This window comes from Idiotropiscis lumnitzeri, unplaced genomic scaffold (genome assembly GCF_059441095.1).
Source record: "Idiotropiscis lumnitzeri isolate Australia: NSW breed Sydney's pygmy pipehorse unplaced genomic scaffold, RoL_Ilum_1.0 HiC_scaffold_63, whole genome shotgun sequence".
NCBI lineage: Eukaryota > Metazoa > Chordata > Actinopteri > Syngnathiformes > Syngnathidae > Idiotropiscis > Idiotropiscis lumnitzeri.
Window position 1 is genome coordinate 2,776 of NW_028283601.1, and position 72,089 is coordinate 74,864.

Sequence of the window (72,089 nt, forward strand, 5' to 3'; positions counted from 1 at the left end):
GGCTCATATCCGCATCACCCGTTAGCTTGGCCATATTTTAAGACAAAACTGCCCCAAATATGTTTAGCAAAGTTGGGCCATGTGTAGTATGAGTTGGCCACTTTACGTTTACACCCGTATCACCAAGAATGACCATTTAGTTTCGGCTTCTTAATTAGATAGGTGATTTGAGCTAGGTGATGTGTCGCTGTGTGCTTTCCTGTTGGATGTGGCTGACAATGCTGGACCTGCCTTGTCAAATAGTTCATAGATGACAATCTTAGCTGTCTGGTATATTATAAAATGTTATCTTGTCCCTTAAGGGTTATTAAGTCACAGTTGGGGGTACATGTAAATTCACAAAATATAACATCCAGCCTTGTTAAATTTAGCATAGATAAATACATAAATTTAATTTTAATTTTAATAAATCAATCAATCCTCTGTACTGCTTCTTGTCCTCACAAGGGTCCCCGGGCGTGCTGGAGCCTATCCCAGCTGTCTTCGGGCAGTCGACAGGGTACACCCTGAACTGGTTGCCAGCCAATCGCAGGGCACACAGAGACAAGCAACCATCCGCTCTCACACTCAGACCTTGGACCAGTGACCAATCAACCTATCATGGATGTTTTTGGAAAGTGGGAGGAAACCGGCGAAAACCCTAGCAGGCACAGGGAGAACCTTGCACTTCTGTACTGTGATGCGGACCTGCTAACCAGTCCGCCACCGTGCCGCTTGTTCTAAAGAGTCCCAGAAAATAAAAACACCCGTCCCTGAGTCAAAAGCTGAAAAAGTCCAACAACAACACGACCATAATTTGCATTGTTCCATAAGTTAAATCAATGTCAAACCTAATAAAAGCTGACTTCTGGTCCTCAAAATTCCGACACTTATTTTAGTCCTTTCACAATCTCGCAGCATAGGCTCCATGGCCATGTCTCTATCGTTTTGGCATCCATTGAATAGTTCTACTGAGAATAGTCTTCGGGTGGTTACTATTAGCATAGCATGCATTAAATATGAAAAAGGCTACAGAACAAATTTTCAAACCCATGCCCGCTTAGCTCATCTATAACCCATACAGGACCCAGACATGGTTGACCTGCTCTAACCTATGCCCACTTATCCCACACATAACCCAAACAGGACCGATAAATGGTGACCACTTCTAACCCATGTCCACTTAGCCCACACATAACCCAAATAGGACCCAGACATGGTTGACCAGCTCTAACCCATGCCCACTTGGCCCATATACAGCCCATATGAGACCCTCACATGGTTGACCAGTTCTAACCCATGCCCACTTAGCCCACACATAACCCAAATAGGACCTATAAATGATTTCAGTAGTAGATTCAGTAGTTTTTATCATTACAGCGTTTTCCCCTCTGTATAATGGACAGGCATTAGGAGTGTTTCCTTACACTTAGATACGTTTATACTGTGTATATTTGCATGCTTTTTATGAATGTCTGCTGCTAATGTTATACATTAACGGCTACATTACGCCGCCGACTCTGTGTGAGCTATATCTTTGCTGCTGTAACACCTCAAATTTCCCCATTGTGGGACTAATAAAGGGCATCTTTATCTTTATCTTTACCAGTTCTAACCCATGCCCACTTAGCCCATACACAACCCGTATTGCACCCACAACATTTGCCTGTCAGGTTCGCCGGTAGGCGAGGAGGAGGTGGACCCAGAGGTGCGAGGAAGCAGGGAAAAGGGTAAACTAAAGGGAATTTATTAAATTAATCAAATGAACAAACAACATGGCGTGGACAAACAAACGTGGCAGGGTGCAAAATGACTAAGACGAACTAAACGTGACTAAACAGAACAAAAGCCGATGAACAAGACAGTGACAAAAACCAGGGACATGAGATGGAGCGAGAGCAAGAACATGGCCGTGAAGGAGATCAGGGAGCGGTCGTGACAGTCCAAATGGAGTAGCAGGAGTAATGTTCCGACCATGAGTTGTTGGGATGAGGTGTTTATATAGTCCAGTCATTAGGAGTGCGGATGGGCATCAGGTGTGTGAGCTGACGGGGAACAGGTGCGTGGCTGGTGAGGGCGAGGTGCTGAGGGGAAACGCCCCTACTCAGCAGATCAAAACAATAACAAGTGCACATGGCCGGGAGGTGAAGAAAACAATAACAAAACCGCATGAACATGAAAACAATAACAAAACCCCGGTCATGTCCGACGCGGATCATGACAGTACCCCCCCCTCAAGGGACGGATTCCAGACGTCCCAAAAAAACAAACACGGAGAAAAAAAAAACACAAAAAAGGAACCCCAAAATTGTCCAAGAACGAGGGTGGGCGGAAGGGGTCGGGAGGTGGGACCAAGGTCCGCGAACGAGACCGGTCTGGCGGATGTCCAGGGGGCCAGACCAGCGAGTCCCGACGGGGCCATTCGGGCGGACGTCCGGGAGGCCCGATCAATAAGTCCACCCGTGGCCATTCAGGTGGACGTCCGGGCGCACCCGAGACAGGAACGTGGAGCGGCGGATGGTCGTCGAGCCCCGCCGAGACAGGAACGTGGAGCGGTGGCGGGTCGTCGAATCCCGCCGAGGCAGGAACGTGGAGCGGCGCCTGGTCGTCGACCCCCGCCGAGGCAGGAAGGCGGATCGGCGGCTGGTCCTCGAGCCCCGCCGAGACAGGAACGTGGAGCGACGGCTGGTCCTCGAGCCCCGCCGAGACAGGAACGTGGAGCGGCGGCTGGTCCTCGAGCCCCGCCGAGACAGGAACGTGGAGCGGCGGTGGACCGTCGGACGCCGCCGAGGCCGTGACGAGAAGCGACGGCGCATCGTCGGACGCCGCCGAGGCCGTGACGAGAAGCGACGGCGCATCGTCGAAGGCCGCCGAGGCAGAGTCGAGAGGCGGCGGCGTGTCGTCGTCCACCGCCGAGGCAGGAGCCAGGATCGACCGTGGGTCGTCGAGCGCTGCCGGGGCAGGCCCTTGCGACGGACGCACAACGTGCTCCGCCTGAACGTGAACCTGGGGCGGACGCACAACGTGCTCCGCCTGAACGTGAACCTGGGACGGACGCACAACGTGCTCCGCCTGAACGTGAACCTGGGACGGACGCACAACGTGCTCCGCCTGAACGTGAACCTGGGACGGACGCACAACGTGCTCCGCCGGGACATGGACTTGGGGCAGACGCGGAACGTGCTCCGCTGCAACATGGACTTGGGGCGAAAGCACGACGCGCACCGCCGGAACATAAACTTGGGGCGAACGCACGACGTGCACCGCCGGAACATAAACTTGGGGCGGACGCGGAACGTGCTCCGCCGCAACATGGACTTGGGGCGGGCGCAGGACGTGCACCGCCGGGACCTGGACTTGGGGCGGACGCACGACGTGCACCGCCGGAACATAGACTTGGGGCGGACGCACGACGTGCACCGCCGGAACATAGACTTGGGACAGACGCCGGACGGGCTCCGCCGGAACATAGACTTTGGACGGACGCCGGACGGGCTCCGCCGAAACGTGAGCTTGGGACGGACGCACAACGTGCTCCGCCTGAACGTGAGCTTGGGACGGACGCACAACGTGCTCCGCCTGAACGTGAACTAGCGGCGCTGGCAGGGCGCCGGAACGGGGCTCAGCAGCTGGCGAGGAGCCGGGACGGGGCTCAGCAGCTGGCGAGGAGCCGGGACGGGGCTCAGCAGCTGGCGAGGAGCCGGGACGGGGCTCAGCAGCTGGCGAGGAGCCGGGACGGGGCTCAGCAGCTGGCGAGGAGCCGGGACTGGGCTCAGCAGCTGGCGAGGAGCCGGGACTGGGCTCAGCAGCTGGCGAGGAGCCGGGACTGGGCTCAGCAGCTGGCGAGGAGCCGGGACTGGGCTCAGCAGCTGGCGAGGAGCCGGGACTGGGCTCAGCAGCTGGCGAGGAGCCGGGACTGGGCTCAGCAGCTGGCGAGGAGCCGGGACTGGGCTCAGCAGCTGGCGAGGAGCCGGGACTGGGCTCAGCAGCTGGCGAGGAGCCGGGACTGGGCTCAGCAGCTGGCGAGGAGCCGGGACTGGGCTCAGCAGCTGGCGAGGAGCCGGGACGGGACTGCAGCCGACGAGGAGCCGGCACTGGAGGCTGCAGCCGACGGGGAGCCGGCACTGGAGGCTGCAGCCGACGGGGAGCCGGCACAGGAGGCTGCCGCTGACGAGGAGCCGGCACTGGGGGCTGCCGCTGACGAGGGGCCGGCACTGGATGCTGCAGCTGGCGAGGGGGCGGCGCTGGAGGCTGCAGCTGACGTGGAGGCGGCGTGGGTTGCGCAGCTGACGTGGAGGCTGCAGCGGGCCGGGCGCAGCAGCCGGGCCGGGCGCAGCCGAAACGGGGGAACTGATCCCTATCAGCCTGCCGCCATAGGGAGTCAGGGGAACGGGAAACATGAGGGACCGTGACTACTGGTGCTGGTGAACGTGAGCTATGAAACGCGAGGGGAACGTGACTAGGAGCAGAAACAGACTGTGGACGTGGTGAACGACGTGGCCGTGATCTACGTGATTTGGGACGAGGTGAACGACGCGAGGTGACGTGGGAGGTGGTCTCAAAATGGTCAAAAGAAAAAGGTGACGGAAATTGTTCGGGGGGAGGAAAGTGACGGATCCTAACGGAATCTGTGTCATGCTGGGCATACAACTGGTCATAAATGTATTCAAAGTCATCCTCGTGATCTGAGTCTACTAAAATGTGAGGTGGTGTAATGGCATTGCGCTCAAAATCTTCTTGGTAATCTGAATCTATAATAAAATGGGGAGGTATGACAGGTGGGTAATCCTTAACATTATCATGAAACGCAGGGGAGAAAACCGGTGGGGAACGAAAAATAGAACCTACGTGAAGGAAGCAGGGAAAAGGGTAAACTAAAGGGAATTTATTAAATTAATCAAATGAACAAACAACATGGCGTGGACAAACAAACGTGGCAGGGTGCAAAATGACTAAGACGAACTAAACGTGACTAAACAGAACAAAAGCCGAAGAACAAGACAGTGACAAAAACCAGGGACATGAGATGGGGCGAGAGCAAGAACATGGCCGTGAAGGAGATCAGGGAGCGGTCGTGACAGTCCAAACGGAGTAGCAGGAGTAATGTTCCGACCATGAGTTGTTGGGATGAGGTGTTTATATAGTCCAGTCATTAGGAGTGCGGATGGGCATCAGGTGTGTGAGCTGACGGGGAACAGGTGCGTGGCTGGTGAGGGCGAGGTGCTGAGGGGAAACGCCCCTACTCAGCAGATCAAAACAATAACAAGTGCACATGGCCGGGAGGTGAAGAAAACAATAACAAAACCGCATGAACATGAAAACAATAACAAAACCCCGGTCATGTCCGACGCGGATCATGACATTGCCCAGTTTAAGCCCATGCCCACCAATCCCAGATGGCGCCCACATGGAACCCTGTACCATTGCCCACTTCTAGCCCATTCCCACTTGGTACCCAGGAATCCCGCATTTGCCCCATTTGGGGCCCAGTTGGACATGTTGGCTGGGTACAGTACTTTTATCATTGCAGTATTTTTATCATTGCAGTATTTTCAATCATTCAGTATTTTTTTTTATCATTGCAGCGTTTTTATTTATTTCCCCTCTGAACCATAGACAGGCATTAGGAGTGTTTCCTTACACTTGTATATGTTGTGGGCTGTAAGTGTGTATATACATGGGGATCTGTGTATATACGTATATACTGTGTATATTTGCATGCTTTTTATGAATGCCTGCTGCCAATGTTATACATTAACGGCTACATTACGTCGGTGCCACTGTGTGATCTATATCTTTGCTGCTGTAACACTGCAAATGTCCCCGTTATGGGACTATTAAAAGACATCTTTATCTTTATAAATTGAAGATTCACTTGCGAGGCCATTTTCAACACGGACCTTTCAAGAGAAGCTATATCGTCCAACACTCGCTCAGTGCTGTCTAAGTGCTTTTCTGTATATTGTTTGTCCACCCGTGGTGTCATAAATTATGGTATTATGAGGGGGATTTATTCAAGTTGGACGAAGTAGGACTTCATTGAAGGCCCAGGTGTGAAATGCATGGCCCTCCACTGGTTCAAATAATATCTAAAACTAAATTACCAGTTACATGTGCAATTTCAATATTCAACAATTATCTCAACAAAAAAGGACAATCTGAATTTTTTAAAAATGCACAATAAAACAGAAAAGCCATTTCCGGGTATTTTACAATTCAGTCTTCATTGGGGAAAAAACATTCAACAATTTGCTTTTCTTATTTAATACATAGTTCAGCACAGCAGGTGGCGGACAAGCACCTTAAAACGTCATTCGCCTACACAAGGAAGAAGAACATGCCCGAGGCGCTCCCGTGTCCTCGTCTTTCGGTCAACCTGAGAATAATGTTCTTGAGGATTAAAGTTTATAAATGTAAGTATGATGTGATTTTTTATTTTATTTTATGTTGTTTAACAGTGTTTTTGTTTATTTTATAATTTCGTCATTAAAAGGCTGTGGCGGTTGGAGAGTCAGCCTCGTGTTAGGGCGTGTTAAAGATCCCGATACCCACACTACACCCTCATTGAAGTATATACGAGTAAAATTATTCGAGCGCGCAGCCAAAGTATATTGTCCACAATTATTTGCGGACTTAACCAAAATCCCATTGAACTGGCGATGTTCGGTGGAATTCTTGTGCCCATGCTGAAAAAAATTCTCTTCAAATGTACATATCGAATTATGACATTATGATAAACAGTTGCATGTGTGCAATTTCGGTCACTCTTTTAAAGTCACCTATGTGTTTTGTCCTAGTGCAGCTAGCGTACTTAGCGACCTTGTGTGCATGCGCCGCAGATTGTGAGAGCGCCTCAAATAGTACAAATGAAGCTATAGCTTGTTCCGGTGGGTCCCAAGCTAGGGTTTTTTCTTAACTACCACATTACTTAAGTTTTAATATCACTCTAAACGTCAAAATTGTTACAAATAAATAAATAATGATAACGTGCCGCCAAGCTCGATGACATAGGAGGCGGAAGTTGGTGTCGTCACACGCATTGTCCTAATTCTGCAATATCGGTACGCTTGGAACCTGTGCTCTGCAACACCCCATGTACACGTCAACGAGGAACGTATGGTGTAGAGTGTTTATTGCGATTGGGCCATTCTTTGTCACGGTCTTCTCTCTGACAAATTGGCATATTTAGCAGCCAAAATCTAATGAGCCGTTGCTGTGATAGTAGTTGCAGCCCAAGGTTATTTTAGTAAACGAAAATGAACTAAAAACTAGAATAGAAAAAAAAAAATTTCGATAATGAAAAAAATACAGTGAACCCTCGGTTATCGCGGTTAATGGGGACCGAGACCACCCGCGAAAACTGAAAATCCGCGAAGTAGCGGCGCACCTTCAAAAATGCTTAAAAAAAAAAAGTGCGAAGTAGCGGCGCACCTTCAAAAATGCTTAAAAAATAAATAAATAAATATATATATATATATATATATATATATATATATATATATATATATATATATATACGGGTAGAGAGAGAGAGAGTGAAATTCATGCTATAACAAAAAAAAAAAAAATTATTATTAAAACTTATTATTTTTTTATTCCCCAGCCATTATTTTTGTATTTATTCAATTACTTCTTTTTGTATTTATTTAATTACTTCGACCTTTACCTGCTGGTACGCCGTCCGGTGTGCCCTGTGAAATGAAAGGTGGCATTCTTCATTTATTTTTTTTATTCATTTATTCATTCATAACTGACAGCCTCGCGCTCCGCTCGTGCTCGGGCGGAAGAGGTGCTCCTCTTCGGCTTAATTGTCATGCACGCCGGACCTGCTCCCCCGAAGCGTGTCTCCGTTCGGTTGAACTCGGTTTCATTTCACCCCGCCCGTGCCCGGGGAAGGTGCTCCTATTCGGCTTAACTGTGACACACGCCCGCCCTCCTCCCCCGGAGCTTCCATTCGGTTAAACTTAAGGGCCGCTTGGCACCGCCCGTGCCCGGGGAAGGTGCTTCTCTTCGGCTTCACTGTGACGCGAGCATGCCCTCCTCCTCCGGAGCTTCCATTCTTGCCCAAGTTGGGCAAGTAATTTGGCCACTCGGGCAAGGCAAATTTTAGTGGCACTTGCCCTATGGGCAAGCAGTTTTTAAAGTTAACTTCGAACCCTGTGATGGTGTCTTGTGACCTGTCTTTATCAGCTGATGTTCCATGAAGGCGTGCCTTACCTGTCACAAGAATGAAGGCAAGTCACGCCCCCCGCTGTCCGTTCACTCCGCCAAGATGCTGCTCCAGGTGGTAGAGAGGATGAAGGCTCCCTTGTCTCTGTTCATGGTTTTTATGCCTCGCTTGCAGATCTCAATGGCCTCTCTGATCCAGCGCTGTTGTTTGTTCTCTTCGGTGCGGATGACCCTGCCCTTCTCCCAGTCCATGATGTGGTTTTCCCTTTTGCAGTGGTCAGTGATTGCTGATTTGTAATGTTCATGTTGTGCTTGTTCTTTTACTGCTCTGATTTTTTAATTTTTTTTTACAGGTAAGTCACACCCTCATGGAACATCAGCTGATAAAGACGGGTCTCAAGACACCATCATGCGACACTCTGAAGAAGGGGAAAGACTCGCCGAAACATGTCAGGTAAAAAATTAACCTAAAACATAATTGTCTGCTTTTAATGAATCAGTCAAATTGTCGCGGTTCTACGAACCGTGAGGGAAGGAAGGAGGACCCGGAAGCGACAGGTGAGTGGGAAACAGGGTTTATTGAGGGCTGGAGTGGGGATGCGAGCTGGAGAGAGTTCACCACAAGGCAGGCGTCGTCCAGGACAACGTCGAAGGAAGCCGACGGGCAAGTGCCGGGTGGCGCGGACGAGGGTGCGGTCGAGCGAGACGCGTCGGGAGGCGAAGTCGGGCTGGCGTGGTAGCGCGAAGCACGGCGGAGCGGAGAGCGCTGGCGGGGTGTTTGCCGGGCGGGATCTCGGAGGCGCTGGCGTGCGGAGCGGGACCAGACGGGTTCAGGTCGGCTAGAGGGGGGAGACGGCAGAGCAGGGGTCAAGCAAGCACGAGAGCAAGGCGAGTCAGGCGAACGGGAAACAAGACGAGACATGAGCCAGTACCACGTGAGGTGACAAGATAATCCGGCGTCGGACTCCTGGCGTGGCTGGTTCTTAAGCCGGCGCTGATTGCCGGCAACGAGCTGCAGGTGCGCCGGAGCCGACGCCCACTTTCTCCGGAGGAGAGCCTGGCTGGGTGGATCGTGAACCTGTAACAAACAGAACTGCCACGCCCTCCTCCCCGGCCCGAACCGTCACAGTACCCCCCCCCTAACGGACGCCTCCTGGCGTCCTACCCGGCTTGTCCGGGTGAAGTGCGTAAAACTCCCTGATGGGGGCGTCGGTCAAAAACAGTTTTCGGGAGATCCAGGAGCGCTCCTCCGGACCGTAACCCTCCCAGTCCACCAGGTACTGGTAGCCCCGGCCCCGGCGCCGAACGTCCAGGACTTTTGCCACCGTGTAAGCCGGGTGGTCGTCTATTATCATGGGGGGTGGGGGGGGTGCCGCCGGAGGGCTCAGAGGGCTGGAGGATACCGGTTTGAGGAGGGAGACATGGAATGTGGGGTGAATCTTCAGGGAGTCGGGAAGTTTGAGTCGAACAGAGCATGGGTTGATGATTCTTTCGACGGGAAAGGGACCGATAAAGCGAGGAGCCAGCTTACGAGACTCGACTTGTAGGGGAAGATCGCGTGAGGAGAGCCACACCATTTGGCCAGGCACGTAGTCCGGGGCTGGGGACCGGCGGCGATCAGCCAGTCGCTTGGTCCTCTGGGCTGTTCGAATGAGGGCGGCCCTCGCTTCGGCCCACACCCCCCGGATCCGGCGGAGATGCTCCTCCACGGAAGGAATGGCCACGGTATGCTCCTGGTCCTTGAAGAGAGGTGGTTGGTAACCGAAACAGACCATGAAGGGAGACATACCTGTGGCCGTGGTGGAGAGGGAGTTATGGGCGTACTCGACCCAGGGTAGTGCGTCGCTCCAGGAGTCCGGGTTGCGGGCCACCACGCATCGGAGGGCGGCTTCCAGGTCCTGGTTGGCCCGCTCCGTCTGGCCGTTGGATTGGGGGTGGTAGCCCGAGGAGAGACTGGCGGTGGCCCCGACTGCCTTGCAGAATTCCTGCCAAACTTGTGAAGCGAACTGGGGGCCCCGGTCGGACACGATGTCCTCCGGGATGCCGTGGGGTCGGAAAACGTGTTGGGTGACGAGTTTGGCGGTCTCAAGCGCGGTGGGCAGCTTGGGCAGGGGGACGTAGTGGACGCTTTTGGAAAACCTGTCGACCAGGGTGAGGATGACTGTGTGTCCGTTGGACGGAGGGAGACCGGTAACAAAGTCCAGGGCGATGTGCGACCATGGACGGCTTGGAATCGGCAGGGGCTGGAGGAGGCCGGCGGGGACCGCGTGGGAGGCCTTTCCGCGGGCGCAGACGGAGCAGGCTCGAACGAATTCCCGGGTATCCTTAGCCATCCGGGGCCACCAGAAACGCTGCTGGAGGAAGCGGAGAGTGCGTGCCACCCCCGGGTGGCAGGTGAGTGTGGATGAGTGCCCCCATTGCAGTACCTGTGACCGCACGGTGTCGGGAACGAACAAGCGGTCGGAAGGGACTGGGCGCGGGTCTGGTTGCTGCTCCTGAGCGTTGCGGACGACCTGCTCGATGTCCCAGGTGGCCGCCCCCAGTAGACAGGCCGCGGGAAGAATGGGCTCCGGAGCGTCAGGGCTGGCAGGGGGCGAGAACTGACGTGAGAGGGCGTCCGCCTTCCCATTGTTCGAGTCGGGGCGGAAGGAGAGGGTAAAATTGAAACGGCTCAAGAACAAGTTCCAGCGTGCCTGGCGGGGGTTGAGTCTCTTGGCGGACTGCAGGTATGCCAGGTTTTTGTGGTCGGTCCAGACCAAAAAAGGGGTCGAGGTGCCCTCGAGCCAGTGCCGCCACTCCTGGAGAGCCCATACCACCGCGAGGAGTTCTCGATTGCCCACGTCGTAGTTTCGCTCGGCGGGGGATAGGCGCCTGGAAAAGAAGGCACACGGATGGACTACCTGGGTGCCGGGATCCCGCTGGGAGAGGACGGCCCCCGCCCCGGTGTCGGAGGCGTCCACCTCCACGATGAACTGGAGGGCGGGGTCTGGGTGCCGGAGTACGGGGGCGCTGGTGAAGGCCTTCTTCAGGTGGGTGAAGGCCTGGGCGGCCGCCGGGGTCCACTGGAATGTGGTGGCTGTGGACGTAAGCGCGGTGAGTGGACTGGCGACCTTACTGTAGTCCCGGATGAAACGGCGGTAGAAATTTGCGAATCCGAGAAAACGTTGCAGCTCCTTCCGGGTGGTGGGCTGGGGCCACTCCGCCACGGCCTGGATCTTGGCCGGGTCGGGGCGAAGCTGCCCCCTGGCGATGATGTAGCCAAGGAAGGGCACCGAAGGGACGTGGAACTCGCATTTCTCGGGCTTCACGTAGAGGCGGTTCTCCAGGAGGCGCTGGAGGACCAGTCGGACATGCCGGCGGTGATCTGCGAGAGAGCGGGAGAATATGAGGATGTCGTCGAGGTATATGAATACGAACCGGTTGAGCATGTCGCGGAAAACGTCCGTCATGAGGGTCTGGAAGACGGCGGGGGCGTTGGTAAGTCCGAAAGGCATCACCAGATACTCAAAGTGCCCCAATGGTGTGTTGAATGCCGTCTTCCACTCGTCCCCCTCCCTGATGCGGACCAGGTGGTAAGCATTTCGTAAGTCCAACTTTGAGAAAATCTGGGCCTCACATAGGGGTTCGAACGACGGGTCGATGAGGGGGAGCGAAGACTTGTTTTTGACCGTTATTTGGTTTAATGGCTTGAAGTCAATGCAGGGGCGGAGCGAGGCGTCCTTCTTTTTTACGAAAAAGAAGCCCGCGCCCAGAGGAGAAGACGAGGGACGGATGAGACCGGTCGCAAGTGACTCCCGGATGTACGTCTCCATGGCCTCCTTCTCTGGCCTGGAGATGTTGTATAGCCGGGTGTTGGGCAGGGGGGCCCCCGGGAGGAGGTCGATGGCGCAGTCGTACGGACGATGGGGCGGGAGGGTACGGGCAAGGTCCTTGTTGAAAACCTGCGCCAGGTCGTGGTAGTCCGGGGGAACGGAGGAGACGTCAGGGGGAGGGGGGGGGGGAAGCGTAGAGGAAGGGGGCGGATCCGCTGAACGCAGGCAGTGGGAGTGGCAGAACTCACTCCATCCTGTCAGCACGCACCTCCTCCAATCGATGGTGGGATTGTGGGTCTGGAGCCAGGGGAACCCTAAGACCAGGGGGACCTGGGGAGAGTGAATCAGAAAAAATCTGATGGACTCCCGGTGATTTCCAGAGACGATGAGGGTCAGGGGAGCGGTCTGTTGGGAGACCCGGGCGATGAGATGTCCGTCCAGCGCGACCACTCTTCGGGGAGACAGAATGGGTTCCATGGTGATGCCGAGCTGGCGGGCAAGGGTCAGGTCCAAGAAGCTGCCGTCGGCCCCCGAGTCGACCAGCGCGGTGACCGAGCGGGGGGTGTGTGGACCCAGCAGCCGGGCGGAGATGGACATCCGGGAAGAAGAGCCAGAAGCGGAGACCAGCAGGCTCGGCGTTGGGCTCTCCCTCAGCGACGAGCCTGCTCTTTTGGGTTACTGGGACAGTGGATCAAGAAGTGGCCGGGGAGGCCGCAATACAGGCAGAGCTGATGGGACCGACGGCGCTGGCGCTCCAGAGGGTCCAGAGTAGTTCTTCCTACCTGCATCGGTTCCTCCGCGCCGGTGGATAGCTGAACCGGCGATGGCGAGCGAACCTCGGGTCGGGGAATGGCTGCCCGGGCGGCGACTCTGGCGGGGCGTCGGAAACGATCAGCCTGCCGGTCCCGCAACCGATGGTCCACCTTGATGGCCAGGGCGATTAGTTCTTCGAGCGTCGTGGTTTCGTCTCGGATCGCCAGCTCGTCCTTGAGGGCGTCGGTCAACCCGTTGAGAAACGCCTCGCGGAGAGCCGGCTCGTTCCAACGGCTCTCGTGGGCCAGGATGCGGAATTCCACCGAGAACTCGGCCGCGGAGCGGGAACCCTGTCGGAGGGAGAGAAGCCGGCGGGACGCCTCGCGCCCCTGCACCGGGTGGTCGAAGACACGGCGTAACTCCTGGCTGAAATCCGCGTAAGTCGACATCGCAGGAGACGCCGCCTCCCACAATGCGGTTGCCCACTTGGCGGCGCGGCCGCGAAGCAAGTTGATGGTATAGGCGATCCTGGCCCGCTCGGTAGCGTAACTGTGGGGCTGGAGGTCGAAAACCAGGGAAGTGCTGAGTAAGAATTGGCTACACGAGCCCAAGTCCCCGGAGTAGGGTTCGGGAGTAGGAACGTGGGGCTCTCGACCGCCCGCATAATGCAATGCGGCGGCCGGGGGGGCCAGGGTCGCGTCCCTGGGGAGGTTGGAGGGGGGAGCGAGTGAACCCACCTGGTTAGAGAGGTGCGAGAGCTGGTGTTGGATGACCTGGAGGGAGCCCGGAACTTCCTGCAGCATTCGATCATGGCGCTCGAGCACGCTGCCCTGGTGGGCAAGCGTTTCGCCCAGGGGGTCCGTGGTCGCGGGGTCCATTAACTTGGCCGGATTATTCTGTCGCGGTTCTACGAACCGTGAGGGAAGGAAGGAGGACCCGGAAGCGACAGGTGAGTGGGAAACAGGGTTTATTGAGGGCTGGAGTGGGGATGCGAGCTGGAGAGAGTTCACCACAAGGCAGGCGTCGTCCAGGACAACGTCGAAGGAAGCCGACGGGCAAGTGCCGGGTGGCGCGGACGAGGGTGCGGTCGAGCGAGACGCGTCGGGAGGCGAAGTCGGGCTGGCGTGGTAGCGCGAAGCACGGCGGAGCGGAGAGCGCTGGCGGGGTGTTTGCCGGGCGGGATCTCGGAGGCGCTGGCGTGCGGAGCGGGACCAGACGGGTTCAGGTCGGCTAGAGGGGGGAGACGGCAGAGCAGGGGTCAAGCAAGCACGAGAGCAAGGCGAGTCAGGCGAACGGGAAACAAGACGAGACATGAGCCAGTACCACGTGAGGTGACAAGATAATCCGGCGTCGGACTCCTGGCGTGGCTGGTTCTTAAGCCGGCGCTGATTGCCGGCAACGAGCTGCAGGTGCGCCGGAGCCGACGCCCACTTTCTCCGGAGGAGAGCCTGGCTGGGTGGATCGTGAACCTGTAACAAACAGAACTGCCACGCCCTCCTCCCCGGCCCGAACCGTCACACAAATATCAATAATAAGAAGACAAAATGAACCTAATACAAATAAATGAATGCTTAATAACTCCCCTGCACATGCTCCTAAAAATCCAAACCTTCACCTGTAAATAAAACGTCCCGACCTGAAGACATCTTAATGTTATTATTTTGTTATACACACAGTGCCGCCAAGTGGAATCAAAAATTTGTTTTTATTTTAATTTTCACGTACTGCACGGTGCCCTTTTGACGAATCCGACTGAAAATTAGTCAGAAAAGACTCAAGACAATGATCTTACTCTCTGCCGAATTTTGTGACGTTTTGGCAAAAGGCGTGGCTATTACGGTGCTGAAAAGTCCGATTGTACTCTGTGGCAACAAAAGCTCCGGCAACATGACTCAGATGATCCTATCTTCTCGAAGTTGTACACATTTGAGGATACTTCAGCCCTGAAGACATCTACCAACTTATTTTTCATCGTAGTAGTAGCGCCACCAACTGGTAAAAGCTAATACAAGTTATTTTCTTGGATGTTTTTCTCCGTGCAACTCAACAAGGTCGCCCTCATATATGCTCGGATGACTGTTTCGGCCATGAGGGTGTCACAATACGAAATTCGTCCTTTTTCGTGAAAAGTTGTGGGAGTGGCATTGCACTGTTCGGCAATAAAACAACGCTGATTATGAGGTTCTAAATATGAACGACAACTCGTGAAACTTTACACACACATCAGGCCGAGCAAATTTATCAATATTTTATACGTTAGTTGTGCAGCTTTTTTTAAATGGCTCGCCATGGCCCTCGAGAAATGTTCAAAAAAGCAGCCCTGGTTGAGTGTTTCACCTCGCTTTTTGTAAATTTTATGGAGTACAGTGAACCCTCGGTTATCACGGTTAATGGGGACCGAGCCCACCCGTGAAAACTGAAAATCCGCGAAGTAGCGGCGCACCTTCAAAAATGCTTAAAAAAATATACAATATATATATATATATATATACATACACGGGGAGAGAGAGAGAGAGAGTGAAATTCATGTTATAACAAAAAAAACAAATTATTATTAAAATGTATTATTTTTTTATTCCCCAGCCATTCTTTTTGTATTTATTTAATTACTCCGACTTTTACCTGCTGGTACGCCGTCCGGTGTGCCCTGTGAAATGAAAGGTGGCATTCTTTATTTATTTATTCATTTATTCATTCATAACTGACAGCCTCGCGCTCCGCTCGTGCCCGGGCGGAGGAGGTGCTCCAATTCGGCTTAACTGTGACACACGCCCGCCCTCCTCCGGAGCTTCCATTCGGTTAAACTTAGGGGCCGCTTGGAACCGCCCGTGCCCGGGGGACGGTGCTCCTCTTCGGCTTACTGTGACGCGAGCATGCCCTCCTCCTCCGGAGCTTCCATTCGGTTAAACTTAGGGGCCGCTTGGAACCGCCCGTGCCCGGGGAAGGTGCTCCTCTTCGGCTTACTGTGACGCGAGCATGCCCTCCTCCTCCGGAGCTTCCATTCGGTTAAACTTAGGGGCCGCTCTGCACCGCCCGGTGCTCCTCTACGGCTTAACTGCCACGCACGCCGGCCGGAGCTCTGGTACGGTCCGAACCGCGCGAAACGTCGCCACCGATTGTGTCCGGGGGAACGTGCTCTTCTTCGTCCACTCTCCTCTTCGCCCACGCTCTTCTTCGGCGCACGCCGGCCGTCGAACCGCTCCAGCGCCCCGTCGTGCCGCTCGGCGAAACTACAATGCCCCCGAATATTTTTTAGACCCGCAAAGCACTGAAGCCGCGAAAGGTGAACCGCGAAGTAGCGAGGGTTCACTGTATGTATAAGACCAAGACCTACAAAAAAGTCTCTTGGAGCAATGAGCTAGGTTTTACAGGAAGTCGGCCATTTTGAATTTACTTAAAAGGGGGCAGGTCACCACAATGGACTTTGTGTTGAAATTATTATTGGGGCCCGAGCAGCGACCGCGGCGAGGTCCCTATTGTTTTTGTAGAAATTATTATTTGGGCCCGAGCAGCGACCGCAACGAGGTCCCCATTGTTTTTGTGGAAATCATTATTATTTTTATTATTATTATTAGGGCCCGACCAGTGACCGCTGCGAGGTCCCTATTGTTTTTCTAGAAATTATTATTATTATTATTTTTCAGATTGTTCGATCGCATTTTTGACCACCGAAACATGCACAAAAACTCACCAAACTTGGCAGTCTCATCGGGCATGGCGAAAAATTTGATATTTTAACGTCTAATATGAACAGGAAGTGAGTTATGAATTTTTGAAAGTCCGACTTTTGCCCTTTTTTGCATGTTTACAGGGGTCATTCTTTTGCACCCTGATCCTAAAGGCTTCATCTGATTGCCTTAAAATTCTGTCTTTAGCATCTTAAGACCTGGGACAAACACTGGGGCTAAAATTTTTTGTTTCCGAAATACTATATGACGGGGGCGGGGCTTCAAAGTTTTCACTTAAGATTTCCTTCGCCGCAATGGACAAAATGCTTAATAACTCTCCTGCACATGCTGCTAAAAATCCAAAACTTCACATGTACATAAAGAGTCGGTACCTGAAGACATCTATATGTTTATATTCAGTTATACACCTTGCACCACCCAGTGGTGACAAAAATTATAATTTTTTACATTTTGACGTACTGCACGGTGCCCTTTTAACGAATCTGATTGAAAATTGGCCAAAAAAGACTTTAGACATTGATCTTACTCTATCCCTATTTTTGTGACTTTGCTTCGAAGGGCGTGGCTATTACGGTGCCGCAAAGTCTGATTATTCACCGTGGAAACAAAAGTTCCGGCAAGATGACTCAGATGATCCTATCTTCTTGAAAATTTTCACATTTAAGGATATTGCAGCCCTGAAGTCATCTACCAACTTATTTTTGATTGTAGTAGTAGCGCCACCAACTGGTCAAAGCAAATACAAATTATTTTCGTTGATGTTTTTCTCTGAGCAGGTTAACAAGATCGCCCTCATATTTGCTCGGCTGAGTGTTTCGTCCTTCAGGATGTCACAATACGAAATTCTTCATTTTTTGTGAAAGCTGTGGGCGTGGCATCGCACATATCACCAATAAAACAACACGTATTTTGAGGTTCTAAATATGAACGAAAACTCATGGAACTTTGCACACACATCAGGCCTGACAAAATCATGAATATTTCATTAGTTTCTCGTGCAGTTTTTTTTAAAAATGGCTCTCTATCGCCCTCTAGAAATTTTCAAAAGAGCAGCCCCGGTTGTGTGTTTCACCTAGCTTTTTGAAAAATTTATGTTGATTGTATAAGGCCAAGACCTTCAAAAAAGTCTCTTGGAGCCATGAGCGAAATAGCACAGGAAGTCGGCCATTTTTAATTAACTTCAAAGGGGGCGTGTCACCACAATGGACAAAATGCTTAATAACTCCCCTGCACATGCTCCAAAAAATCCAAAACTTCACCTGTACGTCAAACGCGGACCTGAAGACATCTATATGTTCTTATTCTGTTATATACATAGCGCCACCTAGTGTAAACAATTTTATTTTATTTTTTTACACGGAGCCCTTTTGACGAATCTGACAAAATTTTTTGACACAAGCACCTCTAGACATTGAACTCTCTGCCGAATTTTGTAACTTTTTGGCGATGGGCATGGCCGTTATGGTGCGTACTGCACGGAGCCCGTTTAACACATCTGACTAAAAATCTGTCAGAACAGCCTCAAGACATTGATCTTAGTCAATGCCGAATTTTGCGACTTTTCAGCAAAGGGCGTGGCCACGACGGTGCCGCAAAGTCTGATTTTTCTCTTTGGCAACACAAGTTCCTGTAACATCACTCAGATCATGCTATCATCTCAAATTTTTTCACATTTGAGGAGAGCCCAACCCTGAAGACATCGACAAACTAATTCTTAATCGTAGTGGTAGCGCCACCAACTGTTTAAATCAAATGCAGGTTATTTTTGTTGATGTTTTTCTCCGAGCAGGTTAATAAGGTCTAACTCATATTTGCTTGGATGAATGTTTAGCCCTTCCGGATGTCGCAATACGAAATGTATCATTTTTCGTGAAAAGCTGTGGGTGTGGCTTTGCATAGTTCGCTAATAAACTTAGGCTTATTTTGAGGTTCTAAATATGCATGAAAACTCATGAAACTTTGCATACACATCAGGCCTGGCAAAACCATCAATATTTTATTAGTTTCTCATGCAGCTTTTAAAAAATGGCTCTCTATCGCCCTCTAGAAATTTTCAAAAAAGCAGTTGGTTGAGTGTGCTACCTAGGTTTTTGAAAATTTTGTGGAGTATTTATAAGGCCAAGACCTACAAAATATTCTCTTGGAGCCAGGAGCTAAATTGCACAGGAAGTTGGCCATTTTGAATTTACTTCAAACATCGATGACGCTTTGACAACAAAAGCTGCTCTAAATTTAACAACGCAAAAATTTCTCTTGAAGGTTCCTCACGTTATTTCTCATAAATATTTAACATTAACAACAAAACTCGCCAAACTTGGCAGTCTCATCAGGCATGGCGAAAAATTTGATATTTTTGCGTCGTCGTAAACGACGCAAACAAATTGGCTCTCTAGCTCCAACTAGAGTGGGAAACATCAAAGGAAAAACTGGCCCGTTTGACGTAGGCCTCCGAAAATTGCCAGGCACGTGTAGTACCCCGAGATTTACAAATACTTTCTTTGACGACAATAGTCTATAATGAACAGAAAGTGAGTTATGAATTTTTGAAAGTCCAACTTTCGCCCATTTTTGCACGTTTACAGAGGTCATTCTTTTGCACCCTGATGCTACAGGGTTCATCCGATTGCCTTACAATTCCGGCTGTACCATTTTAAGACCTGGGACAAACACTGGGACAAAAATCTTTAGTTTCCGAAATACTATATGACGGGGGCGGGGCTTCAAAGTTTTCGTTAAATATTTCCTTCGCCGCAATGGACAAAATGCTTGATAACTCCCCTGCACAAGCTGCTAAAAATCCAAAACATCACAGGTACATAAAGAGTCGGTAGTCGAAGACATCTACATGTTTGTATTCAGTTATACACCTTGCGCCACCTAGTGGTGACAAAAAATGTTGTTTTTTTTACAATTTAACGTACTGCACGGAGCCCTTTAAACAAATTCGGCTTAAAATTGGTCAGAACAGACTCAAGAAATTGATCTTACCCCATACCAAATTTTGTGACTTTTTGTCAAAGAGCGTGGCTTTAACGGTGTTGCAAAGTCTGATTATTCACCGTGGAAACAAAAGCTCCGGCAACATGACTCAGATGATCCCATCTTCTTGAAATTTTTCACATTTGAAGATATTCCAGCCATTGAGACCTCTAGCAACTTATTTTTGATCGTAGTGGTAGTGCCACTGTCAGGTTTAAATGTCCTGACTCCTTTTGGGCGAGCTTATTGAAATGGCCAAGGCCAGAGAGGAACCAAGCTACGCTCATGTGTCACTCTTGTTACTCCTTTAAACCAATGAATTAGGCAGCCAGGATTTGCCATCTACCAATTTGCGGAACCTGTCCTCAGCAATGTTTGCACCTTTGTTATCCCAATGTGTGCGTTCAAATAGTGGTGCATTTTTCCTGGTGTGAGATCAAATTGTCAAGTTTGCTGTTCAAACTTTGACTTTCTCACACCCGCCTACGCTCTTCCTGCTTATTCTAACAATTTCTCTCTAACAAGTTATCTGTTTTGTGACCTTGGTTCTCAAACGCTTCTACTTCTTATCAGTCTGGAATGTGCACCTGGTTTTGTGTCTTACAAGCCTGAATCAGTGCAAAACATTCTGCTGCTTGTCCTGAACATACAGATTTTAATATCCCTTGAAACTAAATTTCAATTTGCAATCCTAAAAAAAATGTCTCTCCAGTCGGGAGAAAAGTGTCCAAAAGGTCAGGTCGCGGCTTGGTGGCAATTTGGATGCGGCCTCCACAGTCGTGAGGCATGTTCTACTGGTGCGGGAAAAAATGACGCAGAGCGCACCCCACCTTATCAGTGTAATGTGTCCCTGTGACAATTAGGTCGCCGTGCAATGTGAATGTGGTGGACAAGGATGTCATTTTTGGATTCCTTAAAGCAGCGGTCAGGACTGCTTGATCACACTCTGACGTGGCTCTCGCCACGGGATCCAATTGTTGTGACTAATATACAAATGGATTCACTTTGCCCTGGTTCCTTCAGTAACCTAGGCTAGTGAAGTCATTTTTTGCAGTCACTGTTTGCTCAAATGGCTCATAGTAATTTGGTAGTGCGTTAAGATGCTTTGTCAATACAATCTTCTTTTTGGTCTCATCTTCCCTTGAACATTATGTTTACTACACACTAGACATGACCTACAATTTTTTTATTTTTATTTTTTATTTTATTTGTAGAACTAGTGGTACAGCAAATGTCCTGTACTATGGCTATCAATCATCATACTATGGATATCAATTATATCAATCATCATACTATGGATATCAATCATCATCCCCCCCCTGTTGAGACATGGGAGTTCCCATGACTCAATTTATCAATTAAATATCAAGTTGGTAATGCTAATACATTGTAATCAATGATTTCATGCGTGACAAGTTCAAAAGCTTTGTCAGCCGCAAGTGTTCAAACTATTTTTTGTCATTGGCTTGTCATAAATGATGTCCAGCAATGGTCGTGTAATTTCAGAAATCAGAAATCCCTTTGTCATTGTACTCAAGTGTGCAACGATATTAGAGAGTTCCCCTCTCCAGTGCAATACAACAATAATTCAGATAAATATATAAATTCGATAAATAAGAGAATAGTTAGTGCGGGAGGGAGAGCCGTTAGCCGCTGCGTCTATGCGCGCCGCCATCTTGTATTCTTGAGTATTCTGAGTAATTTGCAATCCATGCCCGACAATAATTGCACACTTCTTTCAAAGACATCATTTACTTCTCTTTTATTGGTTTTAAGGCTTTGGCACAGTTTTTTCTTTTTGCTTATCACTGACAATGCGCCCTTTTTGAATCGAAATGAGGCCTCAGTAAGTCACTTACTTTTGATACATGTTATCTGATAGTCCCTTGCAGACTAACCATGTGTTGCACGCCATCGCCCAAACAGACTCTATTGTGAGCTACTTCTAATAATTTATTGACGTCCTATTTTGTTCTTCCAAATGTAGCAACCGATAATAATGTGCCCTTTTAAAGTTTTGACGTTTGTTTGAATTCGCCCTTGCTTATTGACTCTGATATTAAGGTCCAATTGTGTCAGTGTATCACGGCCTAATAAGTAAAACGCACGTTGATGTAGAACTGCTTCTCCACTTGCTTTTTATGTTTGTTTTTTACGTCACGTGATCCTGCGTTGCTTTCACGACTGGTCCTGACAAATCACAAATTTCTTATCAAACTTGATTCTGTCTGTGTAAATTGTAATTTCCTGGGTGGTTGACGGCAGTTTCGAGCTAAATGGCCATGTTTCCTACAGTTGTAGCAGACGTCGTCTTTTGTTGGCAGGTGTCCTCTTCCTCTTCCACGTCCTTGGTAGAAGATCGGTGCTGACGGGGTGGTCGTGAGGCCCGCAGCCCATTTACGCATATTATCTTGGATTGGTGTGATTGTTTGGCAGGCCGCTTTGCATTCATCTCTTGTGGCAGGCTTCCCAGGGCGCTGTTGTCCACTTGTTGAGGCAATCCCGGCTCCTTTTCTCGCTGGCCCGCCTCCTCAGCTCTCTCACCCTGACTTCCTTTTTCACTGTCACTGTCTCTTTGATCCTCGGCTGGTGCATTTCCTCCTTTTTTTCTCGCTCCTGTTTCTTCGTCTTTCTTTATCTCCATATTAAGTACTTTCTGCTTCTTCTCTTAAACGTCTTTCACTCTCTTTCTAAATCAGCACACATCTTTCTTGGAGATGATAACCACCGGACTGCACCACTCCGACTTGGAAGGCTCAATGACTCCAAGCTTCAGCATTTCCTGGAGCTCCTTGGCTAGTCTCTCCACCAAGTGTTGCGGAACTCGGTAGGGGCGCTGACGAATTGGTAATCCTTCTTTGAGACGAATGACGTGTTCTACCACCGTCGTCTTCCCTGGGCTGGCGGAAAAAAGAGAAGGCACCGTCTTGAAAATTAAGCACATCTCTGTGACTTGCTTGGGTTTCAGATGTGCCAGTGCAGGCGCATCTGTCGTCGTCGAGGACTCCAGCTCTGCCTCGTCATCATCATCATCATCATTGTCGTCGTCGTCCTCGTCGTCGTCGTCCTCCTCCACCTTCCGCGCGAGTATGACCTCCTTTGGAGCCTGGTTTGAACGCTCCTTCCACTCTTTGAGGAGGTTCACATGATAAGTATGTTTATTTTTTTTCTTCTCCGGATGGAAAATCTCATAGGTCACTGGACCCATCTTCCGGGTGACCTCATATGGCCCCTGCCACTTTACTAAAAGCTTGTTGTTGCATGTGGGGAGAAGCCGCAATACTTTTTGGCCGGGTTTAAACTCCCGGTGGCGAGCTTGCTGGTCATACCAGGTCTTCTGGCTTTTCTGGGCCTCCCGCAGGTTGACCTCTGCCTCCTACTGGTACCTGGCCAGTCTATCCCTCATTTCCAGCACAAATTTCACCACCCCCCGATCACTTGACGTGGTGGAAGGTGCCTCCTAGGCCTTTCGGAGCAAGTCCAATGGCCCCTGAACCTCCCAAGCATGCAAGAGTTCAAAGGGAGAGAAACCTGTTGACGCCTGAGGAACTTCGCGATAGGCAAACAGCAAAAAGGGCAGCCACCGGTCCCAGTCTTTTCCAGTATCATCCAAAAATTTCTGGAGCATCTTCTTTAAGGTCTGATTGAACCTTTCCACTAGTCCATCAGTCTGTGGGTGGTATGGAGTGGTTTTGATGGCGGAGATGCCCAGTTGTTTGTTGAACAGTTGCATTAACCTTGAAGTGAAATTGGTTCCCTGGTCTGTTAGAATCTCATCTGGTATGCCAACTCTGGAAAGGAGTTGCACCAAGGCACAAAGTACTGCCGGAGCAGTGATTGTGCGCAATGGAAATGCCTCTGGGAAACGTGTGGCGTTGTCACACACTACACCACTGCTTTTTGTCAAAGGACCCACAATGACCATAGCAATCCTGCGGAATGGAATGTGCAGCTTTTTTAAAATGGCTTGCCATGGCCCTCTAGAAATATTCAAAAACATCAGCCGTGGTTGAGTGATTCACCTACTTTTTGTAAATTCGATGGAGTATGTATAAGGCCAAGACCTACCAAAAAGTCTCTTGGAGCCATGCGCTAGGTTTTACAGGAAGTCGGCCATTTTGAATTTACTTAAATGGGGGCGGTTCACCACAATGGACTAAATGCTTAAAAACTCCCCTGCTCATGCTCTAAAAAAATCCCAAACTTACCCTGTACATAAAACGTCCCGACCTGAAGACATCTATATATTATTATACTATTATACACACAGGTCCACCTCATGGTTTCAAAACAATAGATTTTTTTTACATTTTAATATGCTGCACGGATCCCTTTTCAGGAAGCTGACTGAACATTTGTCAGAACAGCCTCAAGACGTTGATCTTAGTCTATGCTGAATTTTGTGACTTTTCAGCAAAGGGCGTAGCCATTACGGTGCTGCAGAAATTTATTAATCTCTGTGGCAACAAAAGCTACCGTAACATGAATCAAATGATCCTAACTTCTATAATATTTTCAAATTTAAGGATAGTCCAATCCTGAAGACATCTACCAACTTATTTTTCATCGTAGTGGTAGTGCCACTTACTGGTTAAAGCAAATACAAGTTATTTTTGTTGATATTTTTCTCAGAGTAGGTTAACAAGTTTGCTTATTTTGAGGTTCGAAATTTAAATGAAAACTCATGAAAAATCAGGCCTGGCAAATTCATCAATATTTTATTAGTTTGTTGTTTAATTTTTTTTAAATGGCTCGCTATCGCCGCCTTGAACATTTGAAAAAAAACAGCCCTGGATCTGTGTTTCTTCAAACTTTTTGAAAATTTGATGATGCATGTATAAAGCCAAGACATAATAAGAAGTGTCTGGGAGCCACATTCTAAATTGACAGGAAGTCGGCCATTTTGAATTTACTTAAAACATGGACGAGGCTTTGACAACAAAAACTGCTTGAACTTTAACTCCACAAAAATTCCTTGTGAGGATTCCTCACGTTTTTTCTCGTAAATATTTCACATTTCCAACGTGCCGGTACCCCAACGTTGCCAGGGCTGCGAGGGCCCTTTATCGCTGCTTGCAGCGCTAGTTATTATTTTTTTTTCTATTTTCCGATCGTTCGATCGCATTTTTGACCCCCTAAACATACACGAAAACTCACCAAACTTGACAGTCTCATATGGAGATGGTGAACGACCGTGGAAGAACAGTCAGTTAGCGATGACGCAAGAGAGGCTGTGCACCGAGAACGTTTTCTCAATGTCACTATTGTGCCCTGACAGGTATGTGTTGGTAATGTATCAACCAAGCTGAGGCACGAACGAACTCTGAGGAGACGCAACCCGTGACGTCACTTTCGGCGCGACATCTGTTCGTCTGCTTTCATCCACCGGGCGAGTAAACGCAACTATGGTTTCGTGCACCACCACATGCAACACTTGCACCATTCTCATGGAAAGACTCTCGCTGCTAGAGGGACGTGTCCGCCAGCTAGAGCAGAGTAATGTGGTAAGCGTAAATGTGGCGGACAGCACCGGTTAGCATTGGCCGTAAATGGCTTGCTAATCGCGTTGAGCCTGTTAAGACACAGAGCAGTTCCATTCCACCTCGGTCTCCTGGCTCCCGCACTTTAGTGAAAGGTGACTCAATTACTCGATACATTAAGCTTGAAAATCCAACCACAGAATGTGTATTGCTGGGGCCAGAGCACCCGACATTGAAGCTAATCTTATGGAGCTAGCACGCAAGAGACCTAGACACCAGCGCAGTGCAAACAACGCTAGCTATTCAGATATAGTGATACACGTCGGCTCCAATGACACTAGTGTTACTGCCGTTTCAATGATACGCTGGCTAAAGAAAGTTTTAACGCGCACTCACTCACCATGAGTTGAAGTTGCGATGACGTTCGCTCGGCTTCACTGGTCTTGATGTTGATGTGTAGTTATGTATGTTACGTCAAACAGTCAAGGGTTAGTCTTAATCGTAGTCATTTCAGTCCAGATGTCATGCCGTGAAGTCAAGTAAATCAAATAAATATATCAATGGCTACGGTCTTCCAAACTTCAAATCAAAAACATACGCGCATATGCGGTAATCAATACAATATACTATCTTCTATCTTCCAGTTTGTACATAAATAATGCGTCTTTGTAAGTGCGGTTGAAAAACAGTATCCGACCAGCGTTCCCCCACCTGTCCTGCATTCGTTATTTATGGATGAACGCAACCAGTGCTGACGTCATCAATTGCCCTAGTGGTGGTGTTGCCATACTGCATTACTCAAAAGAAAACTGCTCCAACATACCGGCCCCTATTATTATGGGCAAAGCGAAATAATAATACTCAAAATTTGGAGCATCGTACAATATAAATAAATACCAATTTGGCCAATCGCACTTTCGATAAGGTGCGTCATTGACTAGCTGGAACCAGCAGACAGATCTTGGTTATCGGTCTCCCTATAATACTGGTCGGCGTCTGAAGTTTCACACTTCTTACAGTTCCTCTTTGATCAGGGTTTGTATCTACCACTCTGGCAATAACCCAAGATCCTCTTGGGGAGTTGGCATCAGCAATCAGCACAACATCTCCTTTAACAAAGTTTCTTCTGCTTCTGCTCCATTTATGGCGTTCTTGCATAAGTGGAAGGTATTCCTTTACCCATCTGGACCAGAACAAATCTGCTATATACTGTACTTGTCGCCAGCGTCGTCTGGCATATGAATCGGTTTGCTTGAAGAGTCCAGGTGGCAGCAAAGGCTTTGCCTTTAATAGCAGGAGGTGATTTGGGGTCAGAGGTTCCAAATCGTTAGGATCATCGGACAGGGTGGTCAATGGACGGCTATTAAGGATGGCTTCCACCTCACAGATGACAGTGACAAGGCTCTCATCGTCCAGAATTTGCTGCCTTGTAATGGAAAGCAAAGTCCTTTTCAATATCCTGATTAATCTTTCCCACACGCCTCCATGGTGGGCAGCGGCAGGGGGATTGAAGGTCCACCTTACGCCCTTCTGCTGCATGGCTTGGGTGATCTGATCCTGATTCCATTCCCCAATCGCTTCCTTCAATTCTCTTTCTGCAGAGACAAAATTAGTCCCGTTGTCGGATCGTAGTTCATTCACTTGACCTCGTCGACAAATAAAGCGTCTGAGAGCGTTTATGCAAGAATCTGTATCAAGCGAATGGGCCACTTCAAGGTGCATTGCACGGCTGGCCAAACATGTGAAGAGGACTCCATACCGTTTCATTATGCTCCTCCCACGCTTGATTTCAATGGGGCCGAAATACCGTATTTTCGCACCCAAAAGACGCGCCGTGTCAAAGGGCGCAACACCTGTTGAGGGCGCTATTTCTGTCTTTGTAACATATACTGGACGCACCGCCTGACAAGACGATAGCACAGCTGCTGTTAGCATAGCATGAACTTGGCAGAGCTGCCCACACTGACACAGCCGATAGCAGCCTACTATGCCCCAATAACATAAGCAATCACCCCAGCAGACGCCAAGTCTCTATTGACAATAGCTGACATTGACAATGGCTCAGGCCAATATTAGGTGCATTGGCAATAGCCTACAAAGCAACGTCAGGGGAGGGACTTGGCTGCTTACCACACTCCTTAGAGTCACGGTTTAAAAAAAAAATAAAAAACTCATCATACAAGCAAACAATGAAACATAGAAATAAGATTAACACAAACATGTATCTCTCATGCCATCAATATACCCAAAAAAATTAAAATAACACAAAAGCCACTCAGCCTTAGCTAATTCAAGCAATGCATTCTGGGAGCAGAGACCCACAATCCCATAGCTGTTTAGAGAGATTTGCATGGCTGTTTAAAGAGATGTGCTGTTATGCTTTGGACTTTTTGTCTGTTGTCTAAACCTGGGACGTTTCTTGCTTGCAATAACATAAATGATAAGACAGACTAAAACATTGTGGACAGCTGCCCTTTGTCCAGCTTTTTCCAACACCATCACCCAAACATTATAGTCAGATAGTGTATTTGTCACGGTCGATTGTAAACATGAACAACTCACTCTTTGCCCAGCAGGGTGTGCTAACATGCACTTCCAACAGCTCGTTGATGACAAGGGCTGATGGACGTGAGTGGTACTTTGTCCATTTAATGGACGCATCGACTGACAAGGCGCTTTGTTTGTTAAGGGGAATTTTTGTGACTTTAAAGTGCGCCTTATGACTGCGAAAATACGGTAATCAACTCCAACATTAGTAAATGGTGGCAGATCCGGAGTGATCCTGTCTGTTGGTAAGTCTGCCATCTTCTGCTCACCAGTACTGCCTCTTAGCCTCCTGCATACTGCACAGTCGTGGATGACCTTTCGGCAAAGAGTGTTGGCACAGGGGATCCAATATTTCTGTCTTAATACTGATAGCGTGTGATTCCTCCCACTATGCCCCACTTGCCTGTGAGTATGTTCCATCAGGAGTCTTGACACGTGGTGTCCCTTTGGGAGAAGGATTGGGTGCTTCAGGCCTTCTGGCATTGCTAGCCTATTTAGTCGTCCTCCGACTCTCAATATGCCTTTATCAAGCAAATAGCTTATTCAACTCGGGCATTATTCCATTCCCAATTACAGCAGCAAACAATTTATTATTCGCTTCCATGAATATCACCAATCAGGGTTTGCCTTAGGATGTTAACCGACTCCTCTGCTAGCTAGCTTGTGGCCATAGAGTTCTGCGAGATGTTACTCAGCCACTTCGCTTGCTGTGTTTGAGACATTTCTTTTCTCTCTGGGCCCTAATGCATAATTAGCTTTGGAATACATAAGACAACAATTGTTGAACAGTTGTTTTACTCCACTTTAACTTGCATGGAAAAAAATACATTGGGGGGGGGTACATTTGAACCTGTATGGAGTATTGTAACTATATTACTGATCATAACAAAACAAAACATTAGAAAATAAGTAAACTGAGCAAGTTCAGGTAGTCGTACAACATGAACAAAATGGTGGCCGTGTAGTAGCTACAATGTAACTGGGCAGCAGCTTTTTGTGCCTCAATCAGGCCTCTACATGTGTGTGAAACTCAGAGTGGTCCTCACAAGGACTATGCCCCTCCCCCACCTACACCAATGACTTGTCTTTTTCAAGTTAAAAACAAACATATTTTCATCATAATGGTGTGCCAACGGATCTATATCTCTATATACCCGGGGTCGGGTCGCGGGGGCAGCAGCTTCAGCAGGGAAGCCCAGACTTCCCGCTCCCCAGCCACATCTTCCAGCTCTGCCGGAGGGATGCCCAGGCGTTCCCAGGCCAGCCGGGAGACGTAGTCTCTCCAGCGTGTCTTGGGTCGTCCTCTGGGCCTCCTGCCAGTGGGACATGCCCGGAACACCTCACCAGGGAGGCGTCCAGGAGGCATCTTAAACAGATGCCCGAGCCACCTCATCTGGCTCCTCTCTACGTGGAGGAGCAGCGGCTCGACACTGAGTCCCTCCCGGATGGCCGAGCTTCTCACCCTATCTCTAAGGGAGAGCCCAGACACCCTGCGGAGGAAACTCTTTTCGGCCGCTTGTTCCCGAGATCTTGTTCTTTCCGTCGCGACCCACAGCTCGTGACCATAGGTGAGGGTAGGAACGTAGATCGACCGGTAAATTGAGAGCCACGCCTTTTGGCTCAGCTCCCTCTTCACCACGACAGACCGATACAGCGTCCGCATCACAGCGGAGGCTGCACCGATCCGCCTGTCAATCTCCCGCTCCATCCTCCCCCCACTCGTGAACAAGACCCCAAGATACTTAAACTCCTCCACTTGGGGCAGGATCTCCTCCCCGACCTGGAGAGGACACTCCACCCTTTTCCGGCTGAGAACCATGGTCTCAGATTTTGAGGTGCTGATCTTCATCCCAACTGCTTCACACTCGGCTGCGAACCGCTCCAGTGAGAGTTGGAGATCACGGCCTGAGGAAGCCAACAGTACCACATCATCTGCGAAAAGCAGCGATGAAATACTCAGGTCACCAAACCGGATCCCCTCATCGCCTCGACTGCGCCTAGAAATTCTGTCCATAAAAGTTATGAACAGAATCTGTGACAAAGGGCAGCCTTGGCAGAGTCCAACCCTCACTGGAAACGAATCCGACTGACTGCCGGCAATGCGGACCAAACTCTGACATCGGTGGTACAGGAAACCAACTGCCCGTATCAAGGGGCTCTGTACCCCGTACTCCCGAAGCACGCTCCACAGAACTCCCCGTGGGACACGGTCGAACGCCTTCTCCAAGTCCACAAAACACATGTAGACTGGTTGGGCGAACTCCCATGCACCCTGCAGAGAGTGTAGAGATGGTCCACTGTTCCAAGGCCAGGACGAAAACTGCACTGCTCCTCTTGGATCTGATATATATTTATATATATATTTTTATATATATATTTATATATATATATTTATATCTACTTCTATCTATCTATCTATCTATCTATCTATCTATCTATCTATCTATCTCTATATATCTCTCTATATATATATATAAATCATATTGCAACGTTGATTCACCCATATTTTACTAACCGGGTTTACACATTTATTTATTTTATTCTACATTTAATTAATAAATTAAACATCGAATTTGTTATTGATAATTTTAATTAAACATTTCATGGTGTATTTGTTTAATTAATTTTGGCACTTTCACTCCTTCTTGAACTCCCTCAACTGTTTGAGAAATTCTTTTACTGTACTGTAACTTGCATTGAAAAATAAATGGGCGTGGGGGGTAATTGATTTGAAGTATGTGTTTACCATAATTACATTTCTGATGTCTAAAACAGACCAAATAGAAAGTAAGTAAAACAACTAAGCAAGCTCAGGTAGTAGTACAAAAAATAACTAATAACTAATTTGGTGGCCGTGTTGCGGCTGCGATTTAACTGGACAGCCGCTTGTGTGTCTCTTTTACTTGTATGCTTGTGTGGAACAGAGAGGTCCCCAAACGTACTATCTTTCTCCCGTTACTGGTGCGAAGTCGAACAATTGCCCCCTCCTCCCCATTCACCGATCACTTGTCGTTTCAAGAAAAAACATATCATGACGAGATATAAGTTATCATGAGTTCTTGGCCGCATAATGGATTGAAAAATCTTAACCAGTTTCTCTTTTTTGCTCTTGATAACTACGTTCGCTGTTACGGTGGTGTGTGCTGTGTTAAAAACAAGCACTCCCTTTTCGACCGCTCACCTGCTTATCGGCAAATTCGCTCGACTAACCACAAGCATCGAGAGTACAGGACATTGGGCTCAAGCTGCCGGGCATTCAAGAGAAATGGTAAGTGTTTTATTTTTGTATTCCCTTTTTACTTGCCTTCAATTTTCACACGGGAGTTCGAGCAATGTAAAATGAGCTAACTTTGTGTCAGTGTGGTGGAACTTCTCCAGGATGGTTGCCGCATATTTAATGCTAAGTTATTTGTTAATAAGCGGCCTGTACACGCGCCAGCGTCGAGTAAAACAGTTGAATCCATTAATTTGGTTTATTGTTTTTGTGAAATACACGTTATAATGAAGCTTCTAAAGTCTGTGTAAAGTAGAATGCACGATGAGTGCGAAAGAGAAAGAAGCAGAGGACAGGATGATGATGGATGATGATGATTAGTTCATCTTCCTTCCATTGTCATGCGGTTTACTTTTTTTTTTTTACATGCGTCATTGTACTTTTTTAGTATAGGCCTGTTTCGCGTAGGTGCTCTAGATATTGTTCATTGAGATACGGTATATTTTGGTAAAAGCCACATTATGACACAATAAATTATTTGATTTTTAGTCTGTTAAAACTGAATGACCAAACTGATTAATATGATAGCCCAATGGTTGTGTAAGCCAGGGGTTAAAACTATACACTGCAAATATTGGGGAGTGATATTTACTTGAAAAACTTGACAAGTTTTTTTTCAAGTAAATATTACTACAAATTATGCTATATGTGAAGTGTAGTGAGTTTAACACTCCTGGTAAGCAACACTTAAAATGTCTGAGGCTGTAAAGTGAAAGTAGTTCTGTGATCTGATGATCTTTGATTGTGTCACTGTTTACAGGAGGAAGGCACAGATTTCTTTTCCAGTGGTGACACTTTTGACGGCGCAGGTGAGTTGGGGGACGAAGGGGTGGTGGGGGCTTAGTGGTGGGGTAAATCTAATTTGTGTCAGGATAGGCCAGTAATCAATATCACTACAAAATGCGTTTGATAAACTGTTCAATTAATCAAAATCAGGAATAAATCACAGATCCCTGCATTCTCCGTGCTGTAGGCAGAATCTACAGCAGGGGTATTCAATTAAAAGTCACAGAGGCCCACTACTAAAATTTCTTCCAATCAAAAGGTTCGAATCAAAGTCCTACTTCCCTTATTGTCTAGCCCAGTGCTTCTCAATTATATCCTGTCACGCCCCTCCTACCAAGAAGAAAACAATTCGCGCCCCCCCACCAATTTTTTTTTACATTTTGTACTAATGTGCATGTTCTTTGTATGTTGATGTTAGATTGTCAATAAAATATCCCTTAACAAAGCTAAATTGATAAGAAATATAAATTTTAGGACTATTATTGTGAGGAGTTCAAAATACAGTACTCTGTTGTGCAAATATTGATGAGATGATAAATATTTAGTTTTTTTTTTTTTTTTTTTTTTTACCAAACCAAACACAGTTATTAAAATGTACATAATATAGAAAAGACAAAAATTAGAGTCAAAGGGCTCAAACTCGTGTTGTTTGAGATCGCCTTTTTCGGTCCTAAAACAATGCATCATTCAGCCATACCACGGCGGAAAAAAAGCATCCTCAGGGTCCCACGTGCCCCCCTCAGCATGGGCGCGCCCCACAATTTGAGAATCACTGGTCTAGCCTATGTTCACATTTTTATATAGTTTTAATATTTAGAGTAATTTTAAATAGAGCACACTTATATACTAAATATTTAACAATGTTACCATTAAACACATTTCCCAGTCAAATAAATATAAGGGGTTTATTTCACATTCAAGAAAATGTAAGCGGCTCCAGGTTAAAGGATTTAAGGGCGACACTTGCAGATAAAAAAAAGGAAAATATCTCCTGCAGAAATAAATCAACTGCTGAGCATTGAGTTAATGTCTTTTCCCGTTTTTTTCCTGAAATCAAAGAGTTGTCCGCCTAAAAAAAGGGAAGGCTTAGAATTTGGTTGATTATTTCACATACCTGGTCTTTGTGTTTTCCTTTAAATAATTTTTGTTAGCCGCATTTTAGCACTCCTTCGCAACTGCCCTGACTGAACTTTTTTTTTTTTTTAATGTTTGCCCAAAATCCATGAATGATACTTTTAGTGAACATTCGTTTGCATGCCGCTGGCTGTAAACGAAAATGGAAAATGTAAAAATCCGCAAGACTGCACTCAAAGTTCGATGTTTTTGCGTGCTCTCTCCTCAGACTTCAGCAGACAACTTTGAGCAAAAGAGCAGTGCCTTGTTTCGTAGTGGCACTTCGTGTTGGTGCGACGGTTTCGGAGCAAATGACGCACACTGGTTTTAAACCGGCTGAAGCCAGAATGAACATCAATTTCTCCGTCCATTCATTTTTAAAACAACACGCATCGACCTTGCTAACTTTTGAGCAAGCACTCTCTTCATGTCTGCTGCACATTTGGCAGTGGATCAGAAACAAAAGATTTGATTGGCTCAAATCAGTGACGCATTTACCGTAATAGAAGCGACCACATTTGCGAATGTAGCCTGAAAAAAAATTCTGTTCGTGTACATTTATCATAAATTGGTCATGGGTCCAGTCCGAACCATCAGTCAGTCCGCATCCGGACCGAGGTCCGCCATTTGGTTATGCCTGATCTACAGTATGGTGTTAGATTTGTGTCACAATTACCCGCACGTAAGAGGAACTTTATTTTGTCCTGCATTAGTCAGGACTTTCAACAACATCATCAGGACTGGACTCTCTTGCAGTCCACTTTCTTTGAGAACCACCAAGTTTGACATTGTGGAATTCCTTATTCCAGGCCTTTTTACAGCCTTTTTGCATCTTTCTGCTATAGCTGGAAAACGTTCACTTCAGAATCTTTCTTGTTTCTCTGTTTGACTTTTATTTCCGCTGTCTTTTCCCTGCGGTGCTTTTCCCTCGTTCATATTTCTTAGCTTCACTTTTGGAGCCAAGGAGGTAGTGGCGATCTGAAGAGCCCATTTTCATACAGTCTTTATTCTTGCACATGTACTGGTCTTTACACCCACCACCATGGACGTGCCTCTCAAGGCACATACATCATTCCGTTTCGCAATACCTTCTTTTTGGGCATGTCTTCAGACCTTAAACATTTTCAGTAGGATCTTGTCATGGTGTTTGTGATTCTCATCTCCACAAACAACACAATCATTTATGGATTTAGTCGCAGCATTTTTTGTGTGTGTTAGTTTGTTATCCATCTTGTCAGAGCTTTTATGTGCTTTTGAGATGCTCAAGTCTCTTGAGGTTATCCTATTGCTCATTCAGAAATGCAAGATAATAATCAAAATGATTGACTTACGTGACACTATTTTTTCGATTGACCATAAAGACAAGCTTTGCTTTCTTCACAAATTCAGGAAGCTTGTTATTGATGGCTTTTACCACAAGTGGGTTCTTCATCGCGCAAGGGCTTTCTCCAATGTTTGAATTACCTCAACCATATTCCTTGAGAATCTGACAGAAAACTACAACAAATAAAATAATGTAACAGATGGAATTGAGCCAAACTTATCCTTTTACTGAGTGACCTTTGTTCCAAGTAGTTGTGCATCTTCAGTGAAAGATGTTTCGTGTACTTAGCATGGCTGATCATGGCTTTATGTATTTTTATTGTCTCGGATGCGCTAACTCTAATAATTTTCATGGTGAGGTGAAAGTTTATAATAAAGGCACATGGCTGCTGTTAGCTCATTAGGAACCTGGTTAATGCTCTTCTCTCATGTGATTTCGTTGCAGTTGCTGATGTAATGGATAGCTGTCATGTTGAACAGAACGTAAAGGTAGGATATGTTATATTTGAGATCTTAAAATGGAAAGTGGAAATTAAAACATGAAAATTTTTTAATGAGGTCTCCCCGGCAACATTTTTTTCATGTTATTCTGTTTTGGTTTAATTTTTGTTTTAACAGAGAAAAAGACAGACTTACTTACTTTGCCTTTGGCTCTCAATTGGCTTTCAACCTTATTTTTGTAATGTAATCTAATTTAATTTCAACACATGGGGAAAACCTTACATTTGTCCAGCTGAGCAACACACTCACATTCCTTAATATTCAGCGAGCCTTTTTCTTTGCTAACTTGCATAATAATCTCTTTATACTGATTGTTTATGGACAAGTGTAACATTAATTTACATCTCTCTCTCTCTCTCTCTCTCTCTGTCTGGGGCTGAATGATTTTAGGAAAAACTTGTCATTTTTCTGACAGATATTACGATTGCGATTTTCTGCATAATGTACAGTGACATTTACAGACATTACAGAGCATGCCATTATACCAGTAAAAACAATAAAAGCTATTACTGTAATAATGCAAAGACACTTCAGAGATTTCGTGAGCAGGGCCGTTTTTTCCAAGTTTTTAAAAAATAGTTTTATAAATTTGTATTTTTGTATTTATGTGTAATTGTGTATTTGAAATGTATTTTTTAAAGCCCAAATTGTTTTACATTTTGTACTAATGTACATTTTCTTTGTACATAAATGTCAGATTATGTCAATGAAATCATTGTCCCTTTAGCAAAGCAAAATTGCTTAAAATATATACATTTGAGACCTATTATTGTGTAGATCTCAAAACCCAATACTCTATGGTGCAAATATTATTGATGAGATTATAAATATTTACTATACGTTTGACATCGGACCTCTTCGTCATGATTAAGTCATCCGTTTACGTGTTCCGGTCGCAGAGCGTCTGCTATATTGCTATTATAGCCGTCATCTTATTGTGTCTATGCCTAGATACGTACTGATTGCAAGATAACATTTATGTTAATTGCTGCCGGCTTTCCACCCTAACGCGTTTCTAACCAGACTTCTGTGAAAAGTCGACTGTACAACTAACGCTATACTTTGCTTTTTGTTTGCCGCCTCTGAGAAAACGCTACGTGTTAGAGCGGTCGTTTATTTGTAATTATACAGCTTGATGCTGCTGCTGTGCACGGACTTTCTTATAGTACAAATAAAGTCCATAGTCCAGCGGCGCAAGATAGCTTGGCGCTGCGCACTCAAGCAGGGGGGAAAGAAATAACTTTCGGGGCTTCGGACAACAGCACAAGGCTTTTGTTTCTTTTTTTTTTTTTTCTTTTTTTTTTTTTGTGATCTGCTTCGTGAATGTGTGACGCAAACCGCAGCTTTGACGATCTCGATATTGCGTTGTCTGAGATTTCGGTCCCAAAACGATAAATCGTTCAGCCCTTTATCTCCCCATCCATCCATTTTTTTTCCCCATTGATTGCGGTTTATCTTCTCTTCCACAAGTTAACGAGCCCCAAAAGGTTTTTACATATTTATATTTAATTATTATTAATTTTAAATAGTAATACTATAATGTTAAATTATACAATACAACTTTATATAGTTTCACAACAGCGCAAGCTGTAACATAGCCTGTTATGTATATATAATAACATCTGGTGTATTGTCTGTTATACTTTCAAAATGCTTGAACTAAAATTCTAATAATTCCCTTTACAATTTTGGCAGTTGCAGGATGAAATAGTGGTTCCGCCCTTAACACGAGAAGAGAGTGTATTTGTAAGTATAGCTCCTATGTTCTTCAGAACATGCTTGTATTTGTAATTGTCAGATTTAAATGGAAGTCACAGGAGTCAAATTTTGTTTTGTATTGTCCTTTTTGTATTGTCAGCTTAATAAATTATTCTATTTTAGGGAAGACTTGTGATGTGAAGTTGCATCTGTTTTGATTCTTATGTCTCTGTCCTGTTGTAGTTGACCAAAGGAATGCTGGAGGACAACTCTGAAGTGTCACTTTCCAATGACAGCAGTGGGGATGAGTATGTACCAGCATCATCAGAGGCCAATTCTGACGAATCATCAGAACAAAGCAGAGATGAAAAAATACATTCCAGGGAAGAAGACTCTTATGAACCCCAGCTAAAAACAGGGACGCACGACAATCTGACGTTGTTTTCTAGCAACAAAGAGGATTTAGGGGTATCAAGATTGAAAATTAAGAAAAGACACAAAAAGAGCGACAAGAGATGCTCAAGTTTGAGTGAAGATGAAGATTCTAATGATGGAAGACTGAAGACAAAAAAAAGGCGCAAGAGTGACAAGAGATATTCAAGTCTAAGAGTGAAGACCAAAATAAGACCCCAAAAGCGTGATAAGAGTTGCTTAAGTGTGAGTGAAGAAGACAATTCAGGTGAATCAAGACTGAAGACCAAAAAAAGACAGAAAAAGAGTGACAAGAGAATCAAAATTTCTCGAGTAGAAGACGACACAGATGACTCTATGTTTGAAAGAAGAAAGAAAAAGACTTACACTAGATTTAAAACATCCTATCATAAGGCACGGTCTGATAAAAAGTGTGATTCTCCTGTTGTAGCTAATGTTACAAAAGTAGATGGATCTAAAAAATACCACCAGAAGAAAAACTACTGCCTTTACTGCAGGGAACCACAATCAAAAATTGCACGACACTTGGAACGGAAACATAAGGATAAAAGTGAAGTTGCCAATGCAGTGATATATCCCAAAAAGTCGAAGGAAAGGAGAAATCTGCTGGATCTCCTTCGCAAGCAGGGAAATCGAGCACAAAACATTGATGCACTCACGAAAGGAGAAGGGACACTGGTAGCTTGTAGACAACAAAGTGAAGGCAAGAGCAATCCAAAGGACTATCAGCATTGTTTTGCATGCTTTGGGTACTTCAAGCGCAAGTCTATGTGGAAGCATGCGAAACGGTGCGTGCTTGCACAAAGTGTTCGCAGAACATTACCGGGGAAAACAAGAATACAATCACTGTGTGCTTCTGCTCAACCAGCACCTAAAGATGTGAGCACGAAAGTATGGGCCCTAGTGAATAAGATGACTCAAGATGAAATAACCCTTGCTATTAAAGGTGATAAATACATCATGAAAGTCGGAGAAAAAATGTACAACAAGCACCGTGAAACTGCTTCCCAGCACGACAACATCCGCCAAATTATGCGAGGACTGGGGAGACTTGTGATTTTCGGAAGGACAGTGACCCCTCTAAAAACACTGGAGGATTATATTAATCCACAACACTTTGAACATGTAATTCGAGCTGTGAAATTAGTAGCTGGCTTTGATGATCAGATCAATACATTTGAGAAACCCACACTAGCTACAAAGCTAGGGCAAAGCATCCAGAGGGTTGCAGACATTATGGAGGCTGTAGCCCTCTCAACACAAAACAACGAAAAGAGGCAGGTGGTCGAAGAGTTTAGGCGTATGTACAGTCTAACCTGGAACGAAATGATTTCTTCTGCTGCGTACCGCACACTGGAGGAGAAGAAGTGGAACAAACCGAAGCTCATACCATTAGCAGAGGATGTCAAAAAAATGCACATGCACATGGCGGACAAGCAAAAACAATATCACCAGCAATTATTGTACGAAAAAAACTCAAGGAATTGGAGCAATCTTGTTAAAGTTATATTAGCACAGATAATCTTTTTCAACAGAAGGCGCGAAGGTGAAGTCTCGAAGATGAGCTTAGAAGTATTTATCACACGGGATAAGTCAACATTTAATGAGGATGTTGGAGACGCCCTGACTGGACTGGAAAAAAAGCTTTGCCAACATTTTGAGCGTGTAGAAATTCGTGGGAAGCGCGGCAGGAAGGTGCCTATTATCTTAACTCCTGCTATGGTGCAGTCTCTCGAGCTACTTGTTGAGGAGCGAAGCTCATGTGGTGTTGGTGAAAATATGTATTTGTTTGCTAGACCAGGGTTTGGAACAAGACTTCGTGGGTCTGACTGTATCCGGGAGTTGGCTAAAAACTGTGGGGCCCAAAGTCCTGCAACTCTGTCTTCCACTAAACTGAGAAAACAAGTGGCCACTCTTTCAAGAGTACTCAATCTCAATGACACTGAACAAGATCTTTTGGCAGACTTTCTAGGACATGACATCAGGGTGCACAGAAAATTTTATCGCCTCCCCGAAGGAACTTTGCAATTGGCAAAGATAAGCAAGGTCTTGATGGCCTGTGAACAGGGCAGACTAGGAGAATTTAAGGGAAAAAGCCTGGATCAAATCGTGATTTGCCCCAATGGTAAGAAAATTATTCTAAGGATAAGATGCCTTTCCACCTCTATAATTTAAATTCACTGGTATTTGACTTAATCTGCCTTTGTTTGTCACCATAAAGACCAAACTGACATAATGCAAGAAAGCTCTTCATCTCAAGATGATGATCTTGGTGCTGCAGCAGATATGTCAGGTATTCTTCTGATTTGTGTGCCAGACAAGAAATTTTTTTTGTAAATTAAAGTTATGTTTCATTGACGGTCGGTTTGCATGTAAAAATAACATCAGTGCCAAATTGAATGTTTGCCAGGAGGGGAACAGGTTAATCAGAAGAAGAAATGTGCTTCAAAACAGAGGCGGCTTGCACAGAAGCAAGGCTCAGCAGGTAAGAATTTTGCATGTTGATTACGTGTCCTGATGGTCGCTAACTAATATGTCAGTCAAATATGTCCGTCAGCTCTATTAACAGTAATGTTGCTGTATAACTTTCACCAACAGATAGGTGGTGAATGTTCCTGATCTAGTGATGCCCAATGGGCTGATAAACGGAACCAATATATCTTGAGAATTTCTGCCATGTTTTCTCTGCCTATGAGGTGTCAGTAGGCTAGACAAGCTATCTACATCATTTTGCTCCTGATTACTATTTTCCAGGGGAGGATCCTGGAAAAGGTGCTTCAAAGCAACAGCTTGGACAGAATCAAGGCTCTGGTGGCTAGAATTTTGTTTTATGTGTCCTGTGTTTCGACATGAATTTTATTGCTTTGTTTTATGAATGTTTCTGTACAGTGACGCTGGATGGGCATACAATTACAAAAGTTGCAGAGGCTCATTCTTTCTCCGAGGTCATTTTCTATGAATGTTTTCCAGGCGGAGCTTCAGTTCTTCGACAAAAACAACAACCTGGAGAAGAACAGCATTAAGGTGTGTGAAACATGGCTTTGACTTTTACATTTATGTCACTGGCTCACCAAACAATGAATATATTGAGCTGAAAATTGAGAATTTTGACTTGAAAATTAAAAAAAAAAAAAAAGCGACTCGCAAAAAAGAGCCCTCTTGCAACGAGCTAGGGCAATGTTACTCAAGTAGTGTTGCCCAATGGGTGGATAAATTGTACCAGAATGAAAATATTAACTCATGCCTTGTTTTCACCACTTAATGATATGACAATAGGCTAGTGATGCATTGTAAATGATTTTATTTCCCATGAATATTTTCCAGGAGAGGAACCTCCACCTCAGGATAAGAAAGGTGGACAACTTGGACAGAAGCGAGGATCACGAGGTAAGAATGTCCTATCATTTTTAGGTCTCCTGTGCCTTGTACATGTAAATTAAATTATTGTTGTAGAAGTTTCTAGACACTGTAACTGAATAGCAAGAGGGAAACAAAATGCTCATTTACCCTTTTCATGCCAGACACAAGTTACTACGTCCAGTCTCTTCTGCTCGGCAGGGATAGTTACTCATTGCATTGCCTTTGCCTTACAAATAGTGTTAAGATGTGAAAATAACCTCCTGATGTTTCATGGAGACACCCCTAAAGATAATGTTACGTCATTGCCGTTTATGTGGTGACTACAGTTATGACAAATGTGCACTTTTTGCTTTGTTTCAAGTGGAATTAAATTAAAGATAAATATAAAGCCAATACCGTGACTCATTACAACTTTGCAGATTCACGGACAATCAAACAGTTGTCTATGCCTGCGTGAAGCGAATCAGTAAAATCAAGGATGTACATATGTGAGCCGGCTGTTCAGATTGTGGTTGCTTTGCAAAAAATCCAATAGGACCACATATAAAAGCAACCCAGGTTGGATTTGAAAAAAATCTTAATCAGACTATCACAAAAAACAAGATGCAGGTCATATATGGGCAAAAAAAAAACATCCAATCCGGGTTGCATTTCTCTTCAATGTGAACCTAGTCAAACAGAACAGTCCAGTTGCAATTGATTCAATGCCTTCAGAATAAAATGACCTGCATGAATGAGAATATTCACAGGCAATGACCTGCAGATCACCCTGAGTTGACGTAAACTCCTCTTGTAGTTACCTAGTTAATCTGAGTAAAAGAACTTAAGAAGAAAAATAAGATGATAGCCTAAAGCTGGTGTGGTAGGAAAAGACAACAACAAAAAATGTAAATGAAATCGTACTGCACAAGTGAACAGTTCAACACCTAATTAACATGAAGTGAATTTTCCTTTCCTTTCCTCACCTTCCAAATGGAATGCCTTGTCTGTTTTTTTAATGATTAATTCAGAATCCTCTTTTGCTGGTAGCATCAACAACAAATGTGTCGGCTGTGATTTGTTTGAGAACAAAAAGAAGCTATCAATAAGGATAAATGTATTGTGATGTATTTATTTTATATATTATAAAATATATATTTTTTGTAATATCGTCGCAGCCCCGATTATATTCACTGACAACCTATTCAGGTCAACCCAAGTTCTTGGAAAACAATAGGCACAGAGACTACACCTATTGGGCAGGGAGGAAAGTCAAGAATGTCTTTAATTTCCAAAGTATCTGTGCTTTAAGTGTTTTTACTCTCTTTTCAAGGTACGAATCGACCCAAACGAAAGTGGTCAACTGAAGAGGTTAAGGCTGTTGAACACTCTTTGATGGACTTTATACGCACGGGTAAGACCCCGGGAAAAGCAGACTGCGAGAGATGCATCGCAGCTTCCCCGGGAGCCCTTGCTGAGAGGGACTGGAAGGCCGTTAAATTCTATGTCCACAACAGGATTGTTTCTGATCAGAGGCTATAGACACAGGTCACCACTACTTTCTCGCTGTATAATGTGCTGCACACACTGTATAATGTATATATTTATTACGTATAATAAATGACATCCTTTGATGACATAATAAGTCGGTAGGAGAAACTGCAGACTTGTCTCAAATTTGATCTATTTACTTCATTTATTATTTTTATTATTCATATTATATTATTCTTTTATTTAGTGGTTGCTCTTTTGTAACTTATTTTAAAAAAACAGGTGTAAGTGTCATCATACCGTCGACATCAATAGGATAGTTAATTTAGTTTAATTTAGATCCAACATATGGCTTACTTTAAAGAGAATTGAGCTTTAAGCCCCTCACTGCGCGGCTAACATTTGCAACTTGAGCAGCAAACGTTTGCTTTTGCTGTTGAAGGAAGCAAAATGCTTGTTCATGTCAGGGTTTATTTAACATTTGCCAAATGTGGTACTGTTAAAATACATTGTCCACACCCAAGTTGAGAGATGTATTTAATTCTGGTGATGCCAAGGAAGTGTTGTCCAAAAAAGGTAGGTATTTATTTGGGGGTTTTAAAGGTTATATTCTTAGGTAATATTGTGACACTGTTAATAAATATATATCTATTTATCTATCTATCTATATATATATTAATTCGGGGATGTCTCATTTGTTCCTATGATGTCTAAAAAAGGTGGTCTTAAAAAGGTAGGCATTTTTTGGGGGGGTGGTCTTAAAAAGGTAGGCATTTTTTTTGGGGTGGTCTTAAAAAGGTAGGCATTTTATGGGTAGTCTTAAAAAGGCAAAATCTAATGTTATATTGTGATACAATTAAAATAGATTTTTTTCCAAGTTCAAGGATGCCTTTCATTTGTTCCTGTGATGTCTAGAAAGGGTGGTCCTGGAAAGTAGGCATTTTATGGGTGGTCTTAAGAAGGTAACAAATGCAAGAAGGGGTGTGTGTGTGGGGGGGGGGGTGCGTGTGTGTGTGGGTGTTTGTCTTTGCACTATTGTGAGGACCAGTATCTGACAGCACAATCATAGCGTGGGGAGCCAAAACCTGGTCCCCACGAATTTAACCATTGATTTAGTCATAAAATGACCTAAGAAGTGTCCTGTCAAATTTTCAAAGGTAGCCCCAAGATGCACAAAAACCAACATTTTTGTGTATAACTGTGTTTGCTCTATGCTGCTCCTAGTGGCCGAAAATGGTACTGCACCCACACACAAAACACACGCTTACACACACAAAAAAATCAGTTCTTAATACAATGCGGGGACACCTTGCGCAAGATGGCTACAGCACACACAATAATTTAGGTTTTCATGCATTGTGGGTTCACCTTGAGCAAAATGGCTGCAACAGGAAGCGATCTACCTAACTCAAGATGGCAAAGTCATGGTTGAAGATGTGATTGAAATGTGAACCTTGAGCTCATCTAGATGATGGTCTAAGAGCTGTCAACATGGAGTACAATGCTACCAACAAAGTAAAAGGAGCCTTACGAAACATGTTCCTGCTGAAAGTGATAAACTGCACAATGTGATTAGTATGTCAAATCAAGTCAAATTCATTTGTATAGCCCTTAAGCTCACAAAGTCTCAAAGGGCTTCACATGCCCACAATCCACATCCCCTGATCTTAACCCCCTGGAGGGCAAGGAATAACTCAAAAGAAGTATACAGGTACCAAAGGATGTTGGTTTTTTAAAAAAGATTACATTGACATTTACATACAATATTCACTACATGGTAATGAAAGCTGAAGAACAAGCTTATGCCTACCCCACCATACAAAATAGTACAGCAGGGGCATCCAAACCTTTTGCATCAAGAAACTCATGTTAACACAAAAAACAGAAATACTATGCAGTAGAAATAAATATGAAAATAAGAATCATCCCTACAGTACAGCTGTCTTCAATCTGAATTCATTCACTGTGGTGTTTGTAAATGCGTTTGTGATGTGTCTTTGCTTGTGTGAAGCACATTGTGCCTTGCGAATGAAATGTGCTTCATAAATTAAGCTGCCTTTCCTTACCGCTTGTTCTGGACTCCATAGAAAAATAAGTTTTTAATGTCAATGTTACATTACTGGGTAGATAAAAAAAATCCAATAAAATGGAAAATTTCAGTCAATAATGTTTGTGGTTTAAACTATTAATCCATCCATTCATCCATTTTCTACCACTTATCCTGGGATGGTTCATGGTGGCAACATCTTTAACGGGGAAGCCCAGACTTCCCTCTTCCCAGCTACTTCTTCAAACTCTTTCGGGGGATTCAAAGGTGTTAGCAGAGAAATTCCTCGGGCCCCCTGCCAGTGAGACAAGTACGGGATGCCTCACCAAGGAGGCGTCCCGGAGAAATCCTAAACAACTGCCCGAGGCTCCTCATCTGGCGCCTCTCAAGTTAGAGGAGGAGCAGATCGTCTCTGAGTCCCTCCTGGATGACCAAGCTTCTCACCCTATCTAAAAGGGATATGTGGAGGAAACTTATTTTGGCCGCTTATATCCAGGATCACATTCTTTCGATCACGACCCACATCTGGTGACCATAGCTGAGGGTAAGATTATAGATCGACCGGTCTATCGACAAGGACCAGAATTCCTGGAAGCATTTTGTTTGAGTTCGGCAAACTTCTCCCAAGCCTGAATTTTTGCTACGGCGACTGCCACAGGTGCATTTCGCTTGGCCAGCTGGTACCCGTCAGCTGTCTACAGACACCCACAGGATACACTCAGAAAGACACCTTCTCCAGCTTGTCGGCATCCCGCTCCACTGAGGTCCAACAGCGGGTTTGGGAATTGCTGAAATGACATCTACCACGACCACAGCTCAGATTGGATGCTTCAACAATTGACCCATGAATCATGGTCCACTCTGACTCAATGTCCCCCGATTCCTCCAGGACATGTTCAAAGTTCTGCTGTAGGTGGGAGTTGAAGCTCTTTCTGACAGGGGATTCTGTCAGAAGTTCCCAGCAAACCCTCACAATAGATTCGGGTTTGCCAGGTTGGACTGACGTCTCCCACAATCGTCAACGCACCACCAGGTGTTGATCAGTTGAAAGATCCGTCCCTCTCTTCACCCGAGTGTCCAAAACATGCAGTCGCAAATACGATAACCACAAAATTGATCATTGAACATGACATGACAGTCACAGAAGTCCAATGATTAAAAATTTTGTGGATCAGCACAAACAACATTCAGGACCCGCCCCCGAACTGAAGGCGGAGGGAGGCTTCACTCTCGTCCACTGGGATGAACGCCAATTTACAAGCACCAACCCAGGGGGAATAAACCCACACCTGCCCTGGAAATATCACATTGGGGAACTCCAGAGTGGAACAGAGTCCAAAACCCCTTGAGAGGACTGATACCAGAGCACACACTGTGTCTGGAGCCGAGTCCGACTCTGTCTGATTCTCAAATAGTGGGGGGGCGCGGTGCGATGCTGAGGGGGGGCGTGTGGGACCCTGGGGGACATGTTTTTTTGCATGGTTTTGGGACAGAAAAAGGCGATCTCAGACAACGCCAGTTTGAGCTCGTCAAAGCTGTTTGTGCCCCTAGTTCACGCAGTACTGGTTTTAAAAAAGTGTCGCCCTGTCACGCAGTACTGATTAAAAAAAAAAAGGGTCGCGCTGTCACGCAGCACTGATTAAAAAAAAAGTGAAGTGATTTCTTTCGCCGCTCCTTAAATGCCCCGCGCCAAGCTATCTTGCGCCGCAGCACAACGGACTTCATTGGAACTATATGTAAGTCCGCGCACAGCAGCAGCAACAAGCAACGTGATGGCAAATAAACAACACTGCAAACAAGTAGCGTTCTAAATGAGGAGGCAAGCAAGGAGGCGCTAAGCGCGCTAATCGCTAAAATGAATTGCTTCGATGGACGCTCGACTTTTAACAGAAGTCTGACTCGAACCGCGTTTGGGCGGAGAGCCAGCAGCTATGAACAGAAATGTTGCATTGCAACCATTAGTTATCGAAACAAAATAAGACGACGTCTACGTGAGCAATTTAGTAGATGCTCTCAGGCTGGACCACGGAAGTGGCTGACGTCATCACGACAAAGAGGTTCGACGTCAAACGTATTGTAAACAAAAAAAAACGTATATTATTAAAACTGTTGCTTTATGAAGAATTTTTGTTTAAAATCCCCCTTGCTCTTTTTGTCTTTTCTATATTATGTACGTATTAATAACTGTTTGATTTCTTAAAGTTAAAAAACAAAAACGTATAGTAAATATTTATCATCTCATCAATATTAGCACCACAGAGTACTGAGTTTCGAGATCCTCACAATAGTCGTTCTCAAAATGATATATTTTTTTTATCAATTTAGCTTTGTCAAGGTAAGATATTTTATTGACAATCTAACATTAAAATGCAAAGAACATGTACATTAGTACGAAATGTAAAATAAATTGTGGTGGGGGGGGGGGTGCGAATTGTTTTCTTCTTGGTAGGGGGGGCATGACAGGAAATAATTGAGAACCACTGGTCTAGTCACACACCAGCTCGGGTTCATTCCCTACCAGAGAAATGACATTCCATGTCCCCAGAGCTAGGCGCTTTATGTTGCAGGGGATTGGACTGCCTTTGACTGCCTCCTAGCTCAAAGGAAACCCAAATTCTTTGGTCCCGCCCACTGGTAGTGAGCCGAAGTCCTTGTATTAAATAATAAATAAATACATAAAATTAAAAAATTAATAAATTTAAAAAACTGACCGATCCACTGCTTGGGTTAGTTTGACCCACCTTGAGATCCGTTCCCACTCAGTGACAGTGTTTACAAGCCACTGCCACCAGGCCAGTGAACCCGACGTCCAGGCAGTGACAAAAAACATGATCAAATTACATTGCTCATCATAAGGTGTTTGTGAGATGCTCTTTGTATGTTTCCTCAATTAAGACCCGTTTTCCATTGGTGTATTTGAAAAAAGTGGTGAACCTGTTAAATTCACTACAAAACATTAAGAAGATGAAAGTAATGTTTAAAGGAATATTATTTTTCTATCGACATGCCGGCGGGCGGGCACAGATAGAGAGTGATAAAGCAGCACCACCCGTGCGGGGCGTGCTGACGAAAAAGCAAGCGCTCCTCCTCTCGTCGCGTCCTTATTAAGTCAAGTCAAGTCAATTTTATTTGTATAGCCCTTAATCACAGACAGTCTCAAAGGGCTTTACATAGCCACAATCGACATCCCCAATCTTAACCCCCAGGAGGGAAAGGAAAAACTCACAAAACCTCATTAGGGGAAAAGTGAGAAACCTTGAGAAGGGACCACAGATGGGGGAATCCCCCTTCCAGGAGGACCAGGCTGCAATGGATGCCAACTGGGCAATATTTGACACATACAATGATGCTATGCAATAATAGATGAGATAATATAAGAGTCAATTGAATGAAGTGCTGCAGGAAGATGACTTCAGTGGAGTGGGTCCTCATCCAGGGCCGTAATATCCATGGCAGCATATCCGAAGATGAGCCTTCGATCTTGTACCAGTCAGTTGGTGTAAATTCAGTACAGCCACTTCCAAGTGAATCGCCATCACCTAATTCGGGGAATTGGGAACAGAAAAGAAAGAACAGAAATAGCAAACAGGCCAACAAGTAGTTCAATGAAGTGCTGAAATATAAGGAAATCAGAAAAGGCGCTGCATGAAGACGACTTCGGCAGAGCAGGTCCCTTCCCGGTTCGTCAGTGCCGTAATCTTCAAAGCATGTCCCCATCACCTAATTCCCAAGCAGGGGAAGGAGGGGGCAGAAAAGAGAAGAACCGGCAGTAAACAGGCCAACAAATAATTAAATTAGATGCTAAAGTATATAAATAAATTGATCAAATGTCGCGCTGCAGGAAGACGACATCACTGGAACAGGTGCATGCCCAGTTGGTCAATGCCTTAAACTTCCTAGTGGGTCACCGTCACCTAATCCCCCAGCCGGGGGAAAAGGGGGCACAAAAGAAAACAAAAGAAAAAAAAAGCGGCAGTAAACAGGCCAACAAATATTTCAGCTAAATGCACAAGAGCATAAATGAGTCTTTAATAGTGTTTTGAACATTTCTACTGAAGTGGCGCCTCTAATATCTGAGGGTAGTGCATTCCAAAGCATTGGTGCCCGAATAGAGAACGCTCTAGGACCTGCGGACTTCTTTTTGGCTCGCGGGATCACTAAAAGACCAGCATTTTGTGAGCGAAGGTTTCGGGACGGAACATATGGTACCACGAGGTCAACGAGATAAGGTGCTAAGCCGTGCAATATTTTAAAAGTAAGTAGCAGAACTTTAAAATCACATCTCAAGTGGACCGGAAGCCAATGCAAATTGGCTAATATGATCAAATTTTCTCGTCTTAGTTAAGAGTCTAGCTGCTGCATTTTGAACTAACTGCAGACTTTTAATACTCGACATGGGGAGACCCGAGAGCAAAGCGTTACAATAGTCGAGGCGAGACGTAACAAACGCATGGATTAAGATTTCCGCGTCACACGTTGATAGAATTGGGCGAATTTTAGCAATGTTACGCAGATGAAAAAAACGCTGTTCGAGTAATATTTTTAATGTGCATTTGAAATGACATAGTTGCGTCAAATATAACACCTGTTGTGCGCGCCTCCCAGCGAACACTGGGAGTCGCGGAGTGGACCCCAAAATTGCAGACACAGCAAGATGCGAGTTTACAAAGGTATTTATTGCTACAAATGGTATATATTTTCCAATCAATATAATCAATACAATCAGGGTGCCGACAACTAGAGAACTAAACGCGCTGGCGGAAAGGTCACGCCAGGAAAAAAGGAACTGACGGCAAAACAGAAATCGCTTGCAAAAGGCAAGGAACATAGAACTTAAATTGCTTACCGCTGAAGGGCAAGAGGGAGCCAAACGAACAAACGAGAAAACAAAGGAGAGTAGCCTTAGCTGGATATAAACGAGGGAACAAAAAGCGTCTACTGCAAATGCAGAGCGAGAACAAGGAGCGAGAACAAGGAGCGAGAACAAGGAGCGAGAACAAGGAGCGAGATCGAGAGGTACGAGATCGAGACGTGGGATCATGAGTCGTGAGCGATGAGCAATATTCCGACGCTGAGGAGTCCGTTCCCTTGGCTTAAGTAGCGTAGTAATCATGGTGTTGATCAGAGCCTGGTGCGCAACCGGTGGGCACGTCTGTTCCGCAAGGGCGGCACGGATCGAGGAGGTAAGGCTGGAGGGAAACGCCCATTCAGCTGGGAAAACAATAACAACAAGACAAGGCATGACAGGACGGATCATGACAACACCGAGTGTATATATAAGGGAAAAAACACATGAAAAAGGCTCAATAGTGAGCCACGCTGCTGTAAACAGGCAGCCACTCGCGCGGCGCCGGAACCGGAAAAGAAAAAAAATTAGAATACACATTACTGTGGCTGGATTTTCAAGCTTAATGTTGCGGGTAATGGAGTCACCTATCACTAAGGTGCGGGAGCCATGAGACCGAGGTGGAATGGAACTGCTATGTGTCTTAACAGGCTCACCGCGATTAGCAAGCCGTTTTCGGCCAATGCGAACCAGACTAGCAGGTTGGCTACAACCCGTGCTAACAGTCGTGTCCGCCACGTTTACGCTTACCACATTACTCTGCTCTAGCTGGCGGACACGTCCCTCTAGCAGGGAGAGTCTTTCCATGAGAATGGTGCAAGTGTTGCATGTGGTGGTGCACGAAACCATAGTTGCGTTTACTCGCCCGGTGGATAAAAGCGGAGGAAAAGATGTCGCGCCGAAAGTGACGTCCTGTCGCGCCGAGTGTTGCAATATTAGGACAGAAAAAAGACGCTGTTGAATTTGACCTATTCGCAGTTCGAGCAGGTGCTTAACGCTGGAGAATATCACCACTTCGAAGTTCAAACTGCTGTTGAAACGGATGGGTAAGTGTTTTTCGTTTGTTTTTATTCAAAACATGCCTCGAGTGCATTTGTTCATGGTTAGAGATAGTTGTGTGGAAAACACTATACAAAGTAGCACCATGGATGTGGGCCTACAACACTGGCCTAGCAAACATGTGCTCCTACATCGACATAATTGACGAGCTCCAGTTAAGCATTGAATAATTATAAAACGTCATGGTGCTTTTACTCATTTAAAGAACTAAACCGACGCGTATTGTCATCCGGTGGTCAGGTTTGCATTGAATGTGAGCACGAGGGACGCTAGCTTGTTGCGTTAGCTTTGCGGAGCTAACAGCTTGCACTTTTGTTATAGAACAACAGAATGCAAGTACCATGATAATTTCTGTCATTAATTTTTGTGTAAGACACGATGTTCACTGGTTAATTACATGATTCTTAAAGCAAAGGTTACTGTGAATGCAATTTTGGTAAGATTTTTGTAGTCACACTGCATAAATCTGTCTGTGTCTGTTGTTTAAACTTCAATATAAACTATTATGGTTGAAATCGTTAATTGGGATGGAGGGATTGATATTTTTTTTAATTTATAATTTATTTTTCTTACGCTGATATTGTTAAAACTCCATTTAGCCTATAGTATGAATAATTATCAACACAAAACTGTCTTTTTTCTTTATAGAATAAACAATGCCTTCCCTGAGATGCAGGAAGTCCCCAAAGCAGGATACTATTGAACATGCAGTCAAGGGTCTGGACAAGACTGCAGAGTTAGAAGCGAAGTATATAAACTCATTTAAAGGTATGATGTTAACGCTTTTGCTAAGATATATTATTGTTTTCTGATAACCAAGCTGACATCGTTTTTTAAGTGGTTATTTTACATTAAGAGTGTCTTGACCTTTTCTTTTGCCACAATTTGCCACTTTTGTCAGTTTCAAGTTATTTCAGTGAGCGTGAAACCTGATGGTAGGAGTTCTATCTAAATTAAGGCTGTACTTGATGACGCCCTCCGGCATTTTTATACCACAATAGACCGGTTAACAAGTCTGATTTTGATAGTCTAGTGTAAAGCACGTAATACGTCACAGACATCACGTGACGCGATCCAATATGACTGTGTACAGTGGATGTCATTGTTTTGAAACTAAATAAACTTAAAGTTTTTTTTTTTACGTAACCAGGTGCCATTGACATTTGTACTTTCAGTCCTAATACATACTGGCTAATGCAATGCTGGAAAATGAATTTTGGCTGGTCTGTTCCTTTAAAATCATAAAGAAGGGCTCTGCTCTATCCCTCACAAGAAGCAATGTTTCAAACCACCCTACATTAGTATAGTGGCCCAAATGAATACGATGACTCCTTATTTGTGTGCTTAAAAATATTAGGAAGCTAACTTGATTTCCCTGTTAACTAGGTCGAGGAGTATTTACCAAGGCCCCTTTCAGGAAAGACGACTTTATTCTTTATTATGGAGTACAGAGGAAAATTGATAGATTCTGATGAATCTCAACGCAGGAAGATGGATGGAAGAGGCACTGTCTTTTTGTTTGACTTCCGCCGGCAAGAAAAAACTTGGAGGTGAGGCTAAGATTGAGATGTTATCTTATTTTTGTTTTTATTTAAAAAAATAAACACATACTCATCCCATAAGTGTTAGGGGAAAAATCATTCTCTAAGCAAAAATGTATAATTACTTTTATTCATGCGTTGAATCTTTACAAATGAAAATATAGACCTGAAGTCTCAAAGACAAGCTGTTAATAGGGTCTGATTCCAATAGTAATTTCTTGTATGATTTGATTTAGAAGATTTAAAAATTGTGGATTTCCTATTTTTATGTTTTGTGTACACAAGATTGTCTCAAAGATTAATTTCTGACATTGATTGAATAATTTTTTTTTTTTTTTTTTAAATCTATTTTAAGTGTTGATGCAGCTCAAGAAGATGGCAGTCTGGGAAGACTGGTTAATGATGACCACATGCACCCCAACTGTAAAATGAAGAAGATGACAACAGAGGACTGACCACACCTCTGTCTGTTTGCGCTCCGAGACATTGATGTTGGCGAAGAAATAACTTAAGACTATGGACCAGCTGACTGGCCTTGGAGAACACAGGTTTGTAAGATGCATCTTTAAGTACAATAACAGAGCCCACTTGTGGTGTTCTGGTGATGTAGTTTCCAATTAGTTTGGCAATCTAATAAATGTATGTGAGGTTTCTATGGAAGTTGAACATGCTGACTGACTGGGGGAGTTCTCCATTGTCCACTATCTGTAATTCAAATTTGTGGGTCTGAGTCAAAGTTTGGCTCTGCAGGAACAACGAACTGGTCAGGGAGTGACAGTATTACAAAGTTCTGCATTACTCCTTTCTGGGCGGTGGCCCTGTTAGGCCATCATATGCCATATTGCAAATATCCCCATTGTGGGACTAATAAAGGACATCTTTATGTTGTGGTTTCCCTACCAGAACCAGCACCAACCCTTTATATTCATGATATAAAACACTGTTTCAATTTGATATTTAGCCTTTCTATACTGTCAAAATAGAAGACCCCAGGCTTTCCTGCGCTCCCTTGCCCAATTGGTGGTGTTCAGGAGACAACCTGGGACTGAAATATCAGTCACAACCAGTGTTGTTTTCGTCACTGATGACTATGACGAAAATACTTCGTTAACGCCCCTTTTTTAATGACGATGACAAGCTAAACGAGGTTCTTTTATGACGAAAACATGACGTGATGTACATGAATTTTTTTCGTTGACGAGACAAAATTGTTAGCATGTGGTTCATAAATTATTTTATGTTGCTTTTAGTGAAATAAAGCCACAACAGTTGCCCAACAAAATGTTTTGCTTCTCGGCTTATTTTGGAGCAGTGAGCATTGATTCCACTGTTGCCACTTTTTTCTGTTTGTAATGAAGAATCCTTAGTAGTCCATCCAAAAGTCTTTGTTATTGGGTGGAAACCTTGAATGCCTTGTTTTAACTCAAATGGACTTAAACCCATCCATCCATCCATCCATCCGTTATCTGTACCGCTTCTCCTCACTAGGGTCGCGGGGGGTGTTGGAGCCTATCCCAGCTGTCTTCGGCAGTAGGCGAGGTACACCCTGAATTGGTGTCCAGCCAATCGCAGGGCATACATAGATGAACAACCATCCACGCTCACACTCATGCCTAGGGGCAATTAGAGTGTCCAAGCAACTTGCCATGCATGTTTTAAGAATATGGGAAGAAACCGTATTACCCAGAGGAAACCCACGCAGACACAGGGAGAACATGCAAACTCCACTCAGGAAGGCCGGAGCCAGAATCGTACCTACGACCTCAATATTGTGAGGCCATCATGCTAACCAGTTGGGCCACCGTGCCGCTTGGACTAAAACCTTTGTGAATAAATTGACGAAAACTAGGGTAAAACTTTTTTTGCGTTTCCGTCGACTAAAACTGGACTAAAACCCTTTTTTTAGTTTTCGTTGACTAAAACTGGACTAAAACTATAACGAATTGGGATGACTAAATGTGATGTAAACAAATCAGCACTTTGTCCAAATGACTTGGACAAAATCTAAAATGCCTGCCAAAAACAACACTGGTCACAACACGTGTCTACAGAAGATTAATTGGCATGGGCGAAATTAATTAGTTTTATTTCATTCATGAGCTTATGTTTTGTTTTGGGTGGCTAAGGCTTAAAATGTGTAAAAATCTAATCCAACCTCAAATATAATTAATTCAATAAATTTATGATGCTACTAAAACATCAAAGCAGCCTCCTCCAGGCTTTACAGACTCAGAAATGGAGGTATGCGTATCGTGTGCTCATCCTGTCGTGTCTTGAGATGTTAAAATTGCAGTTAGATAGACGTGTGCTGATTAGACAAGACTTCTAATATATCTGGTGTCACAGGATATTTGTCAGTGAATGTGTATGTCTGGTTTGAGGCTCACTCAGCTTTTTCTTGTGTTGTGGGGTCCAGTTGAGTTGAATTGCGAGTAGGTATGTTGGCCATCTGACACCCAACTGTCAGGTTTGTGTTTGTGGGGACCCCGTAGAGCCATTTTTATTGTTGACATAAATCATAGCTAATCATCTTTTCCTTCATTATCATATGAAATACAGTTAGGAGTTGTATGTGCCTTTACTATGTTATAATCTTAGAACCTACCAGCCACTACAGCTGTCCGACAAGAAGACTTTTGGCTGTCCTGTGCTCCATTGCGTCCCTGGTGGCATTCAAAAGACAACCTGTGACTGAAATATCAGTCACAACATATCTCTACTGAAGATTAATTGTCATGCGCTAAAGTAATTGCTTTTGTTTCATTCGTGAACTTGTTAGTTTTTGTTTTGGGTGGCCAAAGCCTAAAAATGTGTAAAATTCTGATCCATTTTCTTTTTTTAATTCATTAAATTAATATTCAACTTGTTCATTAGGATGGAGGACAATCGACAATGACTGAATCGGCTGAGGTTGATGCCACCAGAACATCGAAGCAGCCTTCTCAAGGTTTGACAGACTCTGAAAAGGAGGTATGCGTATCATGTGGTCATCCTGTCGTGTCTTGAGATGTTAAAATTACAGTTAGATAGACCTGTGCTGGTTGGACAAGTTTTCTAATATATCTGGACATAAATCGTAGCTAATAATATTTTCCCTCATCATCATATGATATACAGTTATGCGTAGTATATGTCTTTACTATGTTACAATCTAAGAACCTACCAGCCACCACAGTTCTCTCATTGGGAGATTTAAGCTTTCGTCAGGCTGTCGACTGCTGCATTGCCCTCTTATTGGCTTTAAGTACACAACCTGTAACTGAATTATCTGTCAGAACAGAACCTATGTGTCCACAGCAGGTGATTTGGCATGTGGATTCTAAGTGAATTCTTCAGATTTTTAGAAAATAGGTAAAATTGTGATCAAAAGTTTAAATTGTCTAAAATTCTGGTATAGTTTGCAATAGTATATCTATTAAATCATTTCAAAACTTCTTAACAAGGATGGAGAACATTGGCTGTGACCGAATTGGTTGAGGTTTAGATTACCAGGACCATTGAGCAGCCTCCTCGGGATCTACAAATTTAGGAATGAAGATATGCATCCCATGTTACAATCCTGTTATGGCCCGAGGTTTTGAAGTTGCAGTTTCATATTGGGCTGGGCGATATGGCTGATAAGTACATAGCGATATAAGTATTTCATATGGGTCCATCGATACACATTGAAATCTTTTTTTATATTATTTTATTTATTTATTATTTTTTTTATTTTCCAATATTTTCACTGCCCTGTAAAAAAACATTTAATGTAGTTTTCCTCCCGGGAGCTTTTTGTTACGGTCAATTAAGTGTTTTTGTTAAATATAGCTGCGTAGAATAATTATATGCATTATTATCGTACCACAATGTTTTGGTTTTGCAAATAATTTCCTAAAATCATTCTAATTTTGTTATTACATTATTTTGTCATATCATTCATCAATATTTTAGTTTGTTTTTTTTCCAAATAGAATTAAGACCTTTTTCTGTGCAGATTCCTCTGGGAATTAAGTATTTAATGGGTTCTCAATTTTCTCTAGGACTCTGATGTAACCCAGTCTCCTCCCTTGGACAAAAAATATGGGCTGAATCTTCCTTGGAATAACGACACAGATTCTGACGAATCATTGTCAAATCCTGCCCCTGAACTTTGCGCCTCAGACCCAGACCATATTACTATCCCAAGGCTCAGGACGACCAAAAGTATACAGGTAAACAACCCATATAGATTTCAGGGAATCTTACAAGCAAATTGCATATATTTTATTGGTCTCCTGCCTTCTATCCTTTATATTTCGCTGTTGTTGTTGTTTTTTAGATTAAAAAAACAGGCTGACTTTGGAATGGATAAGCATTATTACTCCAACTCAGATGACAGTGGAGATGAATATATTCCGGATACAAGTGAGGCCTCTGATTCAGACGGAAGTGAATCTTTGGAAATTGTGGTCCCTCTCTTGAAGTCTAAGAATGCCTTCAAAGATTTTTCTCCCTCACCACGAATCTCAAAAGCCACCTCAACGCAGGTTGTTAATCGAGGGCGTTCACCCGTTCGGAGGAGTAGCAGCACTGGTGTGATTCTTGAATTCTATGGCTCTTCAAATATTTGTGCAGTTTAACACAAATCATCCAAAATAGAATTCAAGCACATCTGTGACAGAAATTCAAATTCAGAAGTCAAAGAGAGAGAACCAAAAAAATCTAATGCTGCGCTTCTTCCGAAGACATATACTGTAAGCATTAAATGTATGTTAGGACAATCTTGAAAAAAGTATTAGACCACCCTTTACTTTTATTTCTTGTTAATTTTATTAACCAAAATATAATGTCCATTTTTATTACAGATTAATGAATACAAAATTTAAAAAAAGGGGGGGGGGAAAACTGTTTGAGACAGTACATTGTCAAAGACAATACCCACCCAAACTCCCACCTGTTTGACCTGATGCCCTCTGGCAGGCGCTACAGATGCATCAAATCGAGGACCAATAGACTGAGAAACAGTTTCTTTCCGAGAGCCATCTCTATTCTGAACTCTCACACACACACGAGACCACCCTTACCTTGCAGAACAGCATCGTGATGTGTTTTTATATACCCTTCAGTATTATTTTCCATTGCACTCTCTTATTTATCTAATTTATATATTTGTCTGTATTATTGTTGTATTGCACTGGAGAGGGGAGCTCTCTAATCTCGTTGCACTCTTGAGTACAATGACAATAAAGGGATTTCTAATTCTAATTCTACAATGCCATCGCTATTGATGCAACTTAAGTGATTTTTGTTACTATAGTAAATAAAAAGGACAATGGCTAGATTCTCGTTATTTTCTCGAATTAAAACTCTAATCAGCTACTTTTTAATCGTTACATTTGTATAAACAAATGTTATGCAACTATATATGTGTTAACTTATACAAGAAATGACGGAAAAGCAAGGGTGGTTTAGTATTTTTTTATCGTATATAGTCTGTATAATATCTTGAACCTATGCTGATGCTGTTTAATACTGATTTAAATAATAATAATAATGTCATCTGTTGGTTTGACATGAACAAAACCTTTCAAGCACTTTTTAAAATTCTAAATACTACCTCTTGTCAGTAAGTTGGTTCACAGTACTGCCTTGGAGTGAAAGTGTGTAGTGCTGAGACAGTCGGTATGTGCTGAGTCGTCTGACGTTTGTGTGACTAGTACCCAGGAAGGTAGCGAAACCAGGCAGTGTGTATGTAGTACCCAGGAAGGCAGAGAAACCAAGCAATGTGTATGTGGTACCCACGAAGGCAGAGAAACCAAGCAGTGTGTATGTGGTACCCGGGAAGGTAGCAAAACCAGGGAGTGTGCATAGATGCAGACCCCAAAAGTGATTAAAACCAAATAAAGTCCCCAGAAGATCGTCTGTAGTCAGGTGAAGGACCCTGTACTTTGTTTAATTGGTAATTTGAAGTGGTTTTTGTGTTTAACTAAATTCCTGGACACTGCCTGATTTTATTTTTTCCAGAGCTGTACAACCACCAGAAAGGGTGGTTCCCACAATGTGAGTTTTGCTCAGGTGGCCCAACAATGTCACAAAAGCAAGTAGGGGTGTGTGTGTGTGTTCATTTTCCCTTATAGTATTGCAGTGCCAACTTTGTGGTCATGCCTTGGGCTGCCGACTTCGCTGCATTGTCAGCGAGGCAGTTTCCAATTATAATTGGGTCATTTTTATTAAGTAAGTTTTGCTTTTTCAAATAATTATTTAGACACGTTTTATGCACAACTTTAATTTTTCTGTTGTGGTTTTAAAGCCCTTGTTTGCCCAATGTCGACAGAACACATGAACATTTATTTTGACCGTCAGTTCACATTGTAACCATACAACCCATACAAGATGGGAAACCCCAAATTTTGACTAGCTCACACCCGCCTACGCTCTTCCTGCTTTTTCTCACAATTTCTCTCTTACAAATTATCTGTTTTGTGACCTTGGTTCTCAAACCCTTCTACTCCTCATCAGTCCGGAATGTGCACCTCATTTCTTTCTTATCAGTCTGGAATGTGCACCTGGTTTTTGTGTCTTACACGCCTGAATCTGTGCAAAACATCATGCTGCTTGTCCTGAACATACACAACCTAGTATCCCTTGAAACGAAATTTCTATTTGCAATCCCCAAAACAAAAAATGTTCCTCCAGTCGGGAGAAAAATGTCCTAAAAAAAAAATGTCTCTCCAGTCGGGAAAAAAAAGGTGTCCATAAGGTCAAGTCGCGGTTTGGTGATAATTTGGAGCGGCTTCCACAGTCGTGTGGCGCCTTCTACTGGTGCGGGAAAAAGTGACGCTGGGCTGAAACGCACCGCACCTTATCAGTGTAATGTGTCCCTGTGACAATTAGGTCGCCGTGCAATGTGAATGTGGTGGACAAGAATGTCATTTTTTGATTCCTTAAGCAGCAGTGAAGACTGCTTGAACACACTCTGACGTGGCTCTCACCACGGGATCCAATTATTGTGACTAATATGCAAATGGATTCACTTTCCTGTGTTCCTGCAGCAACACAAGTCCATGAAGCCATTTTTTGCAGTCACTGTTTGCTCAATGCTCATAGTAATTTGGTAGTGCGTTAAGATGCTCCTTTTTGGTCTCATGTTCCCTTGAACATTATGTTTACTACACACTAGACATGACCTACAAAAATTTTAAAAAGGTTTGTTGTCCTAGCTGTACTTTGGATATCAATCCCCCCTGTTGAGACATGGGAATTTCCATGACTCAATTTAGCGGTTAAATATCAAGTTGGTAGTGCTAACACATCATAATCAATGAGTTAATGCTTGACAAGTTCAAAAAGCTTTGTCAGCCTCAAGTGTTCAAACAATTTTTCTCTTCCGCAAATGTCATTGGCTGGTCATAAATGATGTCCAGCAATGGCCGTGTGATTTCTGAGTAATTTGCAATTCATGCCGACAATAATTACACCTCTATAAAAACATCATTTACTTCTCTGTTATTGGTTTTAAGGCTCTGGTAATGTTTTTTCTTTTTGCTTATCACTGATAATGCGCGCTTTTAAAGTTTTGACGTTTGTTTGAATTCGCCCTTGCTTATTGACTCTGAAATTAAGGTCCAATTGTGTCAGTGCATCACGGCCTAATAAGTAAAACGCACGTTGATGTAGAACTGCTTCTACACTTACTTTTTTTATCTTTGTTTTTTATATCACGTGATCCTCAGTTGCTATCACGACTGGTCCTGAAAAAGTAATGTTTATAACAGGACTTTCTGGTTCTTTATTTTTCTCTCTCTTTCTGCTCAACACGTTCATACTTTTGTGCATAATTTAGGATTTTCTCCTCCATTTGACAAGTCAGCCAATTTAAATTGTGTTATTTTATTTGAAAAGCCTGTAATTTCTTTTCTCTTCACCTAATCACAAATTTCTTATCATAAAAGTAAACATGTTAATTCTATTTCATTTCCTATATTTCTAACTCTGTGACTCATTTTACTTCAACCAGTTCTACCTCAAAGTGAATAGGTACACATTAATGTTATTTGTAGTCTCTAATTTCTTTTCTATTTTAATGAAAATTCTAGCCCTTCTAGCCAAATTTTTCCCTGTGTCATTTCTATCTCTGCATTTGATTCCATTTCTGGTCTATCTTAATACAAACATAATCAACTGAAATATGAAATATAAAATATTTCTTCAATTCACCAAAAAGCAGAATCTAATTCCTATCCTCATTCATTTCTTCAAATGACACCTTCTTTAATCACTAAACTCTCTCTCTGACTTCCTTCTCCTCACTTGGGACCTGCTGTTTCTTCAACACACTCATGATTTTCGACCACACCTCCTCTTTGCCTCCTGTCAAAGTTTTCTCTTTTCCTGATTTCCGAATTCACTGTAGCCTTGCCAAAACTACTCAAAACTATCAATGTGTTGAATCAAAAATGACAAAATCAGGAAACACCTATGCTCTTGCAAAGGTTTCTCATGCTCACTTTCAAAAGCTTCATTCAATTAAGTTTTCATAACACCTACTTCTCCCTTTCTGAAGGAGACAAAAGTATACAATTAAGTAAAAACCATCATCAAAATGATATACCTTGTCAGTTGGATCATGTAATAATAATAATAATGATAATATTCCCTTTATTAGTCCCACAATGGGGAAATTCGAGATTCGAACCCAGGCCTCCTGGGGAGACTGGGTCCTGAACGCGGCGCCTTAGACCACTCGGCCATCCTGGTAAGTAAGTATAAATTGTGTCATCACTAATCTTTTTCTGTAAATTAATCACATCCCCACAACTTGGGCTCATTGTTCTGTAAAAATAAAACTAAGTTCAATTTATGCAACCAACTCAGTGTCCTTCTGGGTACTTCAACCACACAGGTTCGAATTCTGTTACTTTCTACAGTTTTACACTTGAAAATCTGACTATGGCACCTTTCTCACTTGCCCTATCATTTGGAATTGATTTATTATAAGCAATCCTTCATGCACCAGTGTCACATAAAAAAGGGTAATCGGTGACCTATTACGAATACAGTTATTTCAGCTCAGTTATTTCATCAAAGGCCAATATCTCTTGTAAATTTAGGAGGACCTCTACATCTAGAAACTCTCATGGCAATCTCTTGCTATATGGCCTTCTTTACCACGACGCCAACAGCTTAATGTTTTTCGCCTGTGTGCTCCTCTTCTTCCTCCTCTCTGTCGTCTGTTCTCTCTCTTGAATCTGCATGTAAAGCATTCTTCAACTGCTGTTGAAATGGCCCATTTACATTACCATTTTCTTGTAGCCCGCTGTGATTTTTAAACACAGCTGCCATTCTGACTTTGTATTGCTCAAAAGTGTCATAATTTTGTTTCGCTCTTCCCATTTTTCTTTTATCTTTTTTGGGGTCTTTGTCTTTCCATATCTTCACTCATCTTTCTAAACCAGCCGAGGCGTCTGGGTTCAATCTTTTCATAAAACGCACATTAGGCTATTTTTCTATCTCTTTTCTTTGAGCCTATCCCATCGTAAAAGTTATTTTATTTTATTTTCAAATTGGAATATGTCTTTTCCCCTTTATTGATTTCTTTTTGTAAATTTTTTAATTATTTTCCTCAATAAAATCTCATCACTCATCAGTTGCCTTTTGTTGGTTACTAATTATTGATTCCATTTTATCTCTACTTCATCAATCCTTTTAGCACAATTCTAACCACTTTTATCACTCTTTCTGACATTTAGACAGACAGACAGACAAACGTACACACGGGCCCCCAAAACGACACACACAGTTCTCAACACTGAACAATTACAAACAAGAAGAACATTTTAGTAATAACAGCAACACAATCTATTCTTGTCTTTGGCCAATATTAAGTCCTTCAATTCAACTACTATCTCTCTATTGACCTTTTATTCATGCCAATGGATCCTATATCCACTATTTATTCAATTGAATATCTCCTAAATTTATATATGCGTAAATTTCTCTATCTCTTTAGAGTTCTTCTTTGTCTTGTCTATGGTTATTAATTTTGGCGGTACTATTAGTACTTTTGTGAGTGTTTAACTAACCTCCGAATTAATATAAAATTAATTTAATTTTCCATTTAACCTAAATCTTTAATTTATTTTATTAAGATCCTGTTTTTTTGGGGGTTTTTATTCTTCACATGCGTCCAATCCTTACACTGCAGCATATTTCTGGGTTTCATTTTACTACCTAATCTCCCCATTTTACAAATTTTGGTCGAGTTTGTCAACACCTAGGATGTTCTAAAAACTGGTTTCTCATCAGTAGGACAGCAACTCAAATTTCCTGTTGTGGTAATTCTCACTTCAACCTTTTCAGGTGGAGAATTCTTGCCTTTTGCTTCCACAGCAGTCTGCTGTTTATAACCCTACTGCATTACATGGGATAAAATACCAAATGGTATTTGTAATCCCCAATCACACCATTCACTCACTTTGCATACAGTTTTTCACAAACATTCACAAGCAAAATGTACATTGCACTTCCACTGATGTTGCGTTTTCTTTCCCTTTCTTATCTTCAGCTTTCTTTTTTCCATCAACGCACTTCTCACTGCTTCGAAATTCGCCGGATCTTTCAGGCGTGGCTAAAAGTCATATTTTTTCACCCACTTCTCCAAAAATTGGCAACAATCCGGGTCATACCCGTTCATAAACTTCACATCTGAATCTGCTTTCAACTCTTTGGCCACGTTTCGACCCATTTTCCATTGTTGTCTGAAGTCCGCTATCTTTACTCCCACACAACCAATCTTCCACACTCAACCTCAGCCTTTCTTTTCTTTTCCCTCACACACACGCATAGCTGCGCAGCGCCATTCACGCACACACGTACACACACAGATCTCAGTCAAACGAGTTACCAAATAAATTCAAAATAAAAATAATAAAAACCACAGAAAATAATGCCTTATGATTCCCTAAATTGAATGTGAAATTGTGAGTAGACCTTCTCGAGGCTGCCGACCACTTCCATTGTCGACATCGAGGAACACTTAATAGACACTACCGTGTTATCGGTTTGAACGAATTACGACCTAATTTCTTTTTTTTTTTATAACTCCCTAAATAACACGATCTGGTTTAGACGTACTGCAAGACGTTCTTTTACACTACCGCGTTATCCGTAATGATGAGTTGAGATGTTTAACCCTGTTTCTAAACGAGTTACGGCCTAATACTATTTGTAACTCCTTGAATAACGCGATTCGGTTTCGAGACGGACCGCAGAACCGTTAATTGACACTACTGTGCTATCCGTAGGGGAGATCCAGCCTCCTGAGAAGTCCAGCTTCCCTTCAGCTCAATGAGTTATGGCCTAATTCGCTATTTCTATAACTCCTTGGACTAGCACGATCCAGTTTCTTCAACCGAACTACTGCAAAACGGTGGAGACCCGATCTCCGCGCGCGCTGTCTCACTCACCTCTTTCACTCCCCTTCCAATTGTTTTAACATTTTAAAATGTTAAAATGGTGGTACAAAATAACTTGAAAAACAAAACCTGGTTTCCTCCGGATCAGCCTTGTACGATTGGGAACCGACATCCGGGCAGACGGTCGCAACAGGAGCTCGGAGGCCCGCTTTCTCAAATGGTGAAGCGCTGACGTCAGATTCGGTGGCCCCCAAAATATCCAGCGACGAGTGTCGGTCCGGGTGTGGCTCCCGGGATCGGCACCAAATAAATATCAGGTTTAAAAATGCCCTGACGCCTTTTTTAGACTGAAATAACTTATTAAATATGACTGAAAGCCAAAATAAACCAGGCAAAGTTTTCGTTTTGTGCCGTTCAGAATGGGCGAGGGAGCCAGGAGGCGAAACGGGCGTCTTGCCAGTTCAATCCCGCACACCCTCTGACTCTCACCCTCCGTTCTGCCTTTTTATTGAAACTAACTCATCAATAACTAATCACCAGAAGACAGAAAAGCATCAACAACTAATCACCAGGAGACAGAAAACGTCAATAACTCACGGTATAAAGGTCAGTTTAACTAAAGCATCAATGACTAATCACCAGGGACTCCAGCAGGCAGAAAATCATAACTCACGGTGTAAAGGTCAGCTTAACTAAACACATCTTCTGGATACGGTGTCTGTGTGTGTGTGCGTGTGTGTGTGTGTGTGTGTTAAAATAACAAGTAAGTGTCTATGTGTGTGTTAAACATTAATGAGTGTATACAAACATGATTATGAATACACGAACTGATTACCTATCCTCAGCCCATCTTACACTTTTATGCATTTTTTAATCCAAGAAGCTCAGCTACTTTTGCGAGAGTCATTGATCAACCAACTGAACATGAGTGGACGGAATGTAAGTATTGCATTACGAACAATGGGGAATGACTCAATTGTGAACACCCACCTTGTGACTGGTCTAGAAATCAGCAGCTTGGATGGCAAGGAGTTTGTCAAACTGAAGGAAGTGTATACACAAAAGGACATTCTGAGGAGGAAGAGACAGGGATGTCGTGCGGGGGCTAAACGGCAGGCAAGGAGGAGACGATACCACCCCGTCCTCCTGTTCGTTATTATGGGGAATGTTAGATCCCTCCCCAATAAAATGGACACGCTAGCTTGCTGGTGTTCACGGAGTCGTGGCTAACAGAGCTAACGCCGGACGCCGTCGTGGAATTGGACGGCTTCCAAATAATACGTGCGGACAGGACCCTGGAAAGCGGTAAGAGGAAAGGGGGATGGCTGGCTGTGTTTGTTAATGATAGATGGTGTAACCCTGGGATCATAACTGTTAAGGATCAACTTTGCAGTCGGGACATTGAGCGGATAGCTGTGAGCATGCGTCCGTTCTATTTCCGCGAGAGTTCAGTCATGTGATCGCGGTGGCGGCGTACGTGCCACCCTCTGCTAACAGTGAGACTGCCTGTGACGTACTGACTGCAGCTGTGAGCAGGCTACAAACACAGCACCCAAATGCCTTGCTCCTTATCTCTGGTGACTTCAATCATGTTTCTCCTTCCTCATTTCTGCCTTCATTCACACAATACGTAACCTGCCACACCAGAGACAATATTGGACCTTTTCTATACCAACACCAAGGAGGCGTACATATCGCTGTCCCTCCCCCCACTGGGCAAAGCTGATCACAACTTGGTTGCTCTCCTGCCTGTGTACAAACCTCTGGTCCGCAGGCAGCCAGCTGTGACACGCACAGTTCAGAGGTGGTCTGGAGAAGCCGAGGAGGCCTTAAAGGACTGTTTCAACACAGCTGTGTGGGAGGCATTCAGCCAACCCCACGGGGAGTACATTAATGGTCTAACAGATGCAATTACAGCCTATATTAATTTCTGCATGGAGCCCACCATTCCCACCAGGACAGTAAGATGTCTCTCCAACAACAAACCCTGGATCCCACCGGACATTAAATCTCTCCTGAAGGAGAAAAAGAGGGCTTTTGTGTCAGGCGACAAGGAGGAGCTGTAGAGAGTAAAACATCAGCTGAGAAGGAGGATCAGAGAGGGGAAAAAGTACAACCGGTAGCGGATGGAGGAACAACTGCAGAGTAATAACGCCAGGGATGTCTGGATGGGCCTGAAGACCATCTCAGGCCACGGACAACCAGGTAAAACCCAGAAGGGGGGGGGGGGCTTCAGTGGGCAAATGAACCTATTTTTCCAATATGTTTGATCAGATGCCTGCCCCCGCTCAGTCTCCGCTGCTGCAGCCCCCACCAACCCCTCCTGCCGCTGCGAACGAGACCCTTTCTCCTCTCTCTCTCTCCACAGGCTTCAGTTCCGAGCCACATCAGACAACCACCACTTCCTCCTGCTCAGCCTTGTACCTCACATCTCAGGTGAAGAAACGAGGAAGGCAGCGGATCCAGATGGGATTAGCTCCTAGCTCCTCAAATCCTGCGCAGACCAGATGTGTGGAATCGTCCAGCACATGTTCAACCTGAGCCTGAACCTGGGAAGAGCCCCCCAGCTGTTGAAAATATCCTGCCTGGTTGCGGTTCCAAAGACTCCCCATCCGAAGGAGCTCACAACTTCAGACCAGTGGCGTTGCCGTCTAATCTAATGATGACACTGGAGGGATTTGTCCTCTACCACTTCATTTCGCATACCAGCCTGGCATCAGTGTGGGTGATGCCATCATCTACCTGCTCCACACTTCACTCTCCCACTTGGAGATGGCGGGGAGCACTGTGAGGATCATGTTCTTTGATTTCTCCAGTGCTTTCAACACCATCCAGCCCACCCTATTGGGAGACAAGCTGGAGCAGGTGGGAGCGGCCCACCACCTCATCACATGGATCCACGACGACCTCATAAACTGGCCACAGTACATGAGAACACAGGACTGTGTGTCTGACGCGCTCCTCTGCAGCACAGGAGCACCGCAGGGAACTGTTCTGACTCCCTTTCTGTTCACCCTCTACACCTCGGACTACAAATACAATTCCTCTACCTGTCACCTGCAGAAGTTCTCTGATGACTCTGCGATTGTCGGCCTCATCACTGACAATGACGATCGGGAGTACAGAGGGTTTACGCAGGGTTTTGTGGACTGGTGTCAGCAGAACCGCCTCCAAATCAACGCTGGGAAATCCACAGAGCTGGTGGTGGATTTCTGCAAGCGTCGGCACTCTCCACCTGCACCAGTGAATTTCCAGGGAACACATGTTGAGAGGGTCTCAACTTACAAGTACGTGGGTGTTCATCTGAACAATAAACTGGACTGGAGCAACAACACAGACGCTCTCTATAGGAAGGATCCATGTGATGAGGTGGTGGGCCGCTCCCGCCTGCTCCAGCTTGTCTCCCAATAGGGTGGGCTGGATGGTGTTGAAAGCACTGGAGAAATCAAAGAACATGATCCTCACCGTGCCCCCCGCCTTCTCCAGGTGGAAGAGTGAAGTGTGGAGCAGGTAGATGATGGCATCATCCACACTGATGCCAGGCTGGTATGCAAACTGGAGTGGGTCCATTGAGGAGCTGACCAGGGGGCGCAGATGGACGAGGACCAGTCTCTCCAGGGTCTTCATCAGATGAGACGTCAGCGCCACTGGTCTGAAGTTGTTGAGCTCCTTCGGATGGGGTGTCTTTGGAACCGGAACCAGGCAGGATGTTTTCCACAGCTGGGGCACTCTGCCTAGCTTCAAGCTCAGGTTGAACATGTGCTGGACGATTCCACACAGCTGGTCTGCGCAGGATTTGAGGAGCTGGGAGCTGATCCCATCTGGGCCTGCCGCCTTCCTCGCCTTCATCTTCCTCAGCTGGTTCTTCACCTGAGATGTTGTGAGGAACAAGGCTGAGCAGGAGGAAGTGGTGGTTGTCTGATGAAGGCTGGGAACTGGAGCCTGTGGAGAGAGAGAGGGGTGAGAGAGGGTCTTGTTCGCAGTGGCAGGAGGGGTCGGTGGGGGCTGCATCAGGGAAGCCTGAGCGGGGTCAGACATTTGATCAAACCTATTGAAAAATAGGTTCAACTCATTTGCCCACTGAAGCCCCCCCCTTCTGGGTCTTACCTGCTTGTCCGTGGCCTGAGATGGTCTTCAGGCCCCTCCAGACATCCCTGGCATTGTTCCGCTGCAGTTGTTCTTCCATCCGCATCCTGTAGGACTTTTTCCCCTCTCGGATCCTCCTTCTCAGCTGACGCTGCACTCTCTTCAGCTCGTCCTTGTCGCCTGAAACAAAAGCCCTCTTTTTCTCCTTCAGGAGAGCTTTAATGTCCGGTGTGATCCAGGGTTTGTTGTTGGAGAAACATCTTACAGTCCTGGTGGGAATGGTGTTCTCCATGCAGAAGTTAATGTAGTCTGTAACTGTGTCTGTTAGACCATTAATGTCCTCACCGTGAGCTTCGCTGAATACCTACCACACAGTTGTGTTGAAACAGTCCTTCAAGGCCTCCTCGGCTTCTCCGGACCATCGCTGAACTGTGCGTGTCACAGCTGGCTGCCTGCGGACGAGAGGTTTGTACACAGGCAGGAGAGCAACCAAGTTGTGGTCAGCTTTGCCCAGCGGGGGGAGGGGCAGTGACGTGTACGCCTCCTTGGTGTTGGCAGAGAAGAGGTCCAATATTTTATTGTCTCTGGTTTGGCATGTTACATATTGTGTGAATGAAGGCAGAGAGGAGGAAGGAGAAGCATGATTGAAGTCACCAGAGATAAGGAACAAGGCATTTGGGTGCTGTGTTTGTAGCCTGCTCACAGCTGCATTCAGTACATCACAGGCTGTCTCACCGTTAGCAGAGGGAGGCACGTACGCCGCCACCGCGATCACATGACTGAACTCTCGCGGTAAATAGACCGGACGCATGCTAACAGCTATCATCTCAATGTCCCGACTGCAAAGTTGATCCTTAACAGTTATATGCCCAGGGTTACACCATCTATCATTAACAAACACAGCCAGCCCTCCCCCTTTTCTCTTCCCGCTCTCCAGTGTCCTGTCCGCGCGTAGTATTTGGAAGCCGTCCAATTCCACGACGGCGTCCGGCGTTAGCTCTGTTAGCCACGACTCCGTGAACACTAGCAAACTAGCCTCCCGGACAATCCTCTCGTGCCGGGTTAGCGCTGTTAGCGCGTCCATTTTGTTGGGGAGGGATCGAACATTCCCCATAATAACGGACGGGAGGACGGGGTGATATCGTCTCCTCCTTGCCTGCCGTTTAGCCCCCGCACGACATCCCCGTCTCTTCCTCCTCAGCTCGCGGGGGATATCGGGTCTCGCTCCGGGAGCCCACGCGGGGTTAGCACGGAGTGCTAACAGCTGATCTCTTGTGTACACGATCGATCCGTAGCTCCGAGTTTCGTCTCCGGACACGATCGCGCAAAAAACTGCCCCCAACAGCAGTAAAACCACCGCAAGTTGGATGTCCATTGCTGAGGTGAGGTAAAAATAAAATAAAAAAGGGTAAAGGGAAAAAACACACGAAAAAGGCTCAATAGTGAGCCACGCTGCTGTAAACAGGCAGCCACTCGCGCGGCGCCGGAACCGGAAGAGTTAATCACATTAGGTGAAGAAGGCAAGATGAATTTATTCAAGAGAACTGTCAAAGGAAAGTATTTGACCTGCGACGACTTGGTTAAAGCAGAAAGAGAACTTGTGAAATACTGTCAAAGGCGAAGTTTCAAAAAAGATTTAGCCAAATTTGAAAAACAAAAAAGGGTGAAGAAAAGTAGCCCACTTTACATGTTCAATATAGTACTTCAAGATGGTGTCATGAGGGTTGGTGGACAGTTGAGCCACGCAGCCATGCCTGAAACAGCAAAACAGCAAGCCATCTTGCCAAGGATTCACATAACACAAGAGATGCATTCATGAGATTACAGCTCACGCTGGAAGGAACCACATGATGGCTAATCTGCATCAACAGTTTTGGATACTTGGAGCTGCTAGAGTCATCAGAAGAGTGCTACCTGACGATCCGCCTTTCAAGAGAATTGGCGTTGATTATTTTGGTCCATTCTAAGTAAGTAGGGTTAGAGGACAGGTAAAGAGATACGGCGTGATTTTTACATGTCTCGCTGTACGAGCCGTACATCTGGAAATTGCATCTTCACGTGACACAGATGCTTGTCTCAACGCAATCCGAAGATTTCTTGCCGGAAGAGGACAAGTGAGAGAGATGTATTCTGATAACGGAACCAACTTTAGATCGGCTGACAGTGAAATGAAGAAATCAATAAAAGAATGGAACACTAAGTAAATCGAGAAACACTTGCTGCAAAAAGGTATTCAGTGGCATAGCAATCCCCCAGCAGGTTCCCACCACGGAGGAAGCTGTGAGCGACTTATTTGGTCTGTGAGAAAAATCCTGAATGTCACTGTAAAAGAACAAATTTCGGGTGAAGAAAGTCAATATACCTTGCTTGGTGAGGCTGAAGCAGTTATAAACAGCAGGCCTATCACAAAGACATCTTCCGACCTCAACGACTTGGAAGCACTCACACCCAACACTCTGTTGTGGCTGAAGGTCAAACCTGAGTTACCTCCTGGAGTCTTCTGTAAAGACGACCAATACGCCCCAATACGTACCTCTGGGAATGAGCTGGTCAGCTCTTTAAAGAGTATTATGTAAGTTGAAATACATTAATCCATTTTTCTTTTTTGGACCATCTTTAACTGTGTAGTGTGTCTAAAATACAAAATGATCTGATTTTAGGGTGCAGTTGACGACTGTGGCACAGGACCTCGCTCTACAAGTGCTAAAAGTCTTCGGCAAAGAGAAAAATCTGCCATAAGGTACAGAAAACATTGGCATCAGAGTAAATGGATGCATGTTTTTGCAATGTGCGAGGAAACTGGAGAACTCATCGAAAACTTCGCAGGCTTGGGAGAACATGCAAACTCTACACAGGAAGGCCGGAGCCGGAATCGATCCCACAACCTCTGCATTGTGAGACCATCGTGCTCACAAGTCGCCCACCGTGGCGGCCGTCCATTATAAATGCCATCCCACCATTCATTATCTGTACGGCTTCTCCCCACAAGGGTTGCGGGGGGTGCTGGAATCTATCCCAGCTATCTTGGGGCAGTAGGTGGGGTACACCCTGAACTGGTTGCCAGCCAATCGCAGGTCACACAAAGACAAACAACCATCCGCGCTCACACTCACACCAATTTAGGGTGTCCAAACAACCTGCCATGCATGTGTTTGGAATGTGGGAGGAAACCGGAGAACCCACGCAGGCGTGTGGGAAACATGCAAACTCCAAACAGGAAAGCTGGAATCAATCCCGCGACCTCTGCATTGTGAGACCATCGTGCTAACAAGTCGCCCACCATGCATCCCTGCTAAATAAATGATTAATTTTTACATTTTAGTATTTGTAAGCGATCTTGTGTTCATGACAGCATTTTCAACAGTGTGGGTGTTTGTATGAAAGCATTTCACTTGTGTATGGGCATGAGCATGTTTCAGTTGTATTTATGAATAACAATAATTTCACAATTGTGCCTGAGCGCCTTTCACTGGTGTGTATGAGAATGTTTCACCTATGTGTATGAGCGCATTTGACGAGTGTATGAGCAACAACTATTTCACTAGTGTGTATGAGAGCGTTTCACTCGTATGTATGATAGCGTTTCATAAGTATGCATGAGCAACAACAATTTCACTGGTGTGTAAGAGTGCATTTCAGAAGTGTGAAGCGATTCCTGACTTTTGTCCCCAACGGCACCTCATACTCCCCATCTCCCGCTCACTTCTCCTGACCCCATGAACCATCCCCGTTGCTACTACATTAGAATTAGAATTAGAAATCCCTTTATTGTCATTGTACTCAAGTGTGCAACGAGATTAGAGGGCTCCCCTCTCCAGTGCAATACAACAATAATACAGACAAATATATAAATTAGATAAATAAATAAGAGAGTGCAATGGAATTTAGTACTGAATAGGGTATATAAAAACACATCACGATGCTGTTCTGCAAGGTAAGGGTGTTCTCGTGTGTATGTGAGAGTTCAGAATGGAGATGGCTCTCGGAAAGAAACTGTTTCTCAGTCTATTGGTCCTCGATTTGATGCATCTGTAGCGCCTGCCAGAGGGCAACTGGTCGAATAGGTGTGAGTTTGGGTGGGTATTGTCTTTGAAGATGTAGAGAGCCTTTCTGAGGCACCGGGCGGTGTAGATGTCCGACAGTGAGGGGAGAGGGCAGCCAATAATCCTTTGCGCTGTTTTGACTGTCCTTTGGAGCCTCACTCTGTCCACCTCAGTGCAGCCGCTGTACCAGGTGGAGACACAGTACGTCAGCAGGCTCTCGATGGACGAGTGGTCGAAGGCTAGCAGCAGCTTCCTGCCCAGGTTGAATTTCCCGAGGACTCTCAGGAAGTGCAGACGCTGGTGGACCTTCTTTACCACTGCTGTGGTGTTGTGAGTCCAAGAAAGGTCGTTGGAGATCTGTACTCCCAGGAACTTGAACGTGTGGACCCTCTCCACACACATGCCTTCGATGCAGAGGGGGGGCGGCACCGTCTTGTTCCTCCTGAAGTCGACAACAATCTCCTTTGTTTTTGCAGTGTTAAGGTGCAGTCTGTTGTCCTTGCACCAAGCTGTCAGTCTCTTTACCTCCTCTCTGTAGGCTGTCTCGTCACCTTCCGAGATCAGACCGACCACTGTCGTGTCGTCAGCAAACTTGACGATGGTGTTGTTGCCGTGGGCTGGGCTGCAGTCGTAGGTGTAGAGGGCGTACAGGAGAGGGCTCAGCACGCATCCTTGAGGGGAACCGGTGCTCAGCATGCGGGTGGAGGACGTGTAGGGGCCGAGCAACACAGTCTGGGGTCTGTTGGTCAGAAAGTCCTTAATCCAGATGCGTGTGAGACATGGAGATACATGGAGATTTGATGTTTTTTTTTGTTATTAGCTTCTTCAACATCGCTTCTGATTCTCATCTCTTCTCTGGCGCTCGTCTCCGCCTGTCTGATTTGAAGTCGACCTCAGAATTTGCACTATTTTGACATGACTTCTGTGGTAGTCACTACTGACATATTGTGTCATTTGCTCAATAATACATTAAAATTATAATAAATAATAAAAATGGGTCAGGTGCCGAGCTCTGGCTTCATATCTTTAAAAGTGGTCTTCTCAAATCTGTTACTAATGGCCTCTAAATCAGCTGTGGTAGAGAAGGGGCAAATTAGACCTTATGGCATCTTAATTTGGTCAAGTCTTGTACCCATTTTCAAGGCCAGCGACTATTGCTTTAGCTATATACAAGAAAAGGATTACTCTGAATTTACACAACAACGAATCCCAGATGTCCAACCCAAATGTTGTTTCAAAATAATCCAGTTCAGATGATAAACAAATGTATTGGTATGTTGAGGTCATTATTTCAAATCAAAATATACACTTCTTTTTCAGACAATGGGGAGGATCGAAGAAGTGGAAAAGTTGGAGGAGTAACTTCAAAACAATGCAAAGAGACAGAATCTGGAAGAATGTCAAGTTTGTCCATGTTTATATTTCTGGAATTTACTGGGCGTGCATCTCGAAATGTTTGAGGATGGTTCGGGCTGCCAGACAAGACTTTCACTGCGAGCGCTGGACCACTGGATGCTGCGGCGAACAGCGGACTTCTTGCAGCTGTTTATTACCAACAAGCTACTCCTGCACATCACTGATGCGGATGGCATAGACTGCTTTGCAGACAATTATTTTGAGGCAAAACCAAGAGGTCTGTAAGCACTCTGAAAACAAAGTAAAATATTTGACACCCACGGCAAAAAAAAGCCATGCTACAGCATGTATACAGTGCAGGGTTCGCGGTT

General features: G+C 44.9%; 2 protein-coding genes across 2 annotated transcripts; one reads left to right on the top strand and one right to left on the bottom strand.

The window, feature by feature from the left end:
- Window positions 1-8,681: 8,681 nt before the first annotated feature.
- Window positions 8,682-27,891, bottom strand: LOC148315665 (uncharacterized). Its single transcript, XM_088287423.1, has 8 exons — window positions 27,678-27,891; window positions 25,879-26,549; window positions 25,759-25,802; window positions 14,037-14,210; window positions 13,451-13,943; window positions 12,992-13,270; window positions 9,081-10,841; window positions 8,682-8,987 (listed from the first exon to the last, which is right to left on the bottom strand). The coding sequence occupies exons 1-7, from the start codon at window positions 27,889-27,891 to the stop codon at window positions 9,288-9,290; spliced, it is 3,429 nt and encodes a 1,142-aa protein (XP_088143549.1). The 3' UTR covers window positions 8,682-8,987; window positions 9,081-9,287.
- Window positions 27,892-30,475: 2,584 nt separating this feature from the next.
- Window positions 30,476-39,558, top strand: LOC148315666 (uncharacterized). The gene is made up of 9 exons (XM_088287421.1): window positions 30,476-30,676; window positions 31,443-31,491; window positions 34,350-34,393; window positions 36,101-36,151; window positions 36,347-38,660; window positions 38,757-38,828; window positions 38,946-39,020; window positions 39,290-39,346; window positions 39,425-39,558. Exons 1-9 carry the CDS (start codon window positions 30,674-30,676, stop codon window positions 39,556-39,558), a joined length of 2,799 nt encoding a protein of 932 aa, XP_088143547.1. The 5' UTR covers window positions 30,476-30,673.
- Window positions 39,559-72,089: the final 32,531 nt, after the last annotated feature.

Bases quoted from the DNA above. Each gene is read 5' to 3' on its own strand.
- LOC148315665 (XM_088287423.1), bottom strand. From the start codon at position 27,891: ATGCCAGAAGGCCTGAAGCACCCAATCCTTCTCCCAAAGGGACACCAC. The intron at 26,550-27,677 runs GTGAGCAGAAGA...CGCTTGATACAG, and splicing joins GAGGCTAAGAGGCAGTACTG to ATTCTTGCATAAACGCTCTC. The intron at 13,944-14,036 runs GTACTGGCTCAT...TCCCCCCTCTAG, and splicing joins TTATCTTGTCACCTCACGTG to CCGACCTGAACCCGTCTGGT.
- LOC148315666 (XM_088287421.1), top strand. The intron at 31,492-34,349 runs GTGAGTTGGGGG...ATTTCGTTGCAG, and splicing joins TGACACTTTTGACGGCGCAG to TTGCTGATGTAATGGATAGC. The intron at 36,152-36,346 runs GTAAGTATAGCT...GTCCTGTTGTAG, and splicing joins CACGAGAAGAGAGTGTATTT to TTGACCAAAGGAATGCTGGA.